Raw genomic sequence first — 72089 nt, 5'->3', positions numbered from 1 at the left:
ATGAAGTTTTATTTGAATGAAAAATGGAGGTCTAATGTGCGTGATTTAAAAAAAACTTGTATAAAGTAGCAAATACACACATTGGACATTTGATCTTGGATTTGAGTTTTTTGATTTGTTAGTTGGACTTCATGTTCATTAACTTAATCTTATAAACCAAATATATGTTGATCTTTTATATTGATAAAATATTAAAAAAATTCATTTAAAAGTATATTATTTAGTTTGAATTGGTCAAACAATAATAATTTTACTCTTTAATTTCTTAGTCAAAATGTGGAATAAATTCACATAATAATTGACAAGAATTAAAAACTTCATTAGTGCACCATGGAGGTTTCATTTTTTGTGCTTCTCATTATTTTTCTATAAAACGGCTTGCTAGCATTATAGAAAAGAACACACATTCATACAATCAAGAAACAATTCTTCCACTCAGAATAGTTATGCTATTTATTTATTTATTTTGAGTCTGAGAGTACAACACAAAATTAGGTTCGATAAATTCTGTTTTTCGGTGATGGTAAACAGAAACAATGCTGCAGTTGTATTCTATGAATCTGAGCGCTATGAAACCGTCACACTACGGGGTGTTTAAAGATTTAAGGAAAGAGATTAACCATCTCGACTCTGCAATTTTTCTTTATTCTTATATTTCGGTATTGTAATTTTAATTTATGTTTTAATTATTCTTTACAAATATCAGTTGTACTATGGTAGTAAAATAAAGTTCTTACACTCTTAAATCTTTAAATATTGTTTATGCTTTTTCACTAACAATATTGATATTTGTTAAAAGTTTTTTTTTAAGAACATATCCATCAATATCAACAAAAAGATGCTGGATCAGAATTGAAGAAATAGTTATGATGGAAAATCATTTGATTCCATCAGATTATTCTTTATTTTTTAGAATTGTTTTTGAGTTAAAATACTTTAAAATCAATTCCTCTTACTAATTCTGATATTTGTTAGAAGTACTATGAAAATACAGGTATTCAGAAGGAGAGAGAGTTATGATCATGGATCGCTAGTTGTTGACTGCCCTGATCCGAATCATACTATGGGTTTGTTGAGTGTTTTAATTTGATTTTATTAAATTGCAGAACTTAACAAAAATATATAAAAAAAAAAACAAGTCTGCCGGTTTAAGTATTTGATTTTGGTTTGACTTGTTTAAAGCATTGGTTTAGTTTATACTGTTTTCAACTCGTAAAAATGTTTTCTGAAAAAAAATGCATTCCTTTTTTGCAAAAATAATACTATCTCTCGAAGGTGATTAAGAAAACGTTACTAGTCATTGTGCATGTTAATGCTTTGACTTGCTTTACCGATTTTAAGGTTCTGGTTCATATGGTTTTTTTTTTTCGGTTCTTTAGTCATTTTTATTAACTGCATATTTAATTTATTAATTTTATATGAGCTGGTTAATATTAATTTAGATTGACTGCATGCAATCGCTTGTACTTAACGGCTAAACTGAACATATGTATATGTTGAACATTTGAGAGAACGGGTATGTATGGTGAGTCGACATCTCAATTTGAGAATGGTCTGCCACTTACAATCTCGTGTCATATAGATTGGAATTTTGGTTTATTGAAATGTCTATATTCTATTAACACATAAGTGTTATTGGTTACAAGTCTAGTGAGTCGACGCACCAAATTTATTTTGGTAGTGGTCTGCCACGTCTGATTGTACCAAATTCTGATGTTTATCGGATTGTATGTTAGTGCCTAGTGCTATATGCATAGGACTAATGACAGAAAATCGATGACCTCGGTTATTTTGATCCCATGAAAAAAAAATACAAAATTCCAGACCAATATTGACTGAAATTAATGTGTATTGTAGTTTCTAAACTCAATATAACTTAGAATAATCATATAGAATGGTGGTTTTGATGGCACAAATAATATCTTGTAATGATATGTATATTTGTTAAAAAGCAAAGTATGTGTTTAGAAAAATTCAAAACATACAAGTTAGATTTATTAATCAACTTGAGAAAACTATGAAAATAGTTGTATGTAAAATGTGAATTTCTAAGATTAAAATATATTTTTTAAGAAAATTAAAATAATTTTCGAAGCACTGTAAGACTTCGGTCTATACCTAGTTCCTATGATGATTAAACAATGCTACATGTAAGGAATAGAAGATAAGCATTAGCTTTTAATGATTTATGTCCATTGTTTTGAGATATGAATGGAGTAGTACATGATACTCCTCTAAACAAAACTAATGGCAAATCACCTAGTGAATGTGAAATGGGACCGTTTCTAGGATAAAGAAGGAAATGTTATATTCTCCAAGTTCACTCATGATTAACCAGGGCTGTTCACAGCCAAAATGAACACAATAGAGAACCTAGTTTCTGTGAGAGAATGAAGCTGTGTTATAGCTATTGTATAGGTTTACACCAAAGCCCGGGAGGTTCAAGACATCATGGCCACTTCCTGGCCGAGTAAATCCGATAGCTAATAACAATGACTGGTTCAAGGCTGAAAAATTGCTACTAACTCATCATGCAGTGAATTTCTCGTTTGTACTCTCAAAAGTTCTTAGTTGAGCCTTGTCGATTCTTGTCTAGGAGGTCAAGTTTATTGGAACTATTTTTTGAACATTGTGAATAGTATATTCATATGTCAAAAATGAAGTTTTATTTGAATGAGAAATGGAGGTCTAATGTGTGTGATTTGAAAAAACTTGTATAAAGTAGCAAATACACACATTGGATATTTGATCTTGGATTTGGGTTTTTTTTTATTTGTCAGTTGGACTTCATGTTCATTAACTTAATCTTATAAACCAAATATATGTTGATCTTTTATATTGATGAAATATATTAAAAAATCATTTAAAAGTATATTATTTAGTTTGAATTGGTCAAACAATAATAATTTTACTCTTTAATTTCTTGGTCAAAATGTGGAATAAATTCACATAATTATTGACAATAATTAAAAACTGCATTAGTGCACCATGGAGGTTTCATTTTTTGTGTTGAAAAATAAAACTTGTGATTCTCATTATTTTTCTATAAAAGGGCTTGCTAGCATTATAGAAAAGAACACACATTCATACAATCAAGAAACAATTCTTCCACTCAGAATAGTTATGTTAGTATTTTTTCTTTTACTTTGAGTCTGAGAGTACAACAAAAATTAGGTTCGGTAGATTCTGTTTTTTGAGAATAGTAAACATAAACAATGCTGCAGTTGTATCATGAAAATCTGAGCGCTATGAAACCGTCACACTATGAGGCGTTTAAAGATTAAAGGAAAGAGATTAACCATCTCGATTCTATAATTCTTCTTTATTCTTATATTTTGGTATTGTAATTTTAACTTATATTCTTATTATTTTTTTACAAATATCAGTTGCCCTAGTAAAATAAGGTTCCTACATGATTGACCTATTGATGCCATCACTATTTTCTTGTGTTCCCTGTGATATAACGGGAAGTGTAAGCCCACTATTGCTAGGAAAATGATTTTATAACCATGATTCTGAGAAGGAAATAAGCCGTACTTCATATAAAAATGTAATATTATTTGGGTTGATATTTGAAAATAATAAAAATACAAAACTATACATTATTTCAAATATTATGTTTAATGTGTTAACATTTTTTATATTGTAAATTTACTTATTATATTTTTCTTGTTTTTTTTCTTTAATGTAATATTACCATTTCTTATATTTTATTACTTATTATAATTTTCTTGATTTAATGAGACATGTAGCTTCTTTTGGAAGAATGATTTTATGCTGATGTAGACACTTCATAGAGCTTCAAATAGTTATTTTTATTAGTATAGACTAGGTGTTTAAATTTGAAAAATACTTAATAATAAGTGTATTACTAATTAAAAGACTATAATCTCTTATATATTAATTGAGGAGCATTATAACCTTTGAGTGTAGCCACGTGTCATCACCATAATGATTTTCCGAATCCTTAGAAAAATATGTTGGTTCACCTAAATATATATTATACTTTTCATTAAACTAATCATAAAATTAATTAAAAGTGTAAAATTACTATTTTCCTTTATTTCCTTAAATAAAAGGTATATAATTACCAAATATGAATAATATTATATATATATATATGACAATTAATGATTTTAGTAATAAAGATTTGATAACAATTTGTGTTTCCTCCATTATTTTTTGTCTAATAATTAATTATCTTGATAATAAATATTTGATAAATTAAATAATCAAATTAAATATAAATTATAAATTTAGATTTTTTTGTATGGTTTATATTTTTAATTTTAAAAATGGCTATAAACTACTAAAAGTGTTAAAATTCTAATGTTAAAAAATTTATGATCAATGGTTTAACTTTTCTATTATACAAAAAATACATAAATATTTTAATTTCAAAATTTGCAATGAATTTTCAAGAAAATTGATAAATTATAAACTTATTAAAAATCCCACATTGAAAAATTTGTTATCAATGATTTAAAAATTTTGTTATAAAAATATATGAATCATCATAAAACGTATTACTATGAAGTCTCATTTAATAGATAGCCATATTAAAAATATATTATATATCTATGTTAGAATTTAAATTAAATTATATAAAAATAAATAAAGGTGATTATTTAGATTTACTTATCATAAAATGATAGTAAATAAATAAAAGTGATTTGTCGGATTTATGTGTTTGCACCAATTTAATTATATACTTTATAATTAATGTTTCTCAATTATTCAAAAATATATTTATCATTTGTTATTACATAATGTAAAAGAACGTAAAATAAGTAATAGTTTATAAAATAATTTGTATATTGTATATACAACGTTCATTCCGCACGAGATACATATAAATGGTTATTATTCGGCATGTATTTATTTGTTAACTATTATTAGAATACAGAAAAATGTATAGTAGAATTTATATTCACCAAATATAACTGTTTTTATAAATTCATTCTGCACAAGGTGCATGTTATCACTTAGTGATAAATTATTATTTATGTTTTCATTCGATAATTCTTATGTATTATAAACTTTGAAATTTCTTTGTATACTATATTCATGATATAGAAATAAAAATTAGAAATCACTCAATATTCTCTTTTCAATTATAAAATTAATAATTTTACTTGATTAATATTTAGATATGTATTTTTTGTTTTAATTTTTAAATTTCAGACAACAACACGGTATATATGTGAATTATCTTTTTATTTTAAAATATATTTTAGATTTTGGATAATTCTTATAATTGTTATTTTAAAACATTTATCTAAGAAATAGTTAATTTTTTTTTATTTTGTGACTAATTTATATATTTTATTCATTAAGGGTATAAACGATCTAACTATTAACATGAGAGCACGAATGCGAAAAATCATTTCGCAAATAAGAGTATAGATATTATATTTATTTATTCTATTTAATAATTAAATAACTATATTTATTTATATACAATAATAAAATTCACTTAAAAATAAAAGGTAAACTTGCATAAATAATAATCAAGTAAAAGAAAATTTAACTATTCATTATCTTTTTTTTTGTCATCAACAATACAGACTCATACTATTCATTATCATTATCTAAAATATTAATTAATATCTTATTATCCAAAATTAATAAAAATGGATATATGTATATATATTTATATATTTATCAAGTTAATATAAATAAAATAGAATTATTAACCAATTGTAGTTGTTAACAATAATCATTATCATTTTTAGTATAAAAATGTTTAGACAAAATATATATTTTATCATATACTTTCATTATGAGTAAAATTTGTTTCTACAAAAGATATACTTACATGTGACAGAAAGAAATTGGTGATAAAATTAACGTCATCGATGAAGATTTTTGGGAGATTTCACCTAACATATAGTTGGAGGCAATATAATTGAAATATGTGATGATTTCGAATAAATAATGTATGTCTAAATTTTTTAAGCTGGTTATACCCGTATATGCGGGCACAACACATAATTTATTTATTATTCGAGAATATGTTAATCAATAGGTAAGAGTATTATATTTAAAACATATTATAAAACTATAATATATATTATTTTCTGTTAAAATTAAGGCTCATTTGGCTCAATATACATAGCAAGTTTCGAAATTGCATGACTGAGCTTATTTTTTAATAATTGGAGAACTTGTAGGTCTAGCAAGGTGGAATGACTGATTTGGCCTCTAAACCATAAGTCTTATCCTATTCCCAAAAAACCTGCAACCGGTTATACTTGGATTATATTTAAATGTTATTTTCTGTTTTCTGAATGAAAGAAACATGGTTTTGTATTTCATAATTAAACCGAAAGGTGGAAAACCAAATTGTATTCCGTTTGCGTAATATAGTTTCCCACTTTGTTGCTATCTACAAATAGTTTCCGCATAGTTAGTAGTTAGCATCCATCTGGTGATCCTCATTTTCTGGATCTAGAGTTGTCAGACGGGTTGACCTGCGTCCACCTGGACAGTCCCGCAGCGGGTCCATCCGCTCACCAGACCGTGCGGGTTTGTCCGCGGCCGGTTGCGGCCTGGATCCTCTTGTCCAAGCCCACCCCGATAAATTCACCTTGTTTGCGGGTCGATCCACGGGTTACCTGCACAAACATAATGGAATTTGCATTTTTAACTTACACTTTATTCTTCAAGGCTCGAGAGATACACACAAACATTAAGCAACATACCATTAATCAGACAACACAATTTAGTTTTGAACTTACACACAAGTATTGTTTTAGTTGATTTCTATTAGTGACAACACAATTAGTGAAAGTTTTAGTTGGTTGCTTTCTATGTTGAAAGCATTAGCATCTGTTTATAATATAGTTGCAGTATACCAAAGTTTAAAAAAGTTGCAGTATACCAAAGATTAACAATTCTTTAGCCAAAAACATAGAACATCGTATATACTTTGTTATCAGTCCATATTTCATACAACAAAAACTTCACAAGCAGACAAAATTCTTACCAGAATTAAGCTTATTCTTATTATGACGTGAGAATAAGTTTAAGCAAAGGTAGGAAGCAAATGACCACTGAAGCTTTCAAGTTTCAAGACTAGAAAGTCTTGAATTCAAATTGTAATAGCTATAATTTTAAAACTTTGTTATCAACCAGATTCCACACAACAAAAACTTCACAAGCAGACAAATTCTTACTAAGAACTAAGCACAAATCAAATTTAGAACATGAATCCAATATATCAACGTAAAGAACATGAAAGCAACAAACTGTAATAGTTCAAAAGCAACACCAAATAAATTCCAGTCAACAAACTTAAATTCTAAAAGGAAATACGAAAACCAACAAGCCAAACTCAAACAGGAGACATTACAGTCAAGAGCAGAGACTCACCTTGTATTTGTGACATTTGTCAGCACCAACATCCTCTGTTCCAGAGAAAACTCTTCCCTTTCACTTCATCTATGATCATCAATAGAGATGAGTTCCCTTTACACAAACAAAGAAAAATGAACTCCAATATCAATGAAACCAGTTATAAAATTGTTTTAGAAAAAATGAGCTATATTTAGAAACATAAGGCAAAAAGAGCATAAAAGGAAGCTTGACGAATACATAAGAGTAAATGTACAAACCAAGTTAAATCAGGAAGGGGGCAAGAGACAATAAACAAGCTTAGCATCGATGACAGTTGAAAGAACACATAGAAAGTACGTAAAGAGACATGGAGAGATCAAGTGATAGAAGCATATAAGAGAGAGTACCAGCTTGATTGTGCTTGCAACAACTTAGCATCGATGACCATGTTGTTTTTGTTGCTTGATTGTTCTGTATTGGGGAGGTGTAACTGGATAAGCCTAGCTTTGTAATCTCACCCGAAGAAGCTGAATCCGCCGTGAATCAACTCGGCATCTCCGTCTTCCAGCTCCTCCCTTCGCTGGTCTATCCTGCAAAATCCTTCGCTCTACCACCAATCTCAAAATTCCACGTCGGAGCTATCGGGCTCGGATCATCGGGTCGGATCTTCTTAGGCGTCAATGTCGAGTCCCCAGGCCTCCTTCTCCACCACTCGATCCACGTCGAGCAGTTCCTCGTCACCAATCTCACGCTCAACGACGAGCGTCATCTCCGTCACTTCGCCGTCTCCGCCGCGCCGTGGGGACATTGCCGTTAATTACTCCAAGAGATCCGCGACGCGTCAGAGATCAAGCTCATAGTCATCGATCCGAACGCCACCGTAGATTCTGACGCCGATTCGGACGGATTCCTCCGCCTCGGAAGCAGATTGCCGCATAGATTCGGTCCTGAGGATCTTCTCGATAAAGAATTTCCTCTCATCCTCGAGCATCACGATAACAACCTCACGATCTCGGATCTCGATCCGATCTCCAACGGAAACACTGTGGAATTGAAACGTACGGCTCCAACGACAGAGAACAGATCGTAGGCGCCATATTGTTTGTGTCCGTCCCTATCTTCGCGGTGTGTCAGACCCAAAACCTTTTGCAGCCGAAACTGTAGATATCAATATTTTATTCTAATAGGCCTAGTTTCGTCATTATTGAAAAGTGAATAGGACCATCGCTATTTCCCTAATAAAATAAGTTAACGTAGCCATAGAATGCAAAAACCCTAAAATTAATATATATTTCTCCAATTTCTTTTATAATTTTTATGATCATACACTGAATAGTATATGCATGCTAAAATATGATTAATGCAAAATGTTAAATTTCAAAAATGTATCAATATAAATTTTTATTTGATTTTCTCCTTTTAGTTAAAAGTCTCTAGAAAGTTAGATTTACAAGTAATATATTATTTAATTGTAGATGCTGTAAATATTATAACATATTTATTCTTAAAATTTTGATAATACATTGATCAAAATTCTTGTGCTAAATATTTTTTTAGTCAAAATAAACTAATTAACAATTATTTCAAGCATATTTCACCATTTTAATATGACTCATTTATACATATATATTGATTAAACTATTTTTGTCATCAATTGTTTTTTAGCAACCAATTTTTTTATATTTTGTAGCTATTTTTCTTTAAGTATTAGATTTCAACTAACTAGTTTAAAAATATAGAAAATTGTATATATTTATGTAACATTACTTTTACTGTAGTATTTTATTAATTTATAGAGTTATTAATTTATAAAAAGTTTCTTTTTATATTCTATTTTTGGAATACATTTTTATGATAAGAAAATGGTTGATTTCACCTTTTATGTTCATTAAATTGTATAAATTTATCTTTCATATCAGTTTTATTATATTATTAATATATATATGATATATATATCATACAATTTAAATGTGTGTTTGAGAGATAATTTTATTAAATATTATCAAATATTATGAAATTTTAAGAAAAGGTAAAAATGAAATTTACTGTGAATATTAAAAAACAACACAATACTTTATTTATACTTATATAAACTATGTATATATAAATTATTAATTTATGATTTTAAAGGGATTATATATTTACAAGAAATTTTCTAAAAAAGAATTATGATCTCATTACCTTATTGAATTATATCATATTTTGAATCAGGTTTGGAACAGACGAAACTATTAATTTATTATGTTTATTTATTTATGAAGCTTTTAATGTATAAGTTATTTTATGTATGTGTGTGTTTAAATGGTTTTTTCATCTACAAGAATTTTGCTATCATTTCCGAAGGTAAACCACCGCAGAAAGACACTTTTGTCAAGCAAGTCAAATCATTTTCTTCAATCTTCCGTACTCGACTGACTTCGTTTTGGTTAAATAAAAATGTAATCGTACTTGGTAATTGCCAAAAACGTTGTTTTTAGTATTCTTAAAGCTAATAGCTTTCTTTGTATTCAACAAAATAGCAGATAGCCTACTAGTGTACACAACTTTCACTTCAATGAAGTAAAGAAAAGTAAGGATGAACAAAGACATAGAGAAGCAATACTAAATCCCAAGTTAAAAAGTTCACTCTATGGCTTCAGATCAATTAGGAGTATAGACTAAACACAACTTGGTAATAACAAGCAATAGTCTAAAGATATAACCATAGTATACCTGACCAATGATCACAAGTCTGAAAAAATCTTCATCAACCACTTAATCTTCTAGTGCTTCGTTTCCTCCACAAAGTTACAGTCTTGGGGAGACTTTTAAGTAGGTTTTGATGCTTCGGACAGAGCTTGGAAGACTCTTTGTTGGGTCATATCCTCGACAATCACAACTTTATCTCGAGACTTGGATCCTGAACCCAATGAAACTTGTCTTTTTTTCACACCCAACACCTAGCATGTCAGAATAAGAATGTGACTGAGAAACCCCAAACATTACATCACAAAATTAAACTATATGGGTAGTGACTAATCCATGATTCAGCTATATAACGAAAGCTGAAAACTTTTTATGCGAAGAAGAAATGAGAGAGAGAGAGAGAGATTTACAGAGCTCATGTACTCGAGAAGTGCAGCGTTAGCCTCACCATCCCTTGCCGGAGCATCGATCTGAACGCCCACCGCTTCGTCGCTCACATCTCCAGACCAAACCGAGTTAATCAAATCAGTAAATGTCTCGAAATCGCTTTGCACAAAAGAGAAATATAAAGAAAGCAAAATTACCGGTGATGGAGGCAGATTTGGAACCAGGCTTCGCGTGGATGGTGATGGCGACGGAGGAAGGCGTAAGGAGGCGCAAACATGCCGGAAAGCTCGAAGTGTTATCGGCGGTGGGTTTTTCCGTCGTTGATGCGGCCGAATTGCTCTTCTTTCCTCTCTTCGTCGGAGCCATGTTTTTTTATCCGGCGAAGGAGGCTTCCTTTCTTAATCGGTGTTTTTATTTCATAGGCTTTTAGAAGGTCCATTGGGCTTTGGATTTGACAACGGAATCATTATTTTTATAACATTTATTTCTTTCTTGATCTTTGATCATAACTATAAGCATCAACATTATTAATTCTTTTAAAGGTATATCTCGCGTATGTTTCTAAAAAAACATTTTTTTTAACACACTGCAATCCTTGAGATAGAGAGAGAAAGTTGTATTTTCAACTTTTGATTTTCTGAGTATCTCATTTTTCGCTACGGATAATAAACTTGTGAGTAGTTCAGATTTCACTTTCGACCTTAGACTATTTTTCCTTACCTTTCTTCTTCTTATCATCTCTGACTATTCTAATGTTTCACAATCTGTTTTTATCCGTCTGGTTCATACGTGTTCTATTTTTCATTGATTATACTTGGTTGTTCAAGCAAAAGGAAGGTTACCATTTTTAAAATATCTTTTTAGGTTTGATTTAACTGAGATTTTGGGTTTAACTTTGTTTATCTCCTGCTCAAAAGTTGTCAGTTTGGAGTTTTTCCATATAAGAAAAATTTATGATGTTCTGCTTACTAAGCTTCTAAATCTCTTTAAGTGTTTCACCTCTCGCAGTTTATCAAAGCATTATATTGAACTGGATGGTAGAAACAGAGAAAGGAATATGCAAGTGGTTCTTGGTGTCAAATGGATTGATCAACAAACTTGTTTACAACGGAGCCAAAGAATTTCAAGTCGGTATAGTCCTAGTGAAGTTTCATCTGGTTAATTTTTCAAAATGTTGTTTGCTTAGAAGATACGTTGATAATATAGTTTTCACCTGTAAAAAAATATTTAAAATTTATTGGCATTGTTACAAAGAGATGCTGGTGGACTTATCACGTCTTTTCAATTATTTCAGTTATTTTAATTATTTCATTTTCAATCCCGATGAATTCACGTCTTTTTAATTATTTCATTTTCAATCCCGATGAATTCACGTCTTTTCAATTATTTCATTTTCGTTATGATAAATGTTGAACAACTTGTAAATTATGTTCATCCACGGATTGCAACATAATTACTATTCCTCAGACCAATGAGTAACTAGTAGTTATCATATCCTCAATCATATTTGGTTTTGGGTCAAGACAGAATGTTATTGTTAGATTTGTTTTTATCTGCAATGTATATTAGGTTTCTTCACCACATAGCTGTAAGATGGGTCGACAAATGAGGTTGAATATGTTTATTGGATATAAATCTTTGATATGATTAAATAAATACCTAGAGCCATCCAAAAGATATTTAATTAAGACTCGATTTATAGACTAATATTTTAATGAGTTATTTTTCCAACATTAGGAAGATAAAATGATCAGCCGAAAAAAGGAATCAATTATCGTTGATCCTGAGTCTAAAAACAATGTAAAATTAGGCATTCATTTACATAACTTAATAAAGAATAACTCATTGCATTTATGGACCCCAAATCTAGTGATAAAGTTATAGACTAGTTATAAATGCTCCAATAAAAATCGATTGTCTTCGAATGACTACATCAAATTGCTAATTAGTCTAAGGCACACATTAACTATGATTGCTATGTTAGTTCCAAGTATATAAGAATCTTCGTAAATGAAAAGGTGGCCAAACTTAATAAACAAAGGATTTTGAATGATCTGTAAAAGAAAATATTAAACATGACAAAGAAAAAAATTCACGTACATGTGACAATGAAGAGACATCAATAAGTCATATGTACATGTATGCATAGTAAGTGTTACAAAAAAAAAACATGTATGCATAGTACATATGTTTAGAAAACTTTACGTGAAGAGATTTGGTCTCAAGTCAAAATAAACAAAAAAAATATTATTTTATGTCAAAAAGGAACAACGAACCAAAAGTACACTAACCCTAAATATTATAAAAAACTAAACAAGATTATTTTTTACGACTGCACTCAACTTCTATAGATGACACATATGATTGGAATGCATAATATGAAAATTTTGCTTTCGTGGAGAGAAATATGATAATTTGTGTGATTGTACTCTCTTTCTTTTCTATGATGTCTATACCACTAGGTTTTTAAAATTTTTAAGAAGATAACGAACATGCAAATTATAAACAACTACTGCGGTATTATAACTATAAAATAAACAGTGTATCACCATTCTAAAGCCATTTTCATACAATAATGACATCAAAAATAAAAGAGAACGATTATTATTAATTATGAGAAAATATTTAGAAGAATGATAATCTAAGTGTTCTACAAATTTATCTTAGTGAAGATTTCACATACACATTTACCAAGGATTTTCTGGTTACTATTTTGAGCAGTTAGATCATTTTGTTGTACTGTCATCTCAAAGATCTCGAGTGGTGTACTTATGAGAAGAAGTTATATTGTTATATTGGATTACGCCATCTCAAAGCTTGTACTCAGATTACTAATTTTTAAATTTTAAAAAATTCATAAGAACTAATGAATATAATTTAATTTCTAATACATTTACTAGGAAAAATATGTTTATTAATCTCGAGAATATGAGATTTTATATTTCGAAAAGAAGATGTAGATTTTAACTCGCCAAATAAAGGTGAAAGCACAATGGATTAAGTGTTTGATGGAGAAAATAGATAACATTGAAGTAAGATACACTTGTTTAACAAAAAATGATAATAACTGAATAATAATACAAGGTTAATTAAGAAGAATAGTTGAAATAATAAAGCATTCATAGAAAAATCATTGCTCAAGAAATAAAATGGAAAAAACCAACAAGTAATATAAAAGTATACTAAAGATATTTCACAAAAAAAAAAACAGAATTTAAAATATGAAACCAACCCCAATGCCCTCAAAAATCTTTAAAAGAACCACGAAATGCACAAAGAATTGATTGCAAAGAAGTCTGTAATTGATGTAAAGAATGAGAAAGAAGAGATAGAAAACGAGTTTGAAAGTATTGATTATTGGCTTCTTTACCTCAACGCGCCATCATAATTAATAGACTACCTCCACTTTTAAAAACTAATTTCTATTCCGATTTTGCCCATGCTCCTATATCTCGAGCTTGTCTGTAACTTTGTTAGACTCTGTGAAATTCCACATTATTTTACTGTTCATTGCAGCATGCATGTAGCTGTATCAGTTCTCTCTCCTACATATTCTCTACTAAACCGCTCTCTCATCATCTCTCCTACTTGTTTATCATCTTCTCTTCTGCTTTTATTTATTTTCCCTTCACTTACGAAAAACATCCTCTCTGTTTTTAACTTCGATCTCTAATTATTATACAAAACTCTAGCGTTCTACATCCATTTCACTTTTATTTTTCACCATCTATATAATATGTAGCTTTAAATCTCCTTACCAATTGGCGTTTTTTGGCGATTTTAATGACACTGCAATGTTGATTTATTTAGTCAGTGGTGAAATTAAAATACAAGGTACAATATTGTTTTGTTTTCGTTTCCTTAGTCGGCGTTTTCTGGCGATTTTAATTTTTTTTGTTTTTGTTTTTTTTTAAATTAAAACATCTTTATAGTCGAAATAAATAGAGGAGAATGACATCTCAGATTTGTTTGAAATCTTTCTTGCACTACTTTTTCATATTATGTTATTGATCTACCCACCGTGAAAATGATTTTTATCAAACTTGATTAGAACTAGGTGAAAGCTGCGCCAGATCTAGGGTCGAAGCAATTGATGAAGTCTCTTCTTAATATTGGGAAGCTGTTAAAGAGTGAAGCTGAAGACATAGAGGAGGCGAGTGAGTTCGTGATGTTATTTTTTGTTCAAAGCTCTATGTGAAACGAGAATGACGAAGAAGAATAGTTTTAACGACTGAGTTCTTGAAGTTGTTTTCCGATGTGGATAACTTCTATGTTAGTCTTTATTATATCGATTATCTGATATTATTTAGATATCAACAAAATTTGTATCTTATTTCAATATTGGGGATACATGTTTTATAGTTGTTACAAACATATACCCCAAATTGTAAATGGTTAGCAAGTTTTTAAATGGTTATATACATAATTTGTTAGCTGATACATTGTTAGGGACATGTTTTTTAGATGATATTTGATTTATTATTTGATACATATTTTGTTAGCTAATACACAACGTAAGAGTAAAGATTTATTATTTGCTAGTATGTATGCTATTGATTCTTTTCACATCAAACAAATAATTAATTTGTTAACAAAACATGTAGCTGTTACATGGTTTCTTAGATGTTACATGGTTTGGATAGATGACCTGTTAGATGATACATTATTTTGGGTACACAGTTTGTTAATTGATAAGTTAGTTATTATCTGATACATATTTTGTTTGTTGACAAACTATGACTAAAGATCTATTATGCACTAGTATGTATGTTATTGATTCTTTTAACATTAGAAAAATAATTATAACTTGTTAACAACACATGTAATTGTTACATGGTTTCTTAGATGTTACATGGTTTGGATGCATGACCTGTTATATAATACATTGTTTTGAGTACATGGTTTGTAAGTTGATAAGGTAGTTGTTATCTGATACTTAAGTTGTTATCTGATATGATTTTGATGCCAAAATTGAACATTTACTATTATGTATATTATATTTTAACTCTAATTTTAGAGCCCCAAATTTTTGATGATCTTCTCTTCTTTATCTCGTTTTTGGCCACCATCTTTTGAGATTTAGATCTTTTATTTCTAAATATTTGGATCTTTTAAGAATATTTTTTGAGCCCTAAACTTTTGATGAATCGTTTTGGCCACCATTTCTCTAAAATTAGAGTTAAAAGAGGGTTAGACTTTCAGGATGAGTTTATATGGAAGTTTCAATTTGTCAATCAAACTGAATAAATTTGAAAATCAAAATTGTATCATTAAAAAGAAGAAAGAAATTAAGTGTTTTTTACAGTAGAAAAATGCATGTGAAAAATAATGGAGAAAGAAAAAATGAAAAAGAAGCTACATGTTTGCTTTTGTGTAAAATGAAAAAGAAGCAACATGCAAAACAAAAAAGAAGAAGTAAAAGAAAAATAGTGAGGTTGGAGGAAAGAAAATATCAAAAGAAGAAAAATAATCCAGGGAAGAAAGTGTTAGAGGAAGGAAATAATAGCACTCAGACTTCTCTACAACTCTGCAACGAACCGAACGTTGTGTGTCAGACGAAGTAGGGTGCACTCGTCCAATGTCAAAAAAAAATTTGTGTTTTGGGCCTCGGCTGTCACTCAGAGTGTAAATCTCCAATTTGGGCCTCATTTGTGGGTAATCCACTAAATTACCCTTGAAAGTAAGGTAATAAAACAAAATAGGAAAAGATAAATACTCTCTACATTTATTTATTGTATGAAAGAGAATACGAAAATAACATGATGATTATTTCAAGGAAACCCATCGATGAAATTAGAGATTGTTGATTTCAATTTAGGGAATATAAGTATAATACATAATCATATAAAAGAAGATTATCCAATATTGGTGATGTCATGGATAAGAGAATTATCAAGGATAATTTCAAAAATAAAAAATGTGAGTCTAAAATTGCGATGAAATATTCACTTGATAAAACATATGATATTGTAATTTTCAAACTGTTATGATAAAATAAAAATTTATAATGGAAAAGTGATGTGAATCTAAGATAAAGAGACTTGTGATATAACATGATCAAGCACATACAATGTGAAAAGAACTTGTAATTCTTGAAATATCATTGATAAATCATAAAAGGCAATAATGTTTACAAGTTATGAAGATTCAACATGAACTTTATAATAATAAGTGTTATGTATCTAAGTCAAAAGAGGTTTTTAAAATATTACTATGATTGGACATGAACTTTATATTATAAAATATATGTAAAATTAACTCTCAAAAAATGTTTTTAAACGAACGTAATTTATTTAATTTATCTAGATTTAAAATGTATAAAGTACTTAGTATTTCTTACTATTTTATTTAAAATTATTCTTAAAAAGCTTATTTTGTACTAGTTTATTTAATTTATCTAGATTTTTAAATCAGCAACATATATATTATGTGATTGAATTTATATGCATATATTTTGAGAAGTAAAATACTTGAAAATTATCTCTTACACAAGTTTATGTCAATTTATATGTGCAATTATCACATTATCCTTTTGACAATTTCATTTGACTTAGATATACAACATTTTCTTCTTGTAAGATTTTTGTAATCCACATGCATTTATACATTTAAGTAGTTCTTTTAAAAACAGAACTTGTAAAATCTAAAAACAATTACACATGTAATGTAGCTGAAGCAAGGATAAGACCTACTTTTCAAAAAAGTAGGCCACTCTATTGTTTTCTTGGGGGATCCAATTAAACGAGATTGATTCGAAACAACTAAAAAAATGGTATAATGTCCACCACAATATCATACAATTTCAAGGATACACTATTTGTGTTAATCGAACTGATTATTTATTGAGAGTCTGATTCTCATTGAAAGTTGTTGACCCAGCTCCTTGGCCTTGTCCACCACCTCACAAAGTGCCAATCCCTCTGTGACTAACGGTGTACGAAATATGGGAAGCTTGTTGAGAACTTGAGCTGAGAACTATGCTTTTTCAAAGTCCATCTAAACATGCAAGTTGTGAATCTCTGTGCCAGGCCGCATCTGATTTGATCGTGGTAGTATCTAGGCACAATTGTCTCAAGATCTCTATTCTTCTAGTCAAATGAGTTTCCATCAGTTTTCCTCCCAACCACTCTGTTGCTGCTCAAACGTTTTTGAACAATACCTCCTCTACTCCACTTATTTTCACATTAAACACCACGCTATTGAGAGCTGTCTAAATCAACCAAAGAATCCATGGAACCAATTGTCCCGACACAATCCTAGAAGGTGGGAGACAATTTTTATCATAAAGATTCATCAATATAGAGCTTAAATATAAAAATGTCCAGTCTCAACTCCATGCAAAAAAGGGGTGCCTCCCAAACATGTTGCGCAAACAGATATTGAAAAAAATAGATGAGTTATAAATTCAAGATTACCACAGCATTTCCAGTTTTGATTGACATCATTTCATCGTACGAAAGTTTAACTTTGGACACCATATAAAATTCCAAACACTCTTGGACCAGTAAGAAGATGGGAGTTGCTGGTTATTGTTATGATCAAAGCTAGAATCGACTGCCACCATATAGCCATACTTAGCAGTCTAGTCTCTTGATTTTGTACCATGCCAAAAAGATCTATTTGGATCCATAGATTGACTAGGTTTAATGCTTAATATTGTGTTTGCTTCTTTGAGAAACATTTGTGAACTTTGTCCTTGTTCAAGAAGACATAATCTGGAAAAATAGGTCCACCACAACATCATCACATTGATCCTCTGGTGCTGATCTCATTGGATATGATTTCTGCGATAAGTTAAGCCAAGAATCTTTCCAGGCTTTGATAGATATTTTGTTACCCACTACTCATCCCATGTTTTTCAGTAGCAGGTCTTAACCCACCAATATTCTCCTCCAACCGTTAGATTCAGTCTCTTTCAACCACATGGAAAAAGCTATTTTATTGAATGTACTTTTCTAGCAAAACCTTGCCTAAGAGACTTGAATGATTATTGTGTAACCACCAACTATGATTTGCAAGGAAAACATCATTGAAGTACAGAAAGTCCATGAATACGAGTTATCTGTTTAAACTTGATCTGGAGAGTTTGGACCAATACAGCCATGTCATTTTTGGTATTCCAAATTTGTGTTCCACCAAAAACGAATAATAGCGGATTGAATGCAATTGTACAGTGTGATAGGTAACTTGAAGCAAGTCAAAGCATTAGACATAATAGGGGATAAGATGATTTGAGCATCAACATTTTTCCGATGTATACAAAATCTTTGTAGATTACCTGCTGACTTTTTGTTTTATTCTGTAAACTATTGAGGTGAAGATATCCTCTTTCTATGACCAAAGTGTTCTGGTAATCCAAGATTTTTTATACCCCTTATCTTTGAATGTGGTGAATGTCCTTCACAATAGACTTTGCATAGATGATTACCTGCCTGGAGGCTTCTTCATATCTTTGTAGAAGTCATTTAAAGCCTTGATGCTATCGTTATTAGCCTTTATGTAAAAAACATTACAGTCCGCAAGGGTCAGCTTTTTATTTTATGCATCTGAGATCACTGGAGAGAGGGCATAGCTGTCAGTTTCTTCTCTATTTTCTTCTGTTCATGTGAACAAATTTTTAAAGAGTGAAAAAATGACTTTCACTATTTTGTTTTCCTTGAAGACGGTGGCTCCTTCTGCATCCTTAATCACTGTACGAGCATTCGTTCTCCGGCGTCTCTTTTTTCTATGGCATGAAAGTAACATGAGTTTATATCTCCCAGTTTTAACCATAATTAGAGATGACTTCATTGCTTCCAATAGGCTTTCTCAGCCAAGTATGCATCCTTTAATTCAGAGGAGATCCTTTGAATCAGCTCAGTATCATTCAAAAGTCTTGATAGCACATTCTCAAGGTCTGACTTCTTCTGGCCAATTGAGAGTTTGATATTTATCTGCTAGACTTTAGTCCATTCTGAAATCGTGATGCGACTTAGGGTGATTCTTTAGCTCACCGACTTGGACTGGATATTCTTCCACATCAACCTAATCAACGCTTTCACCTCCAAATTATCTTTTAAGCATCTGTCATAACGAAATAGACCGCGTCTCTTTCACTGTCTTGGCTCAAAAATCAAGATAAACAGCTTATGGTCAGGCCCTTCACAAGATATGTAGTGAAATTGATCCATAGGATAATTATCAGCTCAGAAGTATTAGCAACCGCTCTATCAAGTCTGCAGCGTACAAAATGATCACCTTGTTGCCCCTTCCAAGAAAGAGGGTCACCCGAATGTTGTAGTTGAACCTCCCAGAAGAAGGTCCAGAGATCCAAGAAAGATCTTTCTAGGCGTGTAGGATCCCTTGCTTTTTCTTTATTATTTTATGAGGTTGTTAAAGTCCCGTATTACAAACCAAAGTCCATCATGATCCCCATTCAACACAATAAGATGGTTCCATAAAAGTTTAAGAGCAGGCTTGTCCTTATCTACATACACAAAAGAGGCTGAAAAGAGTTTTCTTCAGACTCAGTATAAGCATCAATAACATTAGCATCCGAGTTCAGAACTTTCAGTTTTACATGTTGTTTCCACAGCAAAATCAAATCCCTTTCCCATGACCCGTTGTAGCGACTCTTCGAATCGATTTCTCGACAATCTTCAAGTATATCCAGAGCGAACTTTTGTTCCTTTACTGACATCTTTTTATACTAATCCACTGGAGCATAGCTAATTTGATTGTGCATAGGCAGGCCCGACCCACTACAAAGTACAGCCTAAAGAAAAATAAATATTTGTTGGCTCCAAGTCTCCAACCCATCACCCGTGACCGAAGAAAGTAAGACACAACCGCTAGACTATAAACAACCTTTTGCAAAATTGTTGCCCCTAAATACTTAATCTAATTTGGCCCTAAAAGTCACAGCTTCCCCCGCTTTAGGTCAGGGCTGGCACTGTGCATTGGAGTCCCTTCTGCTCTGGGTTCAATGGAAAGACTGGTTACTCCATCTCGTATTGGGAAAGTCCTACTCTCTGTGATTGTAATAATATTAATTGGTGGGGACGGGGATGCATACTTCTCTTCTCTCCGGTGCAAGCTTGAACTTCGAGTATTTTACTCCTTACTTCTACAATAAAATGAAGAAAAAGTCAGGAATAGATGTTAAAAAAATTATATTTTTTTTTTACAATATGTATTTTTACATGGCTAATTGTATGTTGATGTATCTAGGATAACATCACATACTGGTTAAAATATTATGATAACTAATTATACTGGTTTACATATGATGATAACTAATGAATATGTTTATAAAGAAACAAGTTTTATGTAGTTTATAAAGAGTTTTTTTTTACAACGAACGGCTATTCTATTACTCAAATTTGAGGTGGTCTGGGTAACCAGACCGGAATAGAACAACCAATAAAACAAACCTCTCTATAGAAAGACCTTGCAGTCTTAGCTAAAGAGTCAGAAATCTGATTTTGCGATCGTGGAATATAAGTGATCTTGAAGTCCGAGAAGCATATCTCCAGAGTCTCTATCCTCTCCAATTATGTTGCAAAACTTGGCCAAGCATGAGGCTCCTTAATCATAGCGATCAGCTCCTTACAATTTGTCCCAATGGTCTGGCATGTCGAGTGTTGAAGCATATTCTCCATTGCTGATCGCATTGCTTCTACTTCTGAATGCAAGGCACATTCGCGTTGAATGTAATTTCGTGTCCCCATAAGTTGAATTTTCCCAAAACTATCCATCCAAACCCATCCACACCCGTTGAACTGTGATGTGGATGTTCATGACCCATCTAACATGCATATATTATCACTGTGATCATGTAGCATTGGTGGCACCATCGTGTTTGCACTAAACTAGGCTTGGCATTCACTCTCTGCATAATGAACTAATTCCAATGGTTCCATGTCTATCCCTTAAAGAGTTTTTCATTTCGGGCCTTCCAAATATACCAGAATATCCAAGGATAAGGATCCATGTCTAGTTCTGGCACGACAATGATGTTCTTTCTCCAGAAGAGATAGTTTATATTAGCATAAATACTCGGCAACGGAAAGTTATGTGAACTTATTGGAGTCGCTGATAGGGACCATGCTTGTAAAGATGGCGGGCATTCAAATATGGCATGAGTGACAGATTCTTCTGGTTCTCCACATCGTGGGCAATAGTTATCGATCACACCTCATATTACGCCGTATTAAATTCCTCGTTACTGCAACATGACATGTTATCAATTGACATATTAATTTCACCATTACTACAAGAATTTAAGGATTACTTTATCATTGTATAATTAATATAATCATAACAAGGACATAGTTTAAGCGCTAATTCTTTTACTAATAGACTAGCTTAATACCCTCACAATTGCACAGGATGAATATTATATATATAAATATTTTTTATATATTATTATGTATTTGTATTTATTTACGTATTATCTACATAATTAAAGTAGAGTAAACACATATATCTAAACAACACATTTTTTTTTGCGATGACAAAAAAAAAACAACACATTTTTTTTATTAAAGATATTTTTTGGGTAAATAAATCAAAACAATCATTTTATTTATTTTATATGGTATATAGCTAAATTTCAATGACATGAACATAAATATATAGTATATTTTAATATAAATATTTATTATTAAAAATTCATACTTATATGATAAACACAAAATTTCAAATTTGAGATTTTTTAAAGTAAAATTTAAAATTAAAATATTAAGGTTACAATACTTTTTCAATAAAATTTGGAAAATATCATATTTAAGTATTTTCCTATGTTATATAGTTTAATTTTAAATTGTATTAATATATAATATGAATGTCTAGTAAATGAGATTTCATATTCATATGATTTATGATTATTTGTATCTTGTTATTACCAAGAAATTTAAACCATTGATTACAAAATTTTAGTGTGAGACATTTAACGATTTTAGTAATTTATAGTCATTTTAATGATTCAAAATATATCATATAAGAAAAAATTTAATTTTCTTATTATATGGTTAATGTGGTTGTTTAATATCTTTTAATAATATAAAATTAAAAAGAGCTAAGATATAAAAATTGTTATCAAATATTTATTATTCATAATTATTAATTGTCATATATATGTTAGTTATATTAGACAATTCCGTAGCTTTTATTTAAGGAAAGTGCGAGAATATTATTTTTTATACTATTTGTCAATTTAATATTTAGTTTAATAAAAAAAAATATAATATAAGTTAAGATAGACCAACCAATTTTTCAAAGAATTATGAATTTCATCCTCGTGGTGACAAGTGGCTACAAAACAATGTTGTAATGTTTCTCAATTAATATATAAGGGATATGTTTATTGTAAATAATTAAAAGATCAAGATTAGTACTCAACTAATGTATATATATTTATAATGATAATAATATTAACATTTGTCCATGTAATAGACATCTAATATTTTTCGTAAATAGTCAGAAATTGTTTTCAAAGAACGTCCGAATTGGAAGTCGAATATTGGAATGAAACTCAGATAAGGTAATAACAAAATTCATATTAAGTATTCAAAATAAAAATCATCTTAAATTCATGAAACATTTTTACAATTTTATTACATTTCTATATAAATTATATAAGAAAAGAAATACAGTCAAAACAACCAAAACATAGTTGTTTTTTTCCTTTCAATGAAAGTCAAAGGCTTGACTACTATTCCTATTCTTTCTTTTTAATTAACCTATTTCCTTACATTGTAGTCAATGGTTATCCCATTATATGTAGACCTATTGAATAGAAACCCAATATCTCAAAGATTTATTGGACAAGTGTCAAAAATTTATGATGATGAAAACATTTCTTGTAATATAAAAAGCACACTTCTTGTATAAGATATAGACATCTTCTGCCATTAAATATAATCTCTCTCTTTCAGTCTAAATCTACAAAAGTAAAATTTGTAATGTCGGAGGCAAGTAGAACCGATGATGGCGATAGAACTCTGTTTAAGCAGCGAGAAACTTCTCAAATCAGCTCTTTTCTCAACGAATTTCCGGCGAGTGCTAATGTTCTTGTTGTCGAACCCAATTTTGTAACTTTACGTAAGATGAAAAACCTCATGATCAAATACGGCTATCAAGGTCTCTATTTCTCCGTCTCTCATTTTGATCGATAGATTGTGTTATTATTAGGGTTAGGGTTTATACTGATATCTTTTTTTTGTTATCTAGTGACGGTTTATGCGGATGCAGAAGCAGCTCTCGCGTTTCTGAGAAACTGTGAACATGGGATTAATCTCGTGATCTGGGATTTTCATATGCCTAGAATTAATGGAATCCAAGCTCTCAAAATCATTTGTACAAAGATGGATCTGCCTGTCGTAAGTATGTAAATCGAAGATTTTGTTTTCAAATTATATTAATTAAACCAAATTTCTATTCATTAGATTAAAAAAATAATTATATATTTCGTCTTTGTGTAGTTATGTCTGATGATGACCGAAAAACATCGGTGATGCAAGCAACGGTTCATGGTGCATGCTACTATGTTATGAAACCGATTAGAAAGGAGATCATAGCCACCATATGGCAACACATTGTACGCAAGAGGATGATGTCTAAATCAGGTTTAATTCCACCGGTTCAATTAGATGCGGTTCAGAATCACGATGGTTTCAAGGAAAACAAAGATGACTCCATGCCCGTGGACCAAGGTAATAGTGAACAAAACATCAATATGATAGGAGAAAAGGCAGAAAAGAAACCGCAAATTGGAGAAAATCTACCAATCCAATCAGATTCGGTTCAGAATAACGGTTCAGACCAAGACAACAACGATTCATGGACCAAAAGCCCATACAACAGTGAACAAAACATGGATGGAGAAGAAAGAAAGCAACCGAAGACACGGGTGGTGTGGACTAATGATCTTCAAGAGAAATTTCTCAAAGCCGTCGATATTCTTGGTGGTGCAAGAAGTAATATAACTAGTCTTAATCTGTGTTCTATCAATTTATTTATCTTCTTATTATTACCTTCTTTTATTTGGTTCTAATGATATTTTGAATGCAAATACAGAAGCTAATCCCAAGCCACTTCTCAAAATGCTGGAAGACATGAATATCAAAGGGCTCACTAGAAGACATGTGTGTAGTCATCTTCAGGTAAAAGCCAAAACTTTATCGATTCTACAATTAAATATAGGGTTTTGCGAATATTAGTAACGGAAATTCTACATTAATTATGTTGTTGTACAGAAATATCGTCTTAGTCTTGAGGGAAAAGAAATCACTCAACAGATGCAAGAGTTTGGTTGGTCCAGTGCATGTACAACTTCACCTCTCTTAGGTTTGAACAATGTTCACACTGCAACATCGTCCCTTATAAATGGTGGAGCCTCTTACCCGGTCCAGGAGAATCAGTATCAAAATGGCTACATGGAAGTGAACAACAACCACGCTGCATCATCGACCCTTATGAATGGTCGAGCTACTTACCCGGTCCAGGATAATCAGTATCAAAATGGCTACTTGGGAGTGAACAACAACCAGGTCATGACCAATACTATGCCTTATGATTTTGACCATGATCACTATTTGCAGAAGCAGAAGCCTGAAAAAGCTTCCAGCATCGATATACCGGAGGATCTCGGACTGGCGTATACTATGCCTCGTTTGCCCTATAATCTTGGCCATGGGAACCATCTCCAGCATGAACAACAACATCAGCTTTCTCATCAATGGAATAACGTGATGAGTAACAATGAACCGGAACTACCTTCCAGCAATGGTGTAACGGGCGTTGGGGGGACTTATCCAAGTTTACCGTATGACCCAAACGAGTTCTATAATTATAATCAGTAATTTGGCTGTTTCTTTAATTACTAATCATGCGTAGGAGATTATTTGGTTTCTTGGAAGTGTTATGATTTGTGAGAGAATCATCAGTGACATGAAGAAAAGGAAGGGAAGAACGAGAGCATGCATGTGACTTGTTTTGTGAATCGCAAGAAGATTAGTTAGTAATTATATTCTATGGAACTCATTTCAAAACCGTCTCAATGTATTTCATTTTTCTTATATAAATTTGTTGTTTTATGGATAATTCTGTTTTTTTAATAAATAACTTGTTTCCAATTTAAAATCAGTAAGATGCGCGTGAGTTAATTCCATTATAGGGAATTTAGTTAAAGAGAACAAATAGAATGCCATAGATCAGATGCACGTAATTAAAGTTATAGATATTTTCTTATAGTTTATTAAATCTACTGGATTTTGAAGCTTAAATATAATATCATTCAGATGATTAAATGATAATGAAATCCTAGAAAAAAAATGGTATATATTTGCCTCAGAGCACCATTATCGGTTTGAACCCATACAACTTTCTTTTAAAAAAAAGATATTGCTATTATAATTATTTTATTTATGTTTGGATTTTATTACACCAATGAAATATTCCTAGAGTGACATCTGTGTATTTTCATTATCAACGGGTTCTTAAAACATATCTGTAAAGAAATTTTATGCTCTTCTCTCTCCTATTTTAACTATTTTTCATTTATTTTAAAAGATAAAAACTCTCCATAAACCTACTGCTATTGGAGGCTTGGAGCTGCTCTCAGTTTCTTTATCTCTCGTAGCGATTTCATTTAGGTTGGAATCTGTGTAAGGGCTTGACTGGATGCGAGTGGTAACAATTTTTGCCGTTTCCAGTTGAGGGTAATTGCAGAAAAATAAATAAAAATAATTCTTATAGAAAAACTGTATAAATAGATAATCAAAAAAATTTAGTTTGAATTTACACTGAGATAATATAAATACTTATATGTATATGATATTTTTATTTATTTTATAAAACTTTAAAACAAAAATGTGCTATAATTTTTAGACATTAATATATATATATATATATCCCAAAAATAATTTATGAAAATTAATACTACAATTTTATAAATATAATTTTACATTAGTCATAAGAATATGATTTTAATATTTATATATTTATATAAAATATTAATTTTGTTAATTTATTATTATATGTTGCTTCATTTGGTAGCCAACTAGTCATTATTATCATGTAAATGCAGAAATATATAAGTGCTTACCAGTCATACAAATCATTTAAACGCTTAAAACTGTAGATATTTGCATCCACAAACTAATGCAACTGCAACTGTAACCGTTGCGTTTACACCAGTCATACCTTAAGTGGGTTGTGATCTTTTCCACCTGCCCTTAAGGTAACATTCGGAAACCACTTGCTTTTTTTTTACAAGAAAAAAAGGTTAGTTTTCACAACAAAATGCTTGAACAATTAGATATGTGCCCGATATAACAATTTACTCTTTCAGAATGTTTATTGGTGAAAAAAACATTAAAGGTCGAGGTATAAAATGTGGTATGTAATGTGAAAGATGCGGCACATAAGTAGAGTCAATAAATCATGTTTTATTTGAATGTCTTTCGCCTATTCATGTATGGCTTTATCATAAATTCCAACTAGTCCAACTACAATTTCCACGCAATCAGTGTTCGCGAATATGGATTATTTATTCTGGAAGATTTCATGACATATATAAAATGATCAATTTACTTAGATTTTATGGTATATTTTGAAAAAGCAAAATAATAAAAAATTTTAATAGAATTACACTAAACTCTAAAATTGGCAGAGATAAAATATATACTATGGAAGGAGGCTCAAGTACCTTTTCTGCAAAATGGAACTCCGAAACAATCTATTCAGTATGGAGAAGTGGAAATTCAAATTTGACTCGACGAATAGGAAGATGGTATTTTACAAATTGATCTTGGAAAAGAGATTTTTGTTTTTTGGCAATGACTAGTATAGTACTTTAGAAGGTTTCAATGGATTAATGGGAGCAAGAAATACTTAGAGTAGCTCATCCACTCTACACGTGGATTTCAAAGCATTATTTGGGCGATAGAATGCAAGAAGAATCTCCGACAATTTCATGTGACGTTTGCGACATATTGTTCATAGTTGATAAAGATGATTTTAGAACCATAAAAATAGCCTTCGTTTGCAACCTACCTAAAAGAAATTCAGCGGATGAAGGAAAGTTTCAATACTTTTGTAACTACGCACGTTCCTAGGAATTAAAACATAAAAGTAGATAATCTTACATGTATTACTAACAAACAACTGTCCTATTTAGTCTTTATTGACACTGAATCTTCTGTTTTGTTAACAGAGTCAGACAAAAAATAATTTACTATTAATAGTGTGAATTCTAGTGGAACGAAATATTTCTGCTGTGGTTTCAAAAGACATAGTGTTGTCCATCTACTTATGATCTCATTCCCATCTGTATTCCATCTATGTTTTGCCCAGTTATCATAATAGAATCTTTAGAGGAAAACAAGATACACAGAAAGATAATAACTTCAGAAAAAAAGACGAGCCTTGATGTTTAAAACACAGAGGTTATGAACAAGTTTACCATTGTCATTTTATTAAGAAAAAGTTTGATATCGAACTCTTTTTTATCAAGCTAATATGTCGATAGTCTTTTTACATGTGTCTTTTACACTCTTTATTTTTTGTCATACATGTCTTTTTTTTACAACAAAATGTCATTCTAATATTCATGCTTGAGGTGGTATAGGTAACCATACCGGAATAGAATAACCAACAAAACAAATGTCTCCATGAAAGGATCTCGCGGTCCTAGCTATATGATCTGCAGTTCCATTTTGTCCTAGCTAAATGATCTGCAGTTCCATTCTGTCCTCTAGGAATATAGGTGATCTCAAAGTTTTGAAATCTGCTCTTGAGTTCTTAAATCTCCTTCGACTCTTTCAAATAGCTCGACCATGACTCAGGGTCTCCCACCATTGCTGTTACATCTTTTCAGTCTGTCTCAAAGCGTTAGTACATCGAATGATGCAGCATGCTACATCTCATTAACAACATATTTTCACCAAAAAAAATAACAATGTTACATCTCACACTTTTCTCATATATTACTTTCTCATCTTGGATTCACTTGCATATTTTGTTATCTATCTATAACATTACATTTAATATCATAATTCGGTAATTTTCTCATATTGGTGATTTCATTAACTTTGTATTTTCTTTGAGGGATTATTGGGTCATCAACGAAATCAATAAATATTCTCTTTGAATATTCGTTGTTTAAAAGTTTGATGGGAATCAATAATTTGAGTGTAGAATATGGAAATGTTTTAATTTGATAACCTGTGACCATTAAGATTTCCTGTAATATTTAGTTATTAAAGGTGCAGCTGTGACCCTACAACAAGATCACACCGCCCAACTGAGACCACTCGACCGATCTCATCCACATGAAAACTTGAAAATCATTTTTGTCTAAACAAACTAAAATTATAATATTGAACAATAAATTTTTTAAAATTATGTTAATTTATATATTATTTTATAATACCATATGATAATAAAAATAATATGAATGTGTTATTACTTATAAATAATAACATTCCATATATTATACTTTATTATTTAATAAAATTAATTTTAGATGCTTAAACCTCTTATAATAATGTAGAGTTTTAGTTAGGCTTTCTAGACATTACAAGTTGATTTACTGTTTGTTTAGCTTCTAAAACTTTCCTGGACACTAGATTTTTCTGTGTGAAAATAGGTTAAATTGTGTCTAAGGAAACAAATTTCCGGTTTTAAAAATCACAGATGTTGATAGTCAATATATATAAGAAAATTTAAAAATAATTAATGGAGTGAAATTTGTTTTATTTGTTAAATATAATTATCTTATTCTAATATTAATATTGTTGCAATCCTAAATAAGATAGTGCCAATACAGAAAAATCACATTAGCATAGAAAATACAATAAATCTGAAAGATTAAAGTAAAACTAAGATAAATTTTTGTTTGTTTTTTTGGTAATATATACAGAAAAATATTTAACACTGTGAGTTATTGGCGCCATTCAAAGTAATTTACTGGAAACATGCATGATAAGATGACAATTAGACATGAATGCATTAAGCAATATTTTTTAAACTCAAACACTTATTTCTGGTTAACACATTGTCATGGCACCAACAACAATGTTTAACAATCTAAGATACTAAACTGTCGCTTGATTGTAGATGTCTAAACACACATTTATGTCCAAGTTTGATAAGTTGACAAATTTATCTTAGTATCAGTTTTTGTTGGCGAAGGACAATTTGTTCATCAATATTTTCTTGCATTAACAATTTGAACACTATAGGTCAAGATACAACAATAAAATTTAAAACATAGGAATAGATGTTTCCCTTTTCTCAAAAACCATAAATATCAAGTGATGAATTCTATTGAACCCCTAAAAACTAAAATGAAATTACTTAAACATAATTACAAAGAAAAAATACATATTTACAAATGAGAACAAATACATATTTACAAATGAGAGAGTTTAGAAATATTCACTAAATTTTCCCGAAGAAGGTTCGAAAAAAATTCTCAATAAATTTACAAAGAGAAAATTGTTAAAGTTTGAGTTAAAAATATAGCGTATGATGAAAAATTAGACTCAAAATGGCTATAAATAAGTACCCTCTCTGTTTCATAAGCAAATATAATTTATATATATATATATATTAAATTTAATATTAATTACAAAAGCATTTATTTTATAAATAATTCAATTTATCTCAAATAATATTGATTAAATAAATGTAATTATTTCTCTGTTAATTGGTTGTAGATTTTAATACTTGTTTCTTTGTCAATTTCTCTCTAATCTTAAAGCATTTTTGCATATTCTCAAAAGAAGATATGAAAATTCTAAATACATTAAAACATCAAGAAATTAAAATAAAATTTAAATTAGTATCCCCATATGATGAAGTACCGTTGCTTGGTCATTACATGGTGGCGCGTGATGGACCAAGATGTATGAAGACACAAACTTACGGATTGCAGCCTAGGGATGTGTAATGGGTGATGACCCAGTGTAGGATGTTTATAAAGTGATCATCCAAAGGCGATGGTGTTGATGATGTTTCTTTACCTACTAAGATCTTAGCCTTGGTGGTTTCTGGTTTAGAATATATATATGAATGAGTTGTGAAAGACGGGTAATATGGAAGTTATTTTTAAGATGTGATTTCATAAGGATGGAGTATAATCAATGTGTGGTACTAGTACTTGTTTGAGAATGATTATGCATTGTTATGATTGCACATGTGTATGATTGATTGACTGGTAGTGGTTCTACATTCACTGAGTAACTTGTTACTCATGATTCATTCGTGTGCCATTAGTCGGGAAACCTTTTCATTGGGCTTGAAGGAACAGTGAAACCAGCGGTCGTATTTTGTTATCCTTGCAAAGTCGATTTTTTGTCTATTTAAGGTGAAACGTTGTTGGGAAATATGCCTTAGGTTAAAATTATAACCGGTTTGTAACATGGTTTAAGTAAATATATAATGTGTAAACAATGTTTGTAAATGAAGAGTTTTCATATGATATTAGTCCTTGTACGGGACGAACTAACTATCGGGTATTACTTGGTCAGGTTGAAAATCCTAGAGTGATATCTGATAAGAGCGTTGGTGTTCTCGGGTTGCTAGTGCAAGGCGATCAAAAGTATTCTGAGAACCTTAGGTCTGATTTCGAGAAACAACGATCGTGTCATTTAATGTCAACTACTAGTGGGTGTGAAAATACCAGCATGTCTATAAAACAACCTACCACCCTTCATCTTATAGCCCGCCTTTTCAAAACTTCTATAAAACACTTCCTTTAACGTCTTCATGATATTTTCATCTGCATCAATATCCTCAAAAAACTCTTGCATTTTCATATTAGATGCCACTGTCAACTCACTAAATAGCTCCACAGACGTAAACTGCTTATCAGACATGATTCTTGACAATCTGTCTGCTACTTTATTCTCCACTCTAACCGTATAAAGAATCTCGAAGTCATATCCCAATAATTTGGTGAGTCAATTCTAGTAATCCATAGACACATCTCTCTGATCCAACATTATTTTTGGACTTTTTTGATTTGTATAAATGGTAAATCTGTGTCCCATCAGATAGTGTTTCCACTTCTCCACAGCCATAACAATATCCATCATCTCCCATTCATATACCAGTTTGATATGTTCTCTGTTTGCCATTCCTCGACTAAAATATGAAATAAGACATTGGTCTTGCGTTAAAAAAACTCCAAACATGTACCCCCCAGAGCATCTGATTCAACCACAAACTCTTTGGTGAAATTTGGCAAGTCCAATACAAAGAAAGTGATCATGTATTGTTTCAATTCTGGAAAAGCCATTTGTGTTGTATTATCCCAATCAAAAAATTTCTTCTTTAGCAACTCAGTCAGCACTTTGCTATTACCCCATAAGACTTGATAAATAGTCTATAGTAAAATGTGAGGCCCAAAAACACTTTTTCAATTTCACTATTTTTGGAACTAGCAAATTACTAATAACACTAGGTAATAACCCGCGCGGAATGTGATTATTAGTTTCGTTATTTTTTTAATAATGAGACATTAATCTGTTTAATCTGGATATCGGTTTGGTTTTAGGTTGTTTTTGGTTTTTAATCTCCTAAAATATACCTATCATTTTAAATCAATATTTATTTCGTTTGTTCGGTTAAAATGTTTGATGTTTTTGTTTTTTTTTTCTGTGATAATCAAAAATTACTATTATTTGTTTGTTTTCATGTTATGAATCTTAGATAGTCGTGATGTCTAACCAATGGTTTCATATTATAGTTTCTAAATGGATAATAGTTAAAAAAAGAAAAAAAATTATTAAGACAAATCATTTTACGAATAATTTCGTCGATAGTGAAAGAAACATTAAGAAAAAGAATATTTTAACTTCAAAAAAAAACAGATATTTCAGTTGTCGTAAATACTTAGTTATAAGGTGCTCGCGTCAATGTGCACATATATGTGTATGTAAAAGTATATAAAGATGGTTGATAAATATATAAAAATACTGTTAATTAATATTAAATGACATTTTTTCAAAATAATACATGAAAAATAAAATTCTTAAAATGAAATTATTTAAAAACAAAAATATTTTAAAATTTATATAAACTATAATATATAACTTATATATAATTCTTTAAAATATATGTATATATATGCATATAACAGATCAAATTGGATATCCGTTCCTATAAATATTGATATTTGGGATTTTTTTTTTTACGGATATTGCATTTTAGTATTTGATTTGCTGCGTAGAGTAACAAATATCCGGATTTTTTGGTTCGAATCAAAACGGATAACAAATCGAATCAAAATTTATGAATAATTTTTCCAGCTCTATTCGTAAAAAGTAAAAATAACGTAAAGAAGAACCATGCATATGAGTTTTATATTAAAAAAAGTAAAATAAATAGTGTGAACATATTTATGTAGAGTTTGGCTGAGAAGCTCTTTACATGTGACATGTGTCCATTTTAGTGTGAACGCATTTATTACAATGCTTCTATACGTGACATGTGTCCAGTTTAGTGTGAACGCATTTATTACAGTGCTTCTCCTTTAATATATAAAGTATTTTTCTTCTCGAAATATGTTTCTACTCCTTCTGCAGAGATGATATACCCCAAATAATCAACCATTTGCTGACCCAATGAATATTTCTTCCTGTTAGCGAACAGTTGAAGCTTGACCAGAAACTCCATAACCAGTCTTAAGTGAATAACATGTTCTTCAGTGAACCATTGCACATTATTATATAATATACCATGGAATTTACCATTTTTAAGCCATGGTATAGGTCATTTTTGAGCTTTATTATCCATTTCAAATATTTTTTACATCGCTTTCAGGTCTAAGTACATTTTGGAACACTTTGGAGATTATGGAGAAAACTAGAGCTTAAAGTGATGACAAGCCATAGTTGTCCAGAAAGTGGAGACATGACTTGATGTAAGCGTCAAATGATGCCACCTTGGTGTGGATCGATGTTGTTGAGAACTAGGAAAGCTGACCAACTTTATGAAATTTCACTTTTGCCCATAAGTCTCCTTATTTTCAAAGAAAGCCTTGGACGTGTTTAACCTATATTAGTTTATTTTCCGGTCATTGTTTAGGCTACTCTTCATTTTTGGATAGCAGATACTAGGATTGGAGATGGAGATCTGAACACATTTAGAGAGAAGATTTTTAACTCTCTTGTTACACAATTATATTTATGCAATTTATTCAGATATATATAACTCATGCTGGACACTATGAGTTCTGAAACCCGTTTTTCTATATCAGATTTCTCTATCCTGATTTGGTGATATCTTGATCTTAAAGACAGTTTAGATAATACTTTTGCACCTTAATTCTAATTTTGTCCAACAACTGATCAATAACAGGATTAGGGAACTTGTCCGTAATTACTACTTATTCACACCCTATAATCCTAAAGAAATACCCAAGATGAGTCTTTCTTTTTTACAAATAGAACTGGACTCGCAAAGGGACTCCTACTATGGTGCATAACACCAGACTGTATGATCTGACCCACCATATTCCCCATTGCACCCATGTGGAAATGAGGATAACAATATGGATGCATACCAATGTTAGGCAATAGTCTACTAGTATGCTCATGTCCTCGTCTAGGAGGTAACTGAGTCGGTTATACAAACACATGTACAAATTATTCCAAGATACAACTGATAGGAGACAATATAACATCAGTTCTTGAACTCATAACTTCAGCATTTGCAATTATCATTTTTTACAAGATAACATTTTTTACACTCGATTGACAAATATCATTTTAATGTCTTCTTCTCATGCCTATTCATAAAGGAAATTTGTGTCTTTCCCAATCACGTTCACACCTTCCAAGTGTTTGATGTTAGGAGTTTTCAAGGCTCCTAAGACAAATGTTGTAGTATAAAAGATTGTCGAACCAGTTCTGAGGGATATCAAAGCACTGAGAATGCAAGTACTCACTTAATCTAAGTGCAACCAATGATTTAGATGGGTTTTAAACTATGACTAAAACTAGAAAGCAATAACAGAATGATACTTTCTTGACTAAAGGAAAAGAGAACTCATGGGCATAGGGATTAGACCTTGGGTGATCAAGTATCGAACTAAGGATGGCAAATGATCAATCAAACTATCAACCTTAAGCCTAGACACAATTCTAAGCAAGCTCTATGTCTAGATGAATGCTCATTTGCTAACATATCTCAAACATCAAATGTCTTTGGTTGAATAATATGAAAGCAATCATTACTAACAAGTCTATTAGCTATCTTAGCATCTTTAACAACAAATGTCTTTGGCAAAGTATACTAAAAGCCTAGGAGAGTTGTCTCGGGCATTTCATCGAACACCTTTCGGGTGAGAAATGCCTAAGGATCAACAACTGAGTGGCCAACTCAGAAGATGCATTATGATTACTCTACTAGCAAGGAAATATGAATGATCTACACTAAAACATCCTAGCTCTAACCTAATCACCCTTAATCTCCCTAACCCATGAATTCCAAAGGTGATTACTCACTAATCTCCATGATTCCTCTTAAACCCATGTTGGATTTCAGATTAATCATGTAGAGAAATAGATAAGAAATCAACAATAACACAAGAACATAACAATCAAAATCCAAGAGATTCTTGTGTCTTTCTCAATAGATCAAAAGATAAAAGATAATCTGCCACTGGTGGCTACAAAAGATGTTTAAAACATAGGTTTTTCCAAGTGCAAAACGTCCAAAATAAATTGCAAAAAGGTCCTTAAGAAATCATGATTTTCGGCAGCAAAATAACGCGGAGCGACTTGCAGGTGTCGCTCCGGGAAGTCGCTCCAGGGCCGATTTTTGGTGTGTCGGGCGAGAGGTCGCGAGCGACTTTGGTGTGTCGCTCCAACGGGTCGCTCTGGATCGGGAGCGACCTTGGTAGGTCGCTCTGAGAGGTCGCTCCAGGCTTCGCTTCGTGTCGTCTCTCCATAGAGACGCGAGCGACCTCGGGGTGTCGCTTTGGGAGGTCGCTCCGAGAAGGGTGTGAGATGCGAGCGACCTCGGTGCGTCGCTCTGGGCAAGTCGCTCTAGCTTCCTACGGGATGAATATGGCGAGCGACTTCACGGGGTCGCTCTAGCTAGGTCGCTCTGAGAGGTGCTTTGGAGCGACCTCATGACGTCGCTGCGGAACCTCGCTCCCATGCTCTGCTCGTCCAATGATCACCTGTTTCACGTCCTTTAAGCTCCAAATGCATCCAAATGTCCCCAAGAACTCCATGTGGCACTCCAACACCTAATGAGGACAATGAATGCAAAATGCAACCTAGACATGGCTAAATCCTAATCTATATGATGAAAATGCTAATGGATGAATGGATAAAACAATGCAAATATGCAAGATATCAACTCCCCCAAACTTGTTCTTTTACTTGTCCACAAGTGAACTTTCTAGAACTCATAGGGAGAGAGGTTGAAGGTGGGAGCACATAGCCAAAAGAAACACAACTAGCACACTCTCTTATTACACTCTAGCTTCTCTAGGCCTATCTTAACTCTTTTTGTTCTTACACTCATCATCAAGCATCCACACATTCAAATCAACCAACTCTCACATTCATTAAGCACAAAACATCAGGTGAATTCTTGCAAATGGTCAGTTGGTCCAAGTCATTTGGTTGGGTAAGGGAAGGCTTTTATTCAAGTGATTCAAGAGGTTCAAAACATATGATCTTTAAGGTGGTTTACTCTCAAAACAAGTAGCCTTGACATTGCACATAATATATCTAAGAAAGGGACCAACTCATGCATACAATGCTCAATCTCCATTGTTCTACCCTTTTCCCAAACATACAAATCACACAATCATTTCCCAATGTCAAACCCTACTCACATCTCTCACCAAAAGATCCTAAGAACTTTAACTCCTTCTCTTTGAAATCTACAAGGGATTTTTCACAACCTCAAAACATTTCTTAGCTCCTAACAACTTTGCTAGCCCCCCTTTTTCTTTCTTTTTCTTTTTTTTTTTTTTTTTTTTTTTCTCTTTTTTTTTTCGATTTCTTTTTTTTTTTTTTTTTTTTTTAGGTTGGGGGCCAAGACTTTTCAAAACTAGAGCTAGAGGTTCTCTACTTATCCCAGAAAATCGATTCACTTAAGCACAAAGAGTCTATCCTTTTTATTTTTCATTTCTCCCAAATCATGATCACAACACTCACCCTCCCACCTATAGCTAGACAAAAGAGTGTCCAATCTAGCAAAAATGAAGATCAAGCATTGTCGTTCCCGATACTCTCAACATTATGCGCATGTAAGACTTTCCGAAGAAGGCCTCACTCATCAAACAATGAAAGCTTAAAAGGAAGGAAAGGTTTTGGGAGTGGTCTACCACTAGAGTTTGTCAAAAAGATTGGCATAAAAGATGTGACAACTCCAGTGTGTATAGCCATGACTCAGTACACAAGGGACCCTAAGCAAGAAGCATTAAGTTCATTCATTTCTAATAAGGTTGTAGTTGGCTTCAAAGACTGAGTTTCAGCAATCAACAAGTTTCAGGAAGAGTTTTCAAGGCTCGAAACATACAAGTCTTTTGAGAGGTGCAAAAGCTAGTCAAGTGCAACGTAGTGTTCTTTACAAGGCATTCAAATCATTGCTCCCAATGCAAGTGAATGCAACCTATATGCTCTAGACTCTCCTAAAAATGCAAATGATGCAAACTAAATGATTGATTTTTTTTTTTATCTATGCAAATAGGTATGCCATGCATGACTCAATGAAACAACATCAAAGCAAACATGATCAAATACTTGGTACCTCCCCCAAACTTGAGTGACACAGTCTCTGTGTCGTCAAGTAGAGAGAGAGATACCGAAAAGAAGACTAATATGCAAAAATGAAATGGTATATACAAGGGAGTGTGGTGGGTTACCTTCTATAGGGAATGAGTAGAGGGAGATGCTCCCTCCTCGTCGTCCTCAGTTGGTAACTCTTCAAGGTGCTCATCAGCAGGGGTGTCCATCTCTTCAATGTAGAAGGCTTGCCCGAACACAGTTGGTTTCCTCATTTTCCTCTTGATGTCAAAGTGGAGGATGTTCTCTTTACCCAAATGGAGATCAATCGTGCCTTCCTTCACATTAACAATAGCTCCTGCTGTAGCTAAGAATGGCCTTCCTAGAATCAATGGATCTTGAGCCTCCTCACCCATCTCAAGCACCACAAAATCTGTAGGTATCTCATACCTTCCAATCTTCACAGGGAGGTCCTCTAAGATGCCCACAGGGTACTTCACTGAACGATCAGCTAACACCAGAGAGAGTCTACACTTCTTGTACTGAGTGAATCCAAGCTTCTTTGCAACAGACAAAGGCATCAAGCTGACACTAGCTCCCAAATCGCAGAGACTTTTCTCAAATACCATAGGTCCAAGAGCACAAGGTAGTGTGAAGCTTCCTGGATCCTCTAATTTCTCTGGAACATCAAGCCTCTGGATGATGGCATTGCACTCATGGGTAAGATTCATCATGCTTTCCATCTCCTTCTTCTTTGCAGCTACAACATCTTTCAGGAAATTGTTGTATTGAGGAATCAACATGAAAGCATCGATGATGGGCATTGCAACCTGAGCTTCACTCATTTGCTTCTCAAACAGAGCTTTGTATTTCTCTAGCAGCTGCTTCTTGAATCTACCAGGGAATGGAAGTTTGGGTTCATAGGGAGGAGGAACAAAAGAACTTTCACTTGCTGGAGTAACAACTTCACCATCCTTTACTGTCTTCTTCTCCTCTCCAACCTTTCCTTTACCTTTGGCTTCCACTATCTTCTCCAAGATCTCGTCATTGATCTTCTCATCAACAATCACCACTTCATCATCTATGTTGATGGCAACCCCCTCACCTAATTTCTCAGCATCCTTGGTGAGGGTTCTAGGAGGTAACTGCTTACCGCTCCTAAGGGTGATAGCTTTGGCCTCCTTGGGATTTTGGTCAGACTTTCCAGGTAGAGATCCTTGCTGGCGATTCTGGTGAGTGTTCATGGAAGCAAATTGATTCTCTAAATTCCTGACTGTAGAAGCAAGGTGTGAGAATTTGTTGTTGAGCTCATTGTAGCTCCCATCAATCTTGGAATGAAGGTTCTTCAACTCATAACCAACTTGCTTCTCACTTCTAGTCTGAGACTCCAAGATTTGCTTCAGTAAGGTATCAGTGCTGCTCTCTTGAGGAGCAGAGGAACCAGACGAGGGGTTTTGCTGAGGCTGATAGCTGCCTTGCTGGTTGTTTCTTGGCGGATAGCCACTCTGCTGGTTGTTGGAATAGGACTTCTGTTGGTAGTTGTTGTACTGAAAGTTGGGTTCTTTCTTGTACCAGCTACCATTGTTGTTGATGAAACACAGCTCTTCCTGACCTTCCAAACCCTCAACTTCATGGACAATAGCTGGTGTCTCTTGGCTTGGGTTGCCGACAAAGTGCAGCTGCTCTTGGGTAGCTTTATCAGCAAGGAGGGTGTCTATCTTATCCTGTAGAGCTTTCAACTCCTTCCTCGTTTGCTTATCCTCAGTTCTACTGCTTCTGTCGTGGTCTCCACTGTAGACTGCATCACTCTTTACCATGTTGTCAACCAGTTCTTCTGCATCCTCCTCAGTTCTCCCCAAGAAGAACCCATTGCTAGCTGTATCCAGTCTGGCTCTGTACTTAGGAAGAGCACCACGGTAGAATGTGCTCAGCAAGCTCTCCTTAGAAAAGCCATGGTGTGGGCATTGAGCTTGGTAGCCCTTGAATCTCTCCCAGGCTTCACTGAAGCCTTCCAAGTTCTTCTGTTGAAAGCTGGAAATCTCGTTTCTCAGCTTAGCAGTTCTTGAAGTAGAGAAGAACTTCTCCAAGAATGCTTTCTTGCAGTCATCCCAAGTAGTGATGGAGTCACTGGGTAGAGACTTCTCCCACTGACGTGCCTTATCCCCCAAAGAGAAAGGGAATAGCTTGAGCTTTAAGGCATCTTCGGACACACCATTGGTTTTTGACAACCCACAGTAGCTGTCGAACCTGTCCAAGTGATCAAATGGATCCTCTAGAGCCAAGCCATGATACTTGTTGTTCTCGATCACGTTGAGGAGTCCTGATTTGATCTCAAAGTTGTTGGCTGCCAAGCGGGTGCTCGGATTCCCAATCTATGACCATGAATGTTGGGGTTGTGTAAGTGCCAATGGGTCGAGCTGCTCGCTGTTGGTTTTGTGGAACGTTGTTAGCTCCATTGACGCCCGCATCATTTTGAGGTATGTCTTCCATATCAGTGTCCAATCTCTGCAAGTGAGCCTGTTGCTCTTCTTCTCTTCTCTTTCTAGCACACTCTCTCTCTAAAGCTCTGAAGAAGGTTTGATGGACCCCTGCTCCTCAAGTTCATACACCTGTAGATTAAAAAAGAGAAATGAAAATGACTTAGTCTCAAGCAAGTGACTAAATCTCAATGTTGAAATCTACTCAGAATTTGGCAACGGCGCCAATTTGATGTTAAGAGTTTTCAAGGCTCCTAAGACAAATGTTGTAGTATAAAAGATTGTCGAACCAGTTCTGAGGGATATCAAAGCACTGAGAATGCAAGTACTCACTTAATCTAAGTGCAACCAATGATTTAGATGGGTTTTAAACTATGACTAAAACTAGAAAGCAATAACAGAATGATACTTTCTTGACTAAAGGAAAAGAGAACTCATGGGCATAGGGATTAGACCTTGGGTGATCAAGTATCGAACTAAGGATGGCAAATGATCAATCAAACTATCAACCTTAAGCCTAGACACAATTCTAAGCAAGCTCTATGTCTAGATGAATGCTCATTTGCTAACATATCTCAAACATCAAATGTCTTTGGTTGAATAATATGAAAGCAATCATTACTAACAAGTCTATTAGCTATCTTAGCATCTTTAACAACAAATGTCTTTGGCAAAGTATACTAAAAGCCTAGGAGAGTTGTCTCGGGCATTTCATCGAACACCTTTCGGGTGAGAAATGCCTAAGGATCAACAACTGAGTGGCCAACTCAGAAGATGCATTATGATTACTCTACTAGCAAGGAAATATGAATGATCTACACTAAAACATCCTAGCTCTAACCTAATCACCCTTAATCTCCCTAACCCATGAATTCCAAAGGTGATTACTCACTAATCTCCATGATTCCTCTTAAACCCATGTTGGATTTCAGATTAATCATGTAGAGAAATAGATAAGAAATCAACAATAACACAAGAACATAACAATCAAAATCCAAGAGATTCTTGTGTCTTTCTCAATAGATCAAAAGATAAAAGATAATCTGCCACTGGTGGCTACAAAAGATGTTTAAAACATAGGTTTTTCCAAGTGCAAAACGTCCAAAATAAATTGCAAAAAGGTCCTTAAGAAATCATGATTTTCGGCAGCAAAATAACGCGGAGCGACTTGCAGGTGTCGCTCCGGGAAGTCGCTCCAGGGCCGATTTTTGGTGTGTCCGGGCGAGAGGTCGCGAGCGACTTTGGTGTGTCGCTCCAACGGGTCGCTCTGGATCGGGAGCGACCTTGGTAGGTCGCTCTGAGAGGTCGCTCCAGGCTTCGCTTCGTGTCGTCTCGCCATAGAGACGCGAGCGACCTCGGGGTGTCGCTTTGGGAGGTCGCTCCGAGAAGGGTGTGAGATGCGAGCGACCTCGGTGCGTCGCTCTGGGCAAGTCGCTCTAGCTTCCTACGGGATGAATATGGCGAGCGACTTCACGGGGTCGCTCTAGCTAGGTCGCTCTGAGAGGTGCTTTGGAGCGACCTCATGACGTCGCTGCGGAACCTCGCTCCCATGCTCTGCTCGTCCAATGATCACCTGTTTCACGTCCTTTAAGCTCCAAATGCATCCAAATGTCCCCAAGAACTCCATGTGGCACTCCAACACCTAATGAGGAAAATGAATGCAAAATGCAACCTAGACATGGCTAAATCCTAATCTATATGATGAAAATGCTAATGGATGAATGGATAAAACAATGCAAATATGCAAGATATCAGTGTTCTTAACCACTGCACTCCCAAAATGACGCCCACACTTCCTGGTTTCAGTATCAAAAAATCAGTCACAATTACCGCAGATTGCAATATTAATGACATTTACTTACAAATCCCTGACTATGTAATGTAACCCCAATACCCACCAGTACCTTCATTGTTTATTATGTGTTGTGTTTGTGATGAGCTTTCTGAACCACTAATGGTGAAATAAAATTGTTGGTTGCCCATATTGTCTATCATTACCAACACCATGGTTCTCCCAATCAAATCCCACAGCTTGGTTGTCTCATCCCATAAAACTGTATAAGGATAGTTTAATCGCTTCTGCTACCACATGATTAATATCTTCTAATAAATCATGAAACTCCTAGTCTTCAAACTCCATATCACCCTCGGTAAGAACCAGAAACGCTTTCAACTCTTTGTTCTTGCAAAGTTGAGTTTTGGACCACATTCATCACATTTATAATACCTGCCATTCTTCTTCTTAGTAGCGTACTCAGATTCTGCCAATTTAAGTTGACCATCACATGTTTTGTGTCCTTGAATTTGTATTTATGTCCCACAGTTTTCCTGATCTTTGTACATTGTCCAAATGTGGACCTACTCTTCTAATTGTTATGTTGGATATAAATATTGATAGACCCTAGATTTTACCATTTTTAGGCCATATATACCATGTTTAAGAGTATTTATTATGCATTCGAGAATGTTTTAGGTCATTTAAGATTCCCATAAGGCTCAAAAATGTGAATCCTGTTGGGGATGGATTGAACCCATCCACAAAGCCCATCAAACAAAAGGCCCAATCCGATAAGCCGAATAGTCATCAGCTCGGAAGCCGATATTCGGGGTTTCGACTTAGCTAAGGACTGCTTTTAGTCGAAACAGAGAGCGGACAGAGCGCGATCGACTTAGCGGCTCGGGGCGAGCATTTACCAGCCAGAACCGAAAGGCCGATAAGGCCCAATCGATTAAAAGAAGATTAGGTTAAGTCGATCACGAATAGACTATAAAAGGAGAGGAAAGCAAAGGAGAAAGGCATCGCCACTTAGCTACACAAACTTAGCGGCGAAATTAGGGTTTATTGTCCGTACAATCATCTCTCTGCTATTTGTACTTTTTCGGTTTAAGCTCTCACGAGCTCCGGCTTGCCATTACTTTCTCCACCTTTGTAACCATCGGGTCGGTCCGGTTTTCAAAACACTACAAATGACAGTTTGATGAGAGAAGAGATTGACTTCTCTTTACAAAACAACCATTAAAGAGTGAGACTATGAGACCTTCATAATTTAACTATGTTTAGTATTTCATCCGTTTCACAAAGATCTATATTTTAGAGAAAAAAAATTGTTTCAAAAAGATATATGTTTTATATTTTCAATACATAAATTAATTGAAAATTGTAAATTTCAAAAAACATAATAATGTTTATAAATATTTTATTGATCAAAAGTTGTGGGAAATAGTTGATAATGTAAAATATTGCATTGGAAACTAAAATTTGATATTTTTTTTAATAAGTGTGAAAAACCTAAAACATATATATATCTTTCTGAAACGGAGAGACTAATAAGCAGAGCAAAAACAAAAGTCTGTCTGTCATAATAGAAGAATGACCAGGGCCGGCGCATAAACATCGGTCTTCTCTGAAGCCGAGGTCCCACGGTCATCTTATGCTCTTCCTCCTCGCGTTCCAGATATCCGTGAGTTAGGCCGATAAATATTCCCAACTCCTTTGTAATGGATTTGGGTCCAACAGTGACGTAAAAAACTGTTTCTTCCGATGTGTCACTTTGATATTAAAACTGTACTAAGATTAAATATACCAAATTCAAAACCGTTTAAATTCTGGTTTTTATTTAACACCCGTTTTCTAATATGATTATTTTTATAACCATCAATGGTTGGATGTGAGAACAGAATTACTTAACGTGTTAGTGTTACTACAAAGACATGAAAAAATGATCTCTCATAAACTGATTTTAGTAATAATATATACTAACGAGAAACAGAGCGGTTTCTCTGTTATTACCTGGTGCAGTCCTACTAAACAAATGGTCTAAGTTTATCTATTAGATGGAATAGTACACAAACAATAAAAAAAAGAACAAACAAGATCATTCTTCACAGCATTGACTGATGAGCCAGCAACATCCTGGCGCCACTGTAAACCAACTCCGCATCATCTGTATGCAAAAGTGTAAACCGGCTCAGACCCAACCAAAACATAATTCAGACAAGAATTGTTAGTCCATACCAGTAAGAAGATTGAGGTTGAACTCAGGAGGCACATTATCTTCTGACTCGACGGCAGCTTTAGCAGAAGCAATGCCAACCGCTAAACTCTGGAACAGATCTAAACCATCGCTCAGCGACGCAACGGTACCGCCTACTAGGCAATCCCCTGCACCAGTAAGCTTCTTGACTTTGGCTGGTACGGTTGGGAAATGCATCGCAAAAAGACTCGAGCCGTGCTTCAATCCCGGTTCAGAAAACCGGTTCGGTGAACATATAAGTTGTACCCTTCTGAAAATCTCTCCACTAAACTTTCTGTTTATGTTGAGAGCCTTATTGGGATTACCCTTTGAGCATAGGAGAGCTCCATTGGAGCCAAGTGTTACAATAACAACTTTAATACCACTTTCAAGAAGAACCAAAATAGCTGGCCTCAACGCACAGAAAACATCTTGTGGTAAAAGCTTGTTGTCTTCTGGTTCAAGGGTTTTGAACATGTTCCTTGCGCAGAGAGTGTTGGCCATTGTTCGGGTTCGGGTCGGGTCGGGTTCAAGACCCGCGGGTCTTCTACAACAAGACCCGATAGGGTAATTTGATCGGGTCGGTTCCTATCCGAACCGGGTTTTTTCGGATCGGTTTCGGGTCTGGTCTTCGGGTCCGGGTAAAATGCCCAGGCCTAAAAAAAATAATGAAAACCTCTTTCTCGGAATATGTGACCCTAGTTTTGGATCAACAAGTTCTAGCAAACATTATTTATCCTCAAAATATAAGGTTGTGGTTAGTTCCAAGAAAAAAATCATAGTCCACAAATGGCTGTATTTTGATTCAATAAAACTACAGAATTAACTCTTGCCGACTCAACTAACACTAAAAATAGAACACAATGTCATTGACTACCTCCCCTAAACTTAAACAACATTGTCTCTAGTGGTATACAGTCCAAGTTTGACCAAAGAAACAAAGAAAATTCGAGAAAAACAAAAAAAAAGTAGGTACGTATCTAATACCACTCAAATTACCGTAAAGAGTGAAATACTCTTTCAAATAAGAGGTTCAACTGTAGTACTTAGGGATCAAATCCATAAGGATCTAAGGAACCTATTAAATCTAGTAAATTATTAATTCTAAGTGTTTGTTGTTTTATGGTTTTAAAGTAAATAGCAATCCTAATTGAGCAAGTCTATTGCTCGACTAACAAGATGATTTGGGGGTGTAACTTATTGGAAAAGTATTAGATGCTGGGTTTCTATTCAGGTGTTGGAGATTATAATTCTATAGATGCCCATCAGTTGCATGCATTATATATTAGAGCTCAACCCCTTAAACACAGTGATCAGCGATGGCAATGTTTCACTGGTTAACTAACTAGATCTTGGATCTCAACTGTCGTTTATTGATCTCAAAAAGTGTCGATTGATGGTCCTATAGGGATATCGATCGATACACCTTTCACAAATATCATTCGATTGTCAGAAGACAATATCGATCGATGCTTCTAGTTAAGCCTTAGGCGTAAGTTGATAATAGGCGTACGTTGATAATGCCCACTAGCTTTCTAGTTCAGCGGTAGCTTTTTCCAATAGTCTAGTATGACAGATTAGGTTCAGGACTAGATGGTCAAGGATGCTTGACTCATGCAGATTCCTAGGTTCAATATTCTAGTTAGCTAATCTAGAAAAATCATTAAGAATAATCAATCAATGAATACAACAACTTAGCAATCTATAGTTGGGGCTAATCCATCTAACCTATTTGAACCCTGAATTTAACAAGTAAACTACTCAGACATAGTTAAGCAATTCATGACACAAAATATAACTTAAAACTACAAAGAATAGAATAGATGAATCAATGTAGTTCCAATCACAAATCTCTCTATGATCTTCTCTGCTGAAAATAAGAATACAAAGGTGGCCAAAAGCTCTCTTGCCTCCTAACACTTAGACATGTATATAACTATTAGGTTAAAAAATTTTCAGGGGTAATTTTGTAATTTGGTGAAGTCTTGGGTTTAAAGTCGGCTGGAACCAAATCGTGCTTCCGCATCTCGACATCGAGCAATGGTACAAGATGTACATCGATCGATCATAATCTTCAATCATCGAGGCTTCTCTTCTGCATCGATCGACGACACTTGATGTGCATCGATTGATTGTTTCTTCTTCGTATCGACCTCTGATGGTCAGCTCGGATGAAATCTCTTTTAAGCCCCTAAATGCTCCATAATCATCACTTCACTCCAAGATACTTCTGAACCTCAAAACATACCTAATAGGATAGAGTATATAGTATGTAGATAGTAAAATACTTATATACCATGGGTAAAAATGGGTCAAATCCATGGTATATCAACTCTCCCAGACTTACCCTTTTGCTTGTCCTCAAGCAAAACAAACAGGCAGTCTCTCTGAAAGAGGTTTGAAAACAGCAGTGACTTATAGATATAAAACATAAATCATCACCTCCACAATTTCGCAAACCACATCTAAAGTCCTAATTACAAAAGCACATTATGCAATATCCTAGCTTAGCAACCAAATTCAACTAGTCTACAACTCAGCAAATCTTGTCTGACATTCCCCTATACTAACCTTATTTCTTAGCATAAATATAAATGTGCATGCTTTACTTTGGGAGTGTCGATCACATGATGCAAGGGTTTTCAGACAAGTATCTGGAACTAGAGGTAAAAGTTAGTTCCTAATTTCTCTCTCTCTAATTTCTCTCTTGAGTCAAAGTCTGCTTCCATTGCAGGATCAGTAACCAAGATTGGACATGCTTCCATGAATCAAGACTTAATGGTGTTTGCCACCAAGTCTTGTTCACTTCTTTTTTTACCTATATCCAAGAATTCTTTGTGAAGCGAGCCTTGTGGATTGCCGCCTCCAAATCCCGTTCGAATTCTTTATTTGGAATATTTATGAAGCAAGCTTTAATGGTTGTAGCCACTAAGTCATGTTCAGATTCCTCCTAACTAAATCCTAAGTCCTAATAAAGCAATAAATTTTGGATTTTTTTTTTAAATAAACTAACTAACTACTCTAGGATCGAAATAGAGAGAGAAAATTGTGATAAATAAATCTACATAAGGCTTTACCTTCCAGACTTTTCTGAAGAATCTGATCCCATGTATACCAAGTTTCAAGACAAGAGGTTATATCAGGTTTAATATTGGAGGTCAGCTTTGGTTCCTTCAAACAATCCAGGCAAGTGTGTATAGTTGACAAGTTGATCCACTTTAGCATCTTAGTACTATCTACAATTAGTAAATCTAGAATGGTGCTAAAGAGTGGTTAGACATTCAAGTAATAAATTCATAGTCCCTTTCATATAGCTAAGCATAATTTATTAAAATCTTTCTATAAGAATCAGAATAAATCATATCAGTGAACCTACCCCCAGACTTAAATTATATTGTCCTAGTGTAACACAGTCGGAGTTATGGTGGAAATAAATCATAAGTACAAATGTAACAAATTAGGAAGATAAACCTGACCGGAATGAGAATCGATCGATGTGCATAGGTATGCATCGATCGTCGTGTGTGAGTGAATGTCGATCGATGTCGACGTCTCGTCCACGGTCGATATGTTGGTAATCATTCTACTTGGGTTTTGCAATAAATCTGAAAGAATAAAAACAAAAATAAATACTAATAACTAAGAAAATCAATTAAAATTACCTAATAGTGGGTTGCCTCCCACTCAACGCTTTGTTATAGTCATTTAGATTGACTTAGGAGGTATATGACTTCTTGGTGGAAAAACAGCTACTTGTTGGGAAACAAGCATCCACATCATCTCTGCACATTCTGGACCAAGCTGCAATGAAACTTCTTATGGCCTCATCATTTCTGGTCCATCTCTCATCCATCTTTTGTACTGCATTTGAGATGTTCTTTAGCCTTTCTAGGATGTCTTTAATGCTGAACTGACACCATCCTATCTTGATGTAGGTGTATTCTGATAGCTCGTTCAGGTTCTCATGCATTGACTCCATGTGGTTTGGTATCAGTTGTGCGTCGTCTGGTGTAGATATGGTATCGATCGATGTGACCAAGTGTCTATTGATCGTTGCTGGTGTAGTGTTGTCGATCGATTTGGAGTGTTCTCTGTCGGTCGATGCTGATATCTGGTGCTGAGATGCGAGTTATCTCTGAATGGCTTTGACTTTCTTCTGTAGCCACTCTGCTTGGCTGTCTAGTCCACTGAGTTTGACATCAATTGGAAAGTAGATGTCATCACATCGCTTCTCAAGTCGGTCCTCCAAGGTGTCTATAGCTTTGTAAAGTTGTGATGTGATCTGATCAACTGCGTCTGTTGTGTAGAAAAGATGTTCTGTAGGTTTTTTGCCGTCGAGCGATGTCCTGTGGAACTATCGATCGATGTTGAGCTTTCTTCCTGAAAATCATGTTGATCATTAAGCTTACCAATGTCCCTTTTGACATTAATCTTATGTGTAGACAAGGTGTCCAAGTATCGTATGATAAGTGAGGTGAAACGGTCGTGCATATCCTCATAAGATTTTAACCTATCATCCATGGCTGCGAACCTTGTGTCGATCGATGCGATGTTGGAGATATCGATCAATATGGCTGGTTGTGGATCATTCATGCGAATGGTATCCATCTCTTGCTTTAGCAGATCAATTCTCGTGCTCAACCAGTCCTCGTTGTTGTTGAGAGGGTTTTAAACGTTGTTAATCCTCATGTTGATGTATGCGATTTCCCATTCATCCTTCTTCTCTTCCAAACCTTCCGGTTCTGCAGGAAACTGGGATGTGTGTGGCTTGACGTCGATCGATGGTGCTTTGTTGGCGTCAATCGATGTTGATGTTGTAGCTTCCTTCTCAAGGTTGTGCTGCATACTCTCAATCTATGTCCTCATCTCTGCCATACTTCTGAAAAACTCATTGTAACCTCTGTCCAAAGGCTGATAAGTTTCATCTACCAATGTCTTGAGTTTATCTCCTAGCTTTTCCTGAGCTCCACAAATACTAGTCACCATCTCATTGATCTCATCCTTGGTGTAGATCTCTGGTGCCAGTCTTGTAGGTGTGAAGGAAGTGGCATGTTCTGGAAGGCATATGTGACTCTCTCTCTCCAAATAGGGATGCTCTCTCCAGAATTTTCTTGATGTTGTCCTTGGTAACAGGAATCATCTCACCAGCTGCGTTTCTTGCATGTCCAAACTCGTCTCTGTAGACTACATATTCGTCCTTCTGTTTCCATCTGAACTTTCTGGCTCAATAGCTGTCATAAGCGCGATGTCCACATTCATAACGTCAATCGATCGATGTTTAAGGTTTCTTATCGATCGACGTTGTGTTACCCTGTCGAAAGATGTAGAAGCAACCTTGTCGATCGATGTTTGGCCAACAGGTCTGCACGTTTGGTGTGAACCAATTCATGTTGTTGTGGCCCTTGGATATTCGTCTGGAACAGCTGGATTGTTGTCTGGAATGCTGTGTTGCTGCATAAACAGGTTGTCTGCTCCATTGGCCAACTCAGGAATATCTGCTATGTCCTCTATGAATACCTGTAGAATCCTTCCATCCATAGCTCATGCATGGCCATCTTGGTCTCTGAAAATTCCAAATTCATCAGGCAATAGAAAATCGTAATCAATACTCATATTTTTCTTAGTAGATAAAGAAAGTTTTGGTTTAGAATGAGAATCGATCGATGTTGATACTGATGTATCGATCGATGGTAGACGTTTGTCTGCTGAATTAAGGTTTTTTGATCGAATGCTCTTCCTGGATGTTCCTTCTGAATGATTTGTAGGAGCATTCATCTTTTCTACTTCTGTTTCGTGAGAAGTAATCTGGGGTGCAAATCTCCTTATATAGGTATTGGTATACCTACTTGGAATTGAAATATTTTCTTTTTCCTTTTCTAAGGCGGCAGCTTTAATATCGATCGATGTACCAGGTGTGGTATCGGTCGATGCAGAAGATCGTTTTGCCAGATGAGGGTGGGAATCGACCGATGCTCAGTAGACTCTGTCGATCGATGGTGTAGGCGTGTTGTTGAATGAATGGGTTGAATATCTTTCATCCTGCATAGCAATCTCTGTAGCTCTTTCCTTCCAGTAATCCTCATCATACTCCTCAGTAGGATCCTCATTGGATGAAAGAATCACAGTCTCCACTGCAAAACCTTCATGGAATCCAATATCTGCCGAACTGCCTATGGAATAGTCATCTCGTCCGTTCTTGTTGGGTTTTTGATAGGCAAAGTCTGGATAGTAATGATATAGTAATGTGTAGTGGTCTACCGATTGCATCCCGTTGAGCGACGTGGGATAGCATTCATTGGTCGTCGGTGACTCATTTGAATCGATCGATGTGATAGTATGTGTGTCGATCGATTTCGAGTACTCGGTTTCGTACTCTGCTCCACAATGGCATGCTGCAATGTAGCCAAGATCATTCCCAAGCTCCACGGGGTTGACATGTTGTCTCACAACTCGAACTACGTCAGTGTCAAACATAATCTGTTGGTGTTCATGTCACATACAGCTTCTACTGTAGCCAAGAAAGCTCTTTCAAGGAGAAGTGAAGAGTTCCAGTTAAGCTTGATGTCCAGGACATGAATATCTACTAGGACAAGGGTATTGCCAATCTGTACCTTAAGGTCTCCTTTGATGCCTCCTGAGCTCCTTTCTGAAAGATCCACGAAGGTGAAAGATTATGATGAGCGATCTATTTTCAGACCCAGCTGGTCTGCCATAACCTTAGGTAGAATACTGACTGATGCTCCTGTGTCACAAAGTGCATGGGGAAATTCAATACCTTTTACCAGATATGGTATTGCAAACTTCCGAGGATCACTCTTCTTTTTCAATGTGATCCTTAGTTTCATCATTTCCCTGATGTAATGAAACATTCTCCTAATGTCCTCCTCAGTCTCCTTGGTTTCTCTGAAGAACATCCACAACCGATGTGTGTAGTAAACTTCATCAAATTGTTTCTCCACTAGGATTCTGAGGACTCTCTTAGTGAAACCATCCATCTACTTCTCAGTAGCTTCCCTCTTAAGGTGTTTAGGAATCTCCTCCTTCCTTTTCCTTAACACTCTTCCCTCAGTTGCCTCATCAACTTGTATAGGCTCGGTGTAATATCTGAAGGGTTGGGTGTAGGTTCTGGTGGGTTTGCTAAAGGTTTAGGTGGTGGTTTGAGTGTGTTGATTCGGTTACTATCAATTGATGTCAATCGCACTCGGTAGGTGAGAGGTGCCTGCCGATCGATGGAAGGTGAGGGGAGTCGATCGATGTCGGTCTCTCTCTGTCTATTGATGGCTGGCTCATGCGGTCGATCCATTTTGACGTAGAAAGGGGAGGGTGGGTGAGGGTGTTTCTCCGCGAATTCCTCATGAGTCATGATTCGAATTGCACTACACTCCGCAGTCGATTCAGCAGATGACGTCGATCGATGTCCAGAATAATCTGTCGATCGATCTTCTTCCTAGTCTGTCGATCGATGTGCATCCATTGACATCGGTCGATACCAGTATGATCCGCCGAAGCTCATGGAGCTTTCAACTTCGAAGTTTCCTTCTCCAAGCTACTCATGCTTCACCACTTGCCAAAACTCATCATCTAGGATGGCATTCACGTGGTGTTTTGCTTTCTCAACTCCTACCTCTCTAGCCAAGGCTTCTTGCCTCTTTACAGTGTCTCTAGTCTGAGCCACTTGCATTTCAAGCTTCCTCGCTTGAGTCCCTAAGGGAATCTCCATCCATACTCCATTTTTTCTTTTAAAATGGAGTAAAAGTGAATATGGAGTAAGGAATGCTCTAACCCAACTTCATATCTCACTCCATAATGAAGTTTACTCCATAAATGGAGTAATCTATTCTTTGTTTGTTCATCACTCCATTCTAGAGTGGAAAATGGAGTATGATTGGAGCAATTTTACTCAATTTTCACTTTTACTCCATTTTGAAGAAAAAAATGGAGTTTTACATTGGAGATGCTCTAAGGTCTCAATCTTGTGTTCAGACTGTTGTAGGCAGAATGTATCTTTCCATTGAAATCCACAGTAAGTTGTTGCTGTCCTTCCAGAACTCTTTCAAGCATTGCTTCAATCTTACTTTCCTGAGTCTGTGGTGGTGGATTTTGGTAGTATGAGTTTCCATAGCCTCAGCTGTTGTTGCTGAAAGGTTTCTGGAACTGTGAACTCTGGTTACTCCTCTGACCATTGCCAAAGTAGTTTTTGTTTCCTCCCTGGTTTCCAGACCTCTAAAATCCAATACCTCCAATGTAGTTCACATCTTCTTCTCCTTCCATGTATACAGCTAATTCTCTCAAAGTCAGTGTTCTTGGTGTTGCTGCTGTTTGCAAGATTTTCTATCAGTCTCATAGCCTTGACCGGATTCCTGGTGTTGAAGTTTCCCTCGCTAGCTCTATCAAGAGCCATCTGACACCTCAAGGTGATACCTCTGAAGAAAGTGCTCAGCAGTTGCACTTCATTGAATCCGTGGTGTGGACAGTCTCGATGGAAGAACTTGAATCTGATCCACGCATCATTAAAAGACTCTCCAATCTCCTTCGCGAATGTAGCAATTTTGCTCCTCAAGTCTTCAGTGCATGCCTCATCAAAGAAGTTTCGCAAGAAAGCATTCTTGATGTCGGTCCATGATGTTAGAGATCTTGTGGTTAGCTGCTTAAGTCAGTGCATCGTTTCTCCTGTCAAAGTATACTTGAAGAGCTTGCACAATAGGTAGTCCTCAAGGACTCCATCCATAGGAATAGCAACGATAAGTTCCTCGAACCTCTCCAGATGGTCTATAGGATGCTCGTGCGGTAACCCAGAGTACGGTAGCTGCAACACGAGTGTGTACTACTGAGGCTTCAGCTCGAAATTCTCCTTCTGAATCTCTGGAAGTCTAATAGCTGATCTGTTGGTGTAGTACTCGTCTGGATGATTGTAGTCAGCCAGTGCCTTTGGTTGAGCAGCCTCTTCTACAGGTTGAGCAGCTCCTGTAGCATCAGCATCAGGGATTACATTCCACTGAGCGTTTAGTTTCTGACCTGTTGCATTACGCAGATGACCATCCTGGTCATACAGGTCTCCATTATCATCCTGTCTGAGATTAACAATCGCAACCATGTTTCGCGACTGAGGATCGATTGATGTACGCGGTGTAGGATCGATCGATGTCGAACGAGGTAGTTCGTTCGACGATGAAGGTCGGGTATCGGTCGATGGGTGGGTGCAAGAATTGGTGGACATGAAAGCTGCTGCGTCGATCGATGTGGAACATTGATCTTTGTGGATCGTGCGTTCCAAGTGAGAAGGATCTTCTGAGAATAACAGATGTTTTTCCTTGTTGCTTCTTGTACTGATGGGCATGTACCTGAAAAGACAAGAAAAAATTTTTGTGTCAGAATGGGGGTAGAAAAAGAAAAGAATTAATAATACTAAATCTAATGGCGATCAAAGCTCTCCGGCAATGGCGCCAAATTTGATACCACTCAAATTACCCTAAGGAGTGAAATATTCTCTACGACACTTACTTTTTTTTAAGTAAACAGTAAACTTACCAGTGAATTGCTTCCCACCAAACGAATGTTTATACTCATTAGCTCGACTTTGGAGACCAGACTTAGTCAATATGAGGTCGGTAACTTTCTTTAAAAAAATTTCCAACGTCCAATACCTTACTCTACAACACACTTCCCATGAAACTTTTCACATAATCCTCTTCTTTGTCTTTCAACAATGATGTGAAAGCTGCTCTATCTTTCATGAATAGCTGTAAGAATCCTTTAATGTGCATTTTGTACTCCATGACACAATCTGAGAAGCTCTTAACAACCAGTGCCAACCGAGGATCGCCCATGATCCTTTTGCTCTTCACTATCTTCTTGTTTTTTCTCCCAGACTTATGTGATTCTGCCTCACTTCAGTTTACATAAGAGACAAATGCATGTTGACGATCATCAGCTATCCCAGTGTAAGAAAATACTTGTGTACTTCTGTTTGGTGGGACATGATTATAGGAGACATACTCATCAATCTTTGATTAAGCCACATGAAGTTCCTCTAAAGTGGTATGGAAAAGCCAACCCATTTTGAGAAGGTTTTGTGGTAACTCCAAGTTTCTCAGCTATAACCTTAGGCGTGTTGCTAAGTGCATCTCTTATATTACATAAGGCATCTAGGGATTCATTCCATGAGATAGTGCAGGGAATTGCAAACTTCTCAGGATCTTCCAGCTTTTTCAATTTATTGACCTTTTTAGGTGCACTTACAATCTCATTGAACAAAAGTTCAATCTCTTCCATGGCTTCTCTGGTATTCTTGAAGAACCCACTAAACTGATATTAGTACTAAGCATCTTCAAAAGAGACCTTCAAGAACTCTCTTCACTCGCTTGTGAAAACCAACAAATTCTTCTGCGTTGATAGACCATCTAAAATATATGGGTATGTACTACACCATGGACTTAACCCTTAGCGCAATAGGATTCAGATCGGTCACAATAACCGATGCCTACTCTATCTCTGGGTGTCAATCGACACTAGATGGGTGTTGATCGACATTAGATGGGTGTCGATCGTCACAAACCTTTGTTAAAGCCTCCGTGTTCATTCCAGATAAGTTTTGATCGATAGTTTTCTTTAGTGTTAACCCTTCAGGGTCGAGTAAGCATTTCTTGATCAATTTTGTTATGAAAAAACTCAAATATTTGCGGGCATGAGAGGGTGTCGACCGACAATGATGATTGGTGTCGATCGACATTGCAGTCGGGCTGACGCAACCAGCTTCTTTCTCCAGTTTTTTCTCCAAATTTTCGTGTTGTTCTTCACTTCCCAACATAATAGCATTAACAAAATTCTTGGGTGGTGTCTAACTTCCCACGCTTTGTTGCTGCTGATTGTCCATGATTTTTTTCAGCATGCCTTCTATCTTGCTTTTCTGAGTTACTTGTAAAAGGATTTTGGTAATTAGATGATCCATAGTTCCTTGTGAAGCTGATGTTTACCTGAGAGGGCTTCTGGTACTGAGAGTTATGGGTGTAATTAGAAGCTTTCTGATTACTTGTGAAGCCACCTCTCTGATCATTTTCAGTGAAGTTGATATTCCCTTGTTGATTACCAAACCTATGAACCTGAAAACCTAGTAACAATACCGTTAGAAGAGAAAACGCTGCGTTTTGCTAAGAGAGAAAAAGGCGATTCTGAGTGCGAACTGCGACATAGGGTTTTGGCTGTGATGACGACGGTGATATCACCGGAGTTACCGGTTTCTCCGGGTGGAGAATCGGGGGAAAGCAACGAAGAGGTCGAGAAGGTTCAAATCGAGCAGAAGTTGGATCAAAGTTGGGCTACGGTAGCGAAAGATAAGAAGTCGTTGAAGAAGTATGAAGTGGAGATTATGGATCAAGGGGGTAAACAAACGGTGGCGATTCCGGATGAAGTAATCACTGAGTCGACACCATTATGGGTTGATTTTGTCATCGGAAATTTTTTGGATCAAGCGCCTCATGTCGCAAAAGTCCATATGGTTTTGAATAAAATCTGGAGGTACGGTGATGTCTCAGCAAAGGTAGAGGTCTATGAGGTAAACGATACGATGATGAGATTCAAAGTATCGGATTCAAAAGCTCGAGAGAAGATTCTCCGTCGAGGTATGTGGAATATAGTGGGGGTTCCGATGATCATGAAAAAAATGGACTCCAAGAAGTGAAGAGGAGAAACAAGAGGAGGAATCCATTCCCATGTGGATTCATCTTAAAAAGGTACCATTGAATATGTTCTCTTGGGAGGGTCTCAGTCTTCTGGCGAGTCCTGTGGGAGTACCAGTGAAGCAACATCCAGAGACTATTGCTTGCACAAGCTTTGAAGTTGCGAAGATATTTGTGAAAGTGGATGTCTCGAAACCTCTGCCGAAAGAGATGAATTTTACAAATTAAGGGAAGGAGTTTATGGTGGATTTCTATTATCCGTGGCTTCCTAAAAGGTGTAAACTCTGTGATAAATGGGGTCATGGGGAGAAGGTGTGTGCTCTGAAGGGTAAAGGGAAGGTTCAGGAGGTGCAATCTATATTAAGTTTGAAGGTTGGTGATGAGATGAATGGAAATAAGGATTTGATGGAGGAGGATAACAGAGAAAAAGAAGTAGCTTCAGTGGAGGTATCAACTAAGGAACAGTCTCCTAAAGTGGATAACAAAGAGGAGGAAGTTAGTGATGGTAATGATGGAAGCTGGTCTCAGGTCCCTCAAGGGAAAGCTGGTAGATCACAACCGAGTACTCCTAAGCAAATGATGACTGAGATACATATTTCTTCATGAAAGTATACAGTTCTAAGTACAAATGAAGAGGAGGAAGGTGAAATTGTGGGTGAGGATATGGTTAATGTGGTTGGAGAAGGAAACATGGATGAGAAAACTGAGATTTTGGACGAAGATATTATAGAGGATGGTTTGTTGGAACGTAGTAGAGGGAACAATAAAGCTGTTGGGCAGAGAGGAAGAAAGAAAGGACATAAGGCTAAAGCTCGGGATGAGAATCCTGTGAGTAAAAGGTCTTCTCGTCACATTAATTAATATGGCTGGGTTCTTTTGGAATGTGCGCGGATTTAATAAGTTGTTGAAGCATTCTGTGGTTAAAGAGTGGATCAGTGGAAGTGAGATGATGTTTGGGTGTGTGTTAGAAACGAGGGTGAAAGAAAGGAAAGCAGGAAGGATTCTAAGTTCGAGTTTCAGGGATTGGTCAGTTATGACAAACTATGAGTGTAGTCCGGGAGGTAGGATTTGGCTTTTATGGAGAGAGTCAGTGCGAATGACTCCTGTTTTCAAGTCAGATCAGCTTATTACTTGCTCTGTTGGGTTGCAGAATGAGGAATAATTTTTTTGTACGTTTATCTATGCAAGCAATGCGGTGGAAGAAAGAAAGGTGTTATGGGGAGATCTCTGTGATCATCACTCCTCTCCGATGTTCAAAGACAAAGCTTGGATTCTTATGGGTGATTTTAATGACATCCTGAAAGGTGATGAAAGTACGGGGTTCTCAAATCTTGGTAGGCTCCCGACTGGTATGCGTGATTTTCAAAGGATGGTACTTCAATGTAATCTATCTGACATGGTCTATCAGGGACCGCTTCATACTTGGTGCAAAAAAAGAGGAGAAGGAGTTATTTGTAAGAAGCTAGATAGAGTGTTGCTAAATGGAGAATCAATAAATAGATTCCCGATTGGTTTTGCTACTTTTGAGCCGGGTGGATGCTCTGATCACTTGCGTTGCAAGTTTCAGCTGGTGCCACCTGTGGAGAAAATCAAGAAGCCGTTTAAATATGTGAACGTGATAGGGAGTCTACCAAATTTCATTCCGAGACTAAAAGAGTACTGGGAAAGTACTGAGGTACTCTTTCATTCTACTTCTTCATTGTTTAGATTTTCAAAAAACTTGAAAAATCTAAAACCGCTAATAAGAGAGTTGGGGAAGGAAGATTTAGGCAACTTAACAAATAGGACTCGGGATGCGTATGTACTTCTGTGTGAGAAGCAGAAGAATACTTTGGTTTCTCCATCTGAAGAAAACGTTATTGAGGAAGCTGAAGCTTACGAGAAATGGTTGTTTGTTGCTGGTCTTGAAGAAGAACATTTGAAGCAGAAGGCTAAGTTGCATTGGTTGGAAGTTGGTGATCTTAATAACAAGACATTTCATAACTCTATCAGAACGCGTAAAGCACAGAATGCTATAAGAGAAATTTGTTGCTCTAATGGTAGTAGGATAGTGCAGCATGAGGATATAAAGCTGGAGGCAGAAAGATATTTCTCGGAATTCTTGAATCAGAGGCCAGAAAACTACCAAGGAGCAACTGTAGATGAGCTGAAGGATCTTCTGAAGTTTCTTTGTTCTGATGAAGATGGTAGATATTTGGATGCAGAGGTAACAGCAGAAGAAATTAAGAAGGTGTTATTCTCTATGCCTTCTCATAAATCTCCAGGTCCTGATAGATTTCCTTGTGAGTTCTATCGTGTTGCTTGGCCAGTTATCGGACAGGATTTTATTGTGGCAGTTCAGTCAGTTTTCAGGTATGGTTTTCTTCCAAAAGGAGTCAACTCTACTATCCTTGCCTTAGTCCCGAAGAAAGTAGATTATTTAGAGATGAAAGATTTCAGGCTCATTGCATGTTGTAATGTGCTTTATAAAGTAGTCTCGAAGATCCTGGCGAATAGATTGAAGAGAGTTCTGCCTGAGATTATCGCGGAAAATCAATCAGCTTTCATTAAAGGGCGGCTTCTGATGGAGAATGTTCTACTGGCTTCTGAATTAGTGAAAGATTATCACAAAGATTCTATTACGCTTCGGGGAGTGATGAAGATTGATATATCTAAGGCGTTTGACTCAGTACAATGGTCATTTGTGTTGACAAGGCTTGAGGCTTTGGGATTCTCAGAGAAGTTTATCAGTCTGATCAGATTATGCATATCGACTGCATCATTTTCGGTACAGGTAAATGGTGACTTGGCTGGACATTTTCAAAGCTCCAGGGGATTGCGTCAAGGATGCTCACTTTTCCCCTATCTTTTTGTGCTGTGTATGAATGTGCTTTCAAAGAAGATAGACAGAGCAGCTCAAGAAAATGTTTTCAAGTATCACCCCCGTTGTAAGCCACTCGCTCTTACACATCTTTGCTTCACGGACGACTTGATGGTCTTTGTAGAAGGGTCCAAAGAGTCTGTTCAAGGGGCTTTAACTGTGTTCGAGAGCTTTGAGAAGTGGTCTGGTTTGAAGATAAGCATTGAAAAATCCACTCTCTATCTGGCTGGAGTAGAAGAGGAAGATGAGAACAGGATTTTGTCGAACTTCCCGTTTGCTAAAGGAGAGCTCCCAGTTCGGTACTTGGGGCTACCGCTGATGACCAAAGCTATGAGACAGCAAGACTACTTTCCATTAGTTGAGAAGATCAGAAGCAGGATCAGTACTTGGACGAGTAGATTTCTCTCTTATGCTGGAAGATTACAGTTGATTAAAGCTGTAATTATGAGCTTGGTCAATTTTTGGGCTTCGGTTTATCTTCTTCTTCTTCCTAGCAAGTGTATTGATGAGATTGAGCGACTATGTGGAGCTTTTCTCTGGACTGGGCCAGAGTTGAAAACCACGGGTGCTAAGGTTGCATGGGCTACTGTTTGTCAGGAGAAGAATGAGGGGGGTTTGGGTATCATAGATCTTCGTCTGGTGAATAGAATAAATGTATTAAAACTTATCTGGAGGCTGCTTTCGGGTAAATCTTTATGGGGGAAATGGATTAAAAGCAACTTGCTGAAGCAAAAAAGCTTTTGGGAAATAAGTGAGGTGACTCAAGGAGGGTCGTAGATGTGGAGAAAGATGATAAAGTTGAGAGACACTGCGAGGAGGTTTCATAAGAAAGTGCTGGGTAATGGTAGACATACATCTTTCTGGTTTGATAATTGGTCGGAGAGAGGAGTTTTAATTTCAGTATTGGGTGAGAGAGGCATTGTTGATATGGGTATTAAGCGAGAAGCTACGGTTGAAGAAGGGATCATGAGAGTTAGAAGAAGAAGGAAGCATCGTTCTCTGCTGCTAAATGAGGTTGAGGCAGAGCTAGCGGTTGTAAAAGACAAGCTGAGTGCTGATGTAGAAGATATGGATGTTTGGAGAAGACGGTCTGGGTACAAAGAAAACTATTCCACCTATGAAACTTGGTCATTATTGAAAACTGGTGAAGAGAGATGTGACTGGTCTAAGGGTATATGGTTTTCATAAGCGACTCCAAAGTTTGCTTTTGTGGCTTGGTTAGCTGCTAGAGACAGGTTGTCGACTATGGATCGTATATCCAAGTGGGATCGAGGAGTAGATGTTACTTGCGTATTATGCAAGAGTGAGCCGGAGACTAGAAGTCATCTATTCTTTGAGTGTAGGTTCTCTGCTCAAATTTGGGAGCATCTCACTAAGGGGATCCTGCTCAGTTCTCATACCAATGTCTGGAAGGATACTATTACTCTCTTATCAGATGATAGCATGGAAGGGAAGAAGAGATATTGTTTGCGATATGCATTCCAAGCAGCTATCCATGCCATATGGAGATAGAGGAATAAGATAAGACATAATGAGAATGCATTGCCTATTGCAGGGGTGATGAAGATGGTAGAGAAGGGAGTTAGGAACAAACTGAGTTTATTGAGAACAAGGAAGGGATGGGATAAGAGACTACAATATTGGTTTAGTACTCGTCTTTGAGTAACAGGTTTTAGTAGTAGTTTTTGATCTTGGAAACATTTATGAAGTTGGAGACATAGGTTCACACTTGATGTAATAAAGGTTTTTTTATGAATAAATTTAACATTCATTCAAAAAAAAAAAAAAAAAAACCAGTTCCAGTAACGAAGTTCACATCCTCTTTAGTAATCTCGTCACAGAGTTCAAAGGTCTCAAATTCTGTAGCAAAATAAACTTCCTTCTTGCCACAAGGAGATTATGAAAATTTTCCAGTTTCTCTTTCACCTCATCGATCTGAGTACCATCCGCTTCAGCTAACTTCATCTTATCCAGATTTGCATTCTTGGTGCTATGGCTATACATCAAGTTCTCGATCAGCCTTATTGCTTCTTCTGGGCTTCTAGTTTCAAAGTTTCTTTCACCCGCATCATCCAGAGCCATAGATACCTCCAATTAATGCCTCTAATGAAGATACCTATAAGTAGTACATGGTGTGGAGAGTCCCCTTTGTAAGATCTGAATCTGATCCAAGAAGTCTTGAATGCTTAAGTATGCCCCTGAGAAAACATGGAGATCTTATTCCTTATATCTCAGACCTTGCATCATTAAACATTTTTTTATAAACGTGATCTTAGTGTCCTTCTATTTGGTCAAGGATCATGGCTGCACTGCTTGAGCTAGTAAGCTGGATACCCAGATAGAGAGTACTGGAAGAGTTTGCAGAAAATGTAGTCTTCAAAGACACCATTTCACTTGATGCAAGATACCAAGTCTTATAACTTCTTAAGATAGTCAATGGGATTCTCATGGGAAGACTACAAAAGAGATGTTGTCCCACAAGCGTGTAATAAGCGGTTTCAGCTCAAAGTTGTTCGTCCAGAATGTAGGAGGGGCGAATCACAAACCTATTCAAATAGAACTGTTAGGGCCTATTTTAATCTCACCATGTTCTCTTATAAAAAAATTCCAACATTCTTAGCATTCTCAGCTACAAAAATATCAGCATGCATCACATTCCTAGCATCATCAATCCTATGCCTAGCCACATTATGCGCAAGACCATAATGGTCTCGTAGGACTCCATCTGCATCAGCCATTAACACAATCGTATTAACCATCTCTTCTCGTTCAAGTAGCGTGTCGATCAATTCCTGAGTAGTGTTGATTGATGCTTCTGCACAAATGGTATTGTTTGATGCTTGAGGGGTGTCACTCGATACTCTTTTCTTGTATGTGTGGTTCGTACGTTCCAACTCCGACAGTTCCTGGTTGAACAAGGCCAAAAGCTCTTTTTCCTTGTTGCTTCTAGTATTGCGATGCATGCACTTGAAACACACAAAAAAAAGTAAGTAAACTAAAAAGAAAAATACAGTCAAAAACACCTAGACTAATGGTGATTAGAGTCCACAAAAACAACACCAAAATTTGATATGCTCAAATTTACCAGTGATCAACTCTTTAATTTCAGGTGCGATGTAATACTTAGGGATCAAATCTACAGAGACTCTATGTTTCACACAATATACTTGAATTGAAGACTAAGCTATATTCTGGAAATTCAAGCTTTGATCGTAAATACCATATTGTGGAAGCTTTCTAGTAATCAAATATGCAAAAAATAGAGCATGGGCTTACATTCAATCACTTTGTAAGAGATTTCAAAGTGTTATTCGTAGATATCATGACAGAAAATTAATAAATGTTTGCATTGAAAACATTTTATTAGGATATCTATGTCTGGAATCAATAATTTATATTATTTATTTAGATACATTAGGAGTGTAATTTGATATCACGATATATTTTGAGTGAAAAAAATATGTACTCTTATTTCAGATTTTGTTGTGTTAATCAAGTGGAAAATAATTCACTACAAATAAATAAGTAAATTGAATCACTTAAATTGTATCACATAATTAAGTGATTCTATTTCAAATCACTTATTTATAAATAAGACAAATAAATATAAATTAGCATAATTTATAATAAGTGATATTATCTATTCTATTAAAAGGGAAGGAGTCTACATAAATCTACTTATACAAGTTGTTTGGAACATTTCATTAGACTTAATTATTTTTTTAGTCTCACCTTATATTTCTTTAACTATGCAATAATCAATTACCTTATATTTCTCTAACTATAAAATAATCAATGCTCTTATTTATTACTCAACTTACTATGATACACCAAAAAATTATACATAACTTTATTATACTAAAATATCATCTTATAAAAACATGTCTCATGAATCCATAACCAAAACGTGACTGGTAAATTTAAATACCAAAACTATATTGTTCCTTGGTGCCACCAACTTTGCAACATTTTACACTATCATTTATTTTTTGACCAAAGATTTCACTCTATCATTTTTTCTTTGATTGAAATGTGATTTTTCAAATGAATATGTTGACCTTTCGGAAATATTTATCTACACAACTTATACATCATAGATTCTCCTTGACTAAAACTTCTAATAATTTTGACTATATTATAACGAAGTTATTTTGCATACAGTTTAATAATTTATTCTAAATATATTGTTAGAGATTATTTTGTGTACTTTAGTTTAACAATATACTCTAAATATATATATTCTAAATATATTGTTATGATGATTTTTGATAAGAATATATTATAGATGCGATTGAAAATTTATATTATTAAAAGAAAATATTTTTAAAAATATATTTATAAGAATTTATAACATCTATATAAAACTCTTTATTTTTTATCCTACCATTAACTACAATAACTATAAATAATTTAAATATTTTAAATAAATCCTATTATTATTTCTCATTTTGTATGATACACTTCTCTAATTATTTTTCTTATTATCATCCAAATCCAATGTTATTGTTGTTATTCAATAACGTTATATACATCATATATTATGCTCAAAGATGGATATATAATATTTAGATATCAATTATTAAAATGAAAGCATATATCATACAAAATATTTTATCATGTCATCTAACATTATATAATTCTAAATATTTACAAAATCAAATTTAATAAAAAAACACTTTAGCAAATCATTTGTTAAAACAAAATTATATATATTTACGTTAAATTATTTTTTTATTAGGTTAATATATTAGAAGTTTCATTCATCTATTAAAATATTATTGAAGATTATTTTTTCTACCATGTCAACCAAATGCCGGGTCACACTTGATTGCATGTTTTTTCGAAGTTTGCATGCTTTAAATTAACGAGTTTTCATTAAATCTAAACCAGCTTATGTACAAGTCATCGTGTTTACTGGTTCGACGACGGGTCCAAACTAAATATAAAAGTATTGTTCTCATCTAATTGAAAATAATTTATTTTAAAATAATAGACGCACTGAATCTGATCAATCCATATAATTTTTTTGAAAAAAGTAATCAAACGATTAAAAATATAATTAGATTAACTAACTAAATAAAAATAATAATTTTTTTTGATATAATAAAATTTTGTAACATAATAATGCATAACAAAACTAAAATACTAATTCATATCATATATTTTTATCGACTGAAAAATAACCCGCGCTTTTAAGCGCAGGTCAAAATCTAGTTATTAATTTATTTTGCATCAATTCAATAAAACGATATGTTTTTCGTACTTTGTATCACTTTACCAAAAATGATACTATGCTAAAAAATTATATCAGTTACATAAATGATGTATTCATTAATTTAATTAAAAAATGATGTATTCATTGTTTTTTGTTGATATCATTTATTAAAATGATACATAGTTTATCAATTATTAAAATGATACATATTTTACTTCAATAAAAATGATATAGTCTAATTCAATTATTGAGTAGCGTTGATTGATGCTTCTGCACAAATTGTGTCGTTTGATGCTTGAGGGGTGTCACTCGATACTCTTTTCTTGTATGTGCGGTTCGTACGTTCCAACTTCGACAGCTCCTTGTTGAACAGGGCCAAAAGCTCTTTTTCCTTGTTGCTTCTAGTATTGCAATGCATGCACTTGAAACACAAGAAAAGAAAGTAAGTAAACTGAAAAAAAAAATATAGTCAAAAACACCTAGACTAATGGTGATTAGATTCTACGGAAACAACACCAAATTTTGATATGCTCAAATTTACCAGTGAACTACTCTTCAATTTCAGAGTGCGATGTAACACTTAGGGATCAAATCCACAGAGATTATATTTCACACAATATACTTGAATTTAAGACTAAGCTAGATTCGGAAAATTCAAACAAATAAGTCAGAATTGCAAGTTATAGAGCGTTATGGGTTGATGAAGAACGGTTCTTGTACTCAGATTACGATTCAAATCAATCATCTCTCGTTGCAGACACTAACTATGTCTAGATACTAGAATTCCAAATCTCTTTGCGAATACATAAACTAAATAAAGCATTAAGAAAACTATGATAAGTTAACTTAATCTCTAAATCCCTAAATCATATCTCTTTGCGATTAGTTATTTATCTCATCAAAGATAATTTCAGGTAATCACTATGCTGTTGCATCTATCAATTATCATGTAATCAGGATTCTAGTTAATTACTCTAGAACTCAACATTAAGATCAATCAGTTACGAAGAAATTTATAGATACCCGTAGCAATTCTATCAACTTAGCAATTAATCATATATCTTATAAATCTCTATATCTAACAGGGTGATTACTCAGACAAGATCAAATAACGCATAAATGAAATCTGGATAAATTGTATTAAGATAAAATAGAAATTCTGAAGTTTCAAATCAATCTCTGAATGAGTGCTGATCTTTCTCTTCAAATCTCTCTAAATTTTAATTCGGGGTCGCCTAAAAGTGGCTTAAGAAAACGTAATATTGCTAAAAACACGATTCAAAGCTTCTCTTCAAATAAGGAAATTTTTTGGGTTTTGTGTAATTATTGAAACATCATTAAAGGAGTCAGTTTGTTAACTTGAGACGGGTGTCGACCGATACCAAACTGAGTGTCGATCGACACCATCGTGACAGATCGACTCCGACTTTAACTTTTCAGCATCAGTTCTCTTCATGATCCAAATATCTCTAGAACCTCCAAAATGCACCAAATCGTACTTGAACTTGCAAAACTTTTAAAACCAACTCGAAAATCATATAAAGACTCTAAATAAGGACTTATACCATGGACAAAGTCCATAAAAACCATGATTTGTATTATCAGATGTAGATTAATACATTCTTGACTTCAAACATCATATATCACTTGTTTTACCTCGTGTTGCAGTATCTATCTATTATCATATCTAAACATTTTTTCTTCACTATATTTAAATGAATAAGTACTAATAAATAATGGCCTATTATCAGAACCAATCCAAGGTGGTTAATAAATACCAGCAGATGATTATATATCAATGCAGTCGTAATTAGCCACTGCTCTATAAACCTGAGCTTTAATTTTGAACTTAGATTTATTACCAATACAAGTAAATCTTCCCTATATTGTTTTGAATCATGAAGCCCCGATAAGAATATCATATGATTAAATAAGGAAAATGAAAACCCTTCTCATAATTTCCTTTAATCTCATTGAAGTCCCAAAATATTAATTGAGGTTTGTGCTGATAAACTCGAGCAGCAGCAACTTTATAAGTTTTCGCCAATGAGCCTGACAATACTTCAACATGTCAAAAGGTATTTCTGTCATCTTTTACATATATGTTTTAACAATAGAGAGAAGGGTTTTCCAAAATGAATCTTGACCTCTACATTTCAAAAGATGGCCAGTCCACCACTTCCCCTCCTTAGCAGATACTACAACAGAGTGAGAATATTTTAAGTTCTTTTCCTACCTTATATACACACTTATCTACATTCATGATTTATATGAGAAGCATAATATCAGGATTTTGAACTCTCATAATATCATTCAGATGTGGAATTATCATAGGTATTCCCAACCTTTGACAATTCCAAGCAATATCATCATCACTCATGTGGTGTGTTTGAGAGTAACCACAATACCATGAGCATTGGTTGATTGATCATGGTATGTAGAAGACGAGCGTATTTCTTGCCTTTAAGAGGATGAATTGACGGTTTATCCTCCATATATGCTTCTGGAGCTTTCCTTTTACCGCGTATTCTCCATAAATAATAGCATTTAGTTGCAGCATTGGAGTTCCCAAGCTTTTACATCCACTCTTCAACCCAAAGACTCATTTCTCCATTATTTCCACATATCCACCGATTGCGGTAATTCTTTCTTGTATCTGTCAACTCCACAGATACAGCAGAAGAGCACTCTGGACACATTTCACAACCATGCTTCAAACACTATTGCAAGTTGTACCGAACATTTGTAGCCTATTGTATCAAAAGTCAAATTGTCATAGCTGAAACTAAAACTTAAGGATTGGTAAGGGGTTTTAACTAGGGTTAATTGGTTTCTACATGTTGAAATACAAGAACGGAGTGATATGATTCATCAAAATTCTTGGGTAAAGAAGAAACAGAATTCATGCTTTTATCTTGGCAACAAGACATAATGGTGACATTTAATTAGAGTTCAGCGGTTATTTTTTCCTACAGAAGTAGTATTGCCTTCGTAGTACCATCTAAAAGCTTTGATTTATTCTTTTCTTGTATGAATGTTAAGATCAATGTTTGATCGTGAATACCATATTTGGTAACCGTCTAATCAGTCTTTGATTTATTATTCTTCTGTACGAACTACATACGCCGAATCATATCATGCATTTTACATTTCAAAATCCGAAACTTTCCACTAATAATGAATGAATACCTTGCAAGATAATTCCAATTGCTACTATTTGTTTGTTTGGTTATGAAGTTTATTCATGTTAGTATGTATCTCTTTTTCTACATGTTGAAATTTATTTTCATAAAAAAAAGCAGTATTGTACCATGAAATAAGTACAACCTAAATTTTGTTTGATAATGATAATTTTATGAGAGCCGTTTGTTACCTTACATATAATTTTATCGTAATTAATTTTAAACTTTGGTCCAGATAAAGTTTCATTTTGTAAACTTAAAAAATCTGATATTGTGGTATTTTTTACCAAATTTATAAATGTCATTAATGTTAAGATTCTAATTTAATTATAAATATTCTAATTCTATATCACTATATCATTCATTTAATTTAAATATTTATTTTGACTTTTTACAACCGAGGAAAAAAGGTCTTTTGCTCCTTGGATGCTGCACTTCAGGTTTTAAAATTGTATTATCCAATAGAAAAAAAATCACATTCAAAACAAAAGATATATTAGAAAATAGGTAATCCATCTTGCCACTTTAATGAATTACAATGTATGAATAAAGAACAAACACCATTTTTTATTCAGAAGAAAAAACACAACTTATAAAACTCAAGAAGACGGTCAAACATGCGAGGTGGAGGGGGCAGCAAAGAACTTGTGAACCCAAACATGTTTTCCATCAATAGTGAACTTGTTTTTGTCCATTGGAGTCACAATCTCTTCAATCTTCGACGCATATTCCATCTTCAACACCATCCTCGCAAACAAGGGCTGCTCATTCTCTTGCGCTTCTTGCATCACTATGGCTTCTATCACTTCTCCAAACTTCCTCGTGAAGTGAACCCTAACCTCCGATTCAGAAATTGGATATCCTTTGGAAAACGTCAGAAACACCGTCCTATCATCCGCCGGCGTTACCTCTTCCTCGTCCTCCTTGTTGTCCGCCCCCTCTGTCTCTGTCACGGCCACCTTTGCTTTTTCTTCAACAGCTGGAGCAGGAACCCATTCTTGTGGAGCACTCACCTTTATAGGGGTTGATCGTCGAACACTCGACCTAATAGAGGTTCGTTGTTGAACACTCGACCTACGAGGGATCTGTTGTTGAACATTCCACCAGCTAGGGGTTTGGCGTTGAACACTAAACCTAGTAGGGGTTTGTTGTGGAGAACCCAACCGGATCTTCTTCATCTCCTCAATCACTTTCGCCCTCTCTAACGCCAACAACTGCTCCTTGTAGCCCTTCTCGTATATATCATCAAAAGCTCGGTTGCAGACATCGTTCAAATTCTTTGTCACTCCAACGAGAATAGTTTCGCGGTACTGGTTGATGTAACTGAGAGTGAGATTACTGTCAGTTAGATCTTTGAGAAAAGGTATAACCACCTCATCATTGTTGTTGTGGTTAAGGAGGACGAAGCTTGAGTATTCTTGGTTGTATAAGATACTAAGACACACACCGACTTCGTTGGCCACCGCGTCGATTAACATGTCTTGTGATGAGACAAGATACGCAACCAAGTTGCGTGCGAAGCCAAGTTGCTCGACCACGAGGAGAAACGCAATCACTTGAGACGATTGGTTCATGTCTCGTTTTAGAACAAAGACGAGGCGGGTGAACAAGTCTCTGTCGATTTTGTGGAAAGAATGGAACTCGTCTCGAGTTACCTCCACTTCAAATAAAGAAGAATCGGTTGAGAAAAACGGAGAAGCAAAAAGAGAAGAAGAATAAGCCATGATATTTTTTAGATTTTTTATGGTGGTGGAGAAATGATCTTTGTTCTAGACTAAGTTTAAATAGATGTTCTTTCAGTCAAATTAGTCAAGAGGTGCAATCTTTTTTTTCTATAATATACTTCCTCAGTCATATCTCTTATTAATGAAATTGAAAGTCATATACCTTCTGATAGAAAGAGTATCAAGGCTTCCTTTAACTGATAGATCATGACCCTTGGATCATCATGGATGATTCATCATTCATCTCTAAACCATGTATTCCAACTTTTTTTTTGAAAAATTTTCTTTTTATAATTCTTTCTTTTATGGAAAAACTTAAATCATTTCTGACTTCTGAAGCAAAAATAAAAACACCTCATATATTATTATATATTACAATTTTACTAAATTAAATTAAAATTGTGAGGTTGACAATTGATGATATCTTTCTGTATAAAGTATGGTTGAATGGATTTTTTCTTTATTTTAATGTACAATAATAGCATTTCAGTTTTTGAATAATATAATAAATAACCTTTTCTTATATAGAATTGTTATATAGTAGAAGATTTGTACGAATGTAAACGATTACATTTTTTTTTTAATCTAGAGTATCCCGAACTTATTGAGGGGCTCAAATTAATTTCCAAAGAAAAGTTTAATCCACAGATATATCCTTTTTCCGGTATTCAAATGAATTGTAAGTAAGAGGCGCATATTTGTGTGGCCACACGATCGAGTATTGTGAAGGGCCTTGGAACTTAAATTGCTTATAAATCTAAAACTCACATGTCATTAGACGATCATTGTGTGGTTAGATTACTTATACTGGTAAAAAAGGTTACACACTGGATTTTTTTTTATGGATAACTTCTTTGTACACAACCATGATCGTGGGAACAGTCAAAGTTGAATTCTTATGAAAAAGGTTAAAAAATATAAAGGACTACTAGAAGTATTTTATTTAAAATATTAATTTAATAAGAAATCTTATTTCTTTGTCAAATATAATTGTTACTCTGAGTAAAAGCTTTAGAGTCATAATGTCTCTAGTGCTCTCTTCGAATTTTATAATTCCATGTTTGATAGATTAAGAGGTTCTTGCATTGCCCATAACAAACCATGGTACAGTCTTGCTATAGCTTTTAAAAGCCCAAAACCGCACAACCAAAATAATTATTTTGGACGTCCTGATTTTAATTGAAATTAGAATGGAAAATTTTGTAATAACAAAAAAATAAGATAAAATTTATTATTAATTATTATTTTTTATTTTACTGTAAAAAAATAAATTTACAACTTTTTCAAACCGTTTGTTAAAGAGAAAGAAATGAAAAATTAACGAAAAAGGTGAATGCAACAAAAATAGCATGGGCAATCAGGAAATATATATATGAGGATATATATATATATGGGACATGATGCCTTAACAACTCGTTTGTATCAGTTAGGTTGGCATATTATTGGAAAAGATGTGATGTGTGAAGCTAAAACATTTTAGATACATCATATATGAAAAATGGAACTCATTTGTATCAGTTAGGTTGGGATATTATTGGAAAAGATGTGATTTGTGAAGCTAAAACATTTTAGATACATCATACATGAAAAATTGAACCAACCATACGAACATTTGTATGATCCTAAAATTGCAAGGCCAACAACATTATATGATTATAGGTCCACTGGTTTGTGCAATATGATTTACAAAATGATTCAAAAAATTTAGTATAGAAGATAAAAAATTTTCTTCCCAAAGTTGTTGTGCACATAAGAGAAATTAACTTCGACGAAAGTAAGAGAAAAACTATGATTGAGAAAAATACCCATTTAGAATATCTATATTGATTGTGTGAAATCTATAATTTCAAGCACTTAACCCGTATTTATACTAGCCTCTTTTTATATAGGAAAACATCTTTATTTTACTAAATACACTTTTCATAATCCAAAAGGCATATTGTACTAAACGATTTGATCTTTTAATGGTACACAGAGATTTAAATCACTTCCATAATCAATAAAAGAATATCTGAATCTCAAAGCGCTTTCATAAATCCTAATTGGGCTTGACCTAATGCACTCGTTAAAATCAAAGAAACAAGTTTCACATTATGATATGGTGATAAAGACATGCATCACTAAAGCATATGATCGGTTAGAAAGAGATTTTTTTAGAATCCACATTAAGAGCCTTCAGTCTCAGTGGACACTTGAACAAATAGATTATGAAAACTTTTAAGTCTATAGAACATCGAGTTATTATATATAGAAATGTGCAAGAAGGTATAAGGACACAAAGAATCTCTAACAGGTTACCCCTTATCTTTGTACCTCCATATAATAAATGCAGATGTTTTGATTAATCTAATTGCAGATAAAATTTGGTCTGAAAAATAAAATTAAATGGCTATGGATTCTCTCATATCTCATCAGTCCTCTTTGCAGATGATTCTCTTTTTGTTTGTCAAGCAAACACTAGGAATAGCAGAGAAACTGAAGAAATTCTTAAAGAGCACGAGCTTGCATCAGATCAAATATTAACCCATCCAGATCAATAATCACTATCGGCTCAAATACACATGGTGCTACAACTACAACTTAAGGCCATTTTTAATATTCCAAACCATGGAATAGATATCATGGAGGAGATGATAAATATATAGGGCTGTTGGAACAATTTGAACATTAAAGAAAGAAATGTTTGAAAACATTTTAAACAAGGTTTGTCAACTAAAATCAAACTGGAGCAGAAAGTTTATGTCATATACTGGAAAAGTGGACAATTACTAAATCAGTGAGGGTTTCAATGCTAAATTTTTCAGTGTCTTGCTTTGAATTTCAAAAAATAAATAGTGGATGAAATAACATATATGTTAATGCATTTTTTTGGTGGGAAACCAGATAGCATAACAAAAGTATATCATGGATTGCATGAAAAAAACTACAATATTCTAAAGCTTTGAAATGGTAACACTTTAAACCGCATCACGATGCGGTTAATATTAACAAAAATTTATACATATATATATGTAATTATACACTTATGTTACTATTATAACAGTACCACAACTATTCCGCATGTTACCATTCAGACTCTAAGAAGGAAGAAGATTTAGGTTGTAAGGACTCAGAAAGATGATTCTCTTTTGGGATCCTATCAAGAATTTGGGACAACTCCTAGATTAAGTACAAAGGGTAATTTTATGGATATGTTTCGGAGATGTTACTCGACACCAGAAATTATATCACATACTTTTTTCATGTCCGATCTCATAAATTATATGGAGAATGTCTAAAAGTACATGGAAACATTACCATCACATTATGTGGCGATCATACTATTTCAATCATCAATGTCCAAGACATACCAGGGCTATCCAATCTGAAAGTTTGCTTCCTTTTGGATCATGTGGAGAATATGGAAGTCAAGATGTAACTTAATATTTCAAAATAACATAATCTACCAAAACGTTATTATGGAAGCACATATTGAGGTACAAAAATGGATCAACGATACAACCAACCCTACAAGTAAATTACACTGCGAGGGAGAACCAGTCACTTGGAGTTCACCTGACAATGAAGACAAAAATATAAATGGGCACAACCAAATAATGGACTTGTTAAATTTAAATTTTATTCATATTTAAAAGAATGAGATTCAAGAAAATACATGATCGATTGAGATAAAAAAAAAAACACTTTGGGGAATATCATTGATTGACAATGTGACGACGGTTGTGGAGGCTTTCTACTAATCAAGTATGCAAAACAATAGATCATGGGTTTACATTCAATCACTTTGTAACAGAT

The 72089-nt window shown here is 34.4% G+C and overlaps 3 protein-coding genes, 1 long non-coding RNA gene, 1 other non-coding gene and 1 pseudogene across 10 annotated transcripts in view; 3 read left to right on the top strand and 3 right to left on the bottom strand.

Annotated features, from left to right (window-relative positions):
- Positions 1–10837, bottom strand: part of LOC103868659 (UPF0235 protein C15orf40 homolog) — a 13956-nt gene extending 3119 nt beyond the window's left edge. Inside the window, exons 1-6 of one of the 5 annotated variants that reach the window (XR_004458290.1) lie at positions 10608–10837; positions 10434–10522; positions 10051–10277; positions 7746–8496; positions 7375–7470; positions 1–6617 (exon numbers count right to left, since the gene is read on the bottom strand). The exon at positions 1–6617 is cut by the window's left edge and continues 3119 nt beyond it. Coding sequence is in view for 1 of the 5 variants with exons in the window: in XM_009146742.3 (XP_009144990.1) it covers positions 10146–10277; positions 10434–10522; positions 10608–10776 (390 nt within the window). In the remaining 4 variants the exon portion in view is untranslated. Of the gene's footprint in view, positions 6618–7374; positions 7471–7745; positions 8497–9793; positions 10278–10433; positions 10523–10607 lie in introns of those variants that run through there. The other 4 variants (XR_004458289.1, XR_004458291.1, XR_004458292.1 and 1 more) reach the window with 4 other exon arrangements.
- Positions 7829–8557, top strand: LOC103868746 (annotated as a pseudogene).
- Positions 10838–22448: 11611 nt separating the features above from the next.
- LOC103868658 (putative two-component response regulator ARR19) lies at positions 22449–32799 on the top strand. Its single transcript, XM_033292342.1, has 5 exons — positions 22449–23532; positions 23623–23775; positions 23874–24368; positions 24469–24554; positions 24648–32799. Exons 1-5 carry the CDS (start codon positions 23355–23357, stop codon positions 25251–25253), a joined length of 1518 nt encoding a protein of 505 aa, XP_033148233.1. The 5' UTR covers positions 22449–23354; the 3' UTR covers positions 25254–32799.
- Positions 32800–39095: 6296 nt separating this feature from the next.
- Positions 39096–39202, top strand: LOC117134556. Its single transcript, XR_004458740.1, has one exon. It is a non-coding gene; the product is annotated as a small nucleolar RNA R71 (small nucleolar RNA).
- Positions 39203–43287: 4085 nt separating this feature from the next.
- LOC103868657 lies at positions 43288–62605 on the bottom strand. 2 transcript variants are annotated; one of them, XR_004458409.1, is made up of 3 exons: positions 59968–62605; positions 43641–54745; positions 43288–43569 (listed from the first exon to the last, which is right to left on the bottom strand). It is a non-coding gene; the product is annotated as an uncharacterized LOC103868657 (long non-coding RNA). The 2 variants fall into 2 exon arrangements; XR_004458408.1 differs by having other exon boundaries at positions 43288–54745.
- Positions 62606–67181: 4576 nt separating this feature from the next.
- LOC103868744 lies at positions 67182–68294 on the bottom strand. Its single transcript, XM_009146819.3, has one exon. The coding sequence runs from the start codon at positions 68292–68294 to the stop codon at positions 67182–67184; it is 1113 nt and encodes a 370-aa protein (XP_009145067.1).
- Between the last annotated feature and the right edge of the window lie 3795 nt (positions 68295–72089).

The sequence above is a fragment of the Brassica rapa genome, chromosome A05, assembly GCF_000309985.2.
Source record: "Brassica rapa cultivar Chiifu-401-42 chromosome A05, CAAS_Brap_v3.01, whole genome shotgun sequence".
Taxonomy (NCBI): domain Eukaryota; kingdom Viridiplantae; phylum Streptophyta; class Magnoliopsida; order Brassicales; family Brassicaceae; genus Brassica; species Brassica rapa.
Note: the sequence above shows the minus strand (reverse complement) of the source record. Positions and strands in the feature narration are given on the sequence as shown.

Bases quoted from the DNA above. Each gene is read 5' to 3' on its own strand.
- LOC103868744 (XM_009146819.3), bottom strand. From the start codon at position 68,294: ATGGCTTATTCTTCTTCTCTTTTTGCTTCTCCGTTTTTCTCAACCGAT.
- LOC103868658 (XM_033292342.1), top strand. From the start codon at position 23,355: ATGTCGGAGGCAAGTAGAACCGATGATGGCGATAGAACTCTGTTTAAG. The intron at 24,369-24,468 runs GTAATATAACTA...ATGCAAATACAG, and splicing joins TATTCTTGGTGGTGCAAGAA to AAGCTAATCCCAAGCCACTT. The intron at 24,555-24,647 runs GTAAAAGCCAAA...GTTGTTGTACAG, and splicing joins ATGTGTGTAGTCATCTTCAG to AAATATCGTCTTAGTCTTGA.